At 36.5% G+C, this 69,795-nt stretch overlaps 4 protein-coding genes across 6 annotated transcripts; 2 read left to right on the top strand and 2 right to left on the bottom strand.

The window, feature by feature from the left end:
• Positions 1–28,004: 28,004 nt before the first annotated feature.
• LOC146917334 (TMV resistance protein N-like) lies at positions 28,005–32,000 on the bottom strand. Its single transcript, XM_085719153.1, has 5 exons — positions 31,451–32,000; positions 30,025–31,126; positions 29,611–29,847; positions 28,946–29,506; positions 28,005–28,865 (listed from the first exon to the last, which is right to left on the bottom strand). Exons 1-5 carry the CDS (start codon positions 31,957–31,959, stop codon positions 28,275–28,277), a joined length of 3,000 nt encoding a protein of 999 aa, XP_085575279.1. The 5' UTR covers positions 31,960–32,000; the 3' UTR covers positions 28,005–28,274.
• A 3,340-nt stretch (positions 32,001–35,340) lies between these two features.
• Positions 35,341–50,271, bottom strand: LOC146917333 (uncharacterized). Its single transcript, XM_085721870.1, has 4 exons — positions 50,224–50,271; positions 49,338–49,530; positions 48,744–49,120; positions 35,341–35,463 (listed from the first exon to the last, which is right to left on the bottom strand). The coding sequence occupies exons 1-4, from the start codon at positions 50,269–50,271 to the stop codon at positions 35,341–35,343; spliced, it is 741 nt and encodes a 246-aa protein (XP_085577996.1).
• On the top strand, positions 50,270–55,235 carry LOC146917332 (uncharacterized). The gene is made up of 4 exons (XM_085721869.1): positions 50,270–50,328; positions 50,370–50,800; positions 53,976–54,115; positions 54,429–55,235. Exons 1-4 carry the CDS (start codon positions 50,270–50,272, stop codon positions 55,233–55,235), a joined length of 1,437 nt encoding a protein of 478 aa, XP_085577995.1.
• A 5,198-nt stretch (positions 55,236–60,433) lies between these two features.
• On the top strand, positions 60,434–66,252 carry LOC146917331 (TMV resistance protein N-like). 3 transcript variants are annotated; one of them, XR_015015558.1, is made up of 7 exons: positions 60,434–60,987; positions 61,182–62,286; positions 62,395–62,613; positions 62,722–63,285; positions 63,395–64,316; positions 65,166–65,391; positions 65,717–66,252. XR_015015558.1 is itself a non-coding variant. In XM_085719144.1 (5 exons), the coding sequence occupies exons 1-5, from the start codon at positions 60,473–60,475 to the stop codon at positions 64,145–64,147; spliced, it is 3,156 nt and encodes a 1,051-aa protein (XP_085575270.1). In that variant the 5' UTR covers positions 60,434–60,472; the 3' UTR covers positions 64,148–64,689. The 3 variants fall into 3 exon arrangements, 1 of the variants encoding a protein (XP_085575270.1); XR_015015559.1 differs by having other exon boundaries at positions 65,166–66,252; XM_085719144.1 differs by lacking the exons at positions 65,166–65,391; positions 65,717–66,252 and having other exon boundaries at positions 63,395–64,689.
• The last annotated feature ends 3,543 nt before the right edge of the window (positions 66,253–69,795 follow it).

Below are 69,795 nucleotides of genomic sequence, written 5' to 3'. Positions count from 1 at the left end.
TTTCCATTACCTCATATTAATGTGCTTGTTGACAGTACTGCTCAGTCTAAAGTATTCTCCTTCATGGATGGTTTCTCCAGTTACAACCAGATACGGATGTCTCCTGAAGATAGAGAAAAGACGTCCTTCATCACTCCGTGGGGAACATTCTGTTACAAGGTGATGCCGTTCGGCTTGATAAATGCTGGTGCTACCTATCAAAGGGGTATGACCACTCTGTTTCATGATATGATTCACAAAGAAATTGAAGTATATGTTGATGATATGATTGTGAAGTCAATTGATGAAGAGCAGCATGTTGTATACTTGAAAAAGATGTTTGAAAGATTGAGAAAGTACAAACTGCGATTGAATCCCAACAAATGTACATTCGGTGTAAGATCTGGAAAGTTGCTAGGCTTCATTGTCAGCCAAAGAGGCATTGAAGTTGATCCCGACAAAGTCCGAGCCATCAGAGAGATGCCGGCTCCTCAAACTGAAAAACAAGTCAGAGGTTTCCTCGGACGCCTGAACTACATTTCAAGATTTATATCTCACATGACTGCCACCTGCGGACCAATTTTCAAATTGCTCAGAAAGAATCAGCCTGTTGTATGGAATGATGAATGCCAGGAAGCTTTCGATAGCATTAAAGAATACCTGTTAGAACCTCCTATCCTCGTCCCGCCGGTGGAAGGAAGGCCTTTGATTATGTATTTGTCAGTGTTAGATGAATCCATGGGTTGTGTTCTTGGACAACATGATGAGACTGGAAAGAAAGAACATGTTATCTACTATCTAAGCAAGAAATTCACCGACTGTGAGACACGGTATACAATGCTTGAAAACACTTGTTGTGCCTTAGCTTGGGCTGCCAAACGCCTGGGTCATTATATGGTGAATCATACAACTTGGTTGATATCCCGAATGGATCCAATCAAGTATATCTTTGAAAAACCTGCTGTTACCGGAAAGATTGCGCGTTGGCAGATGCTGTTGTCTGAATATGATATTGTGTATAAAACTCAAAAAGCAATCAAAGGCAGTATCCTCGCTGAACACCTTGCTTATCAACCTCTTGATGATTACCAGTCACTCAAGTTTGAATTCCTTGATGAAGAGATTATGTATTTGAAAGCAAAAGACTGTGAAAAACCACTGATCAATGAAGGGCCAGACCCCAATAGCAAGTGGGGATTAGTCTTTGATGGTGTTGTCAATGCCTATGGTAAAGGAATTGGGGCCATTATTGTAACTCCGCAAGGGCACCACATTCCCTTTACTGCTCGAATAACTTTTGAATGCACAAACAACATGGTTGAATATGAAGCACGCATCTTAGGCATTGAAGAAGCGATTGACTTGAGAATTAAGCACCTTGACATCTATGGGGACTCTACACTTGTCATTAATCAGATAAAAGGTGAATGGGAGACTCATCATGAGAAGCTGATCCCATACCGTGACTATGCAAGACGACTGTTGACATACTTTACAAAGGTTGAGCTGCACCACATCCCTCGGGATGAAAATCAGATGGCTGACGCTCTTGCTACGTTGTCTTCCATGTTTCGTGTGAATCACTGGAATGACGTGCCCGTAATCAAGGTGCAGCGTCTTGACAGACCCGCTCATGTGTTTACTATTGAAAATACGCCAGATCGGGCTGACGAAGATGTGAATGATAGAAAGACCTGGTATTACAACATCAAACAATTCTTGCAAAATCGTGAATATCCACCTGGTGCTTCCAATAGGGATAAAAAGACCTTGAGGAGATGGGCTAGTAGATTCTTCCTGGACGGAGAAATCCTATACAAGAGGAACTACGACATGGTCTTGTTAAGGTGTGTTGATGAACAAGAAGGTGAGAAATTGATGCATGATGTACATGACGGTACTTTTGGGACCCACGCTTCGGGCCATATTATGTCAAGAAAATTGTTAAGAGCTGGCTATTATTGGATGACTATGGAGCGGGACTGCTACAGACATGCCAAGAGATGCCACAAATGTCAAATCTATGCTGACAAGATTCATGTGCCTCCACATTCTCTCAATGTTATCTCTTCCCCATGGCCTTTCTCTATGTGGGGTATTGACATGATCGGAAGAATTGAACCGAAAGCTTCCAATGGACATCGTTTCATTCTAGTGGCAATTGACTATTTCACCAAGTGGGTCGAGGCTGCTTCCTATGCAAATGTGACCAAGCAAGTGGTTGTCAAGTTTATCAAGAATAACATCATCTGCCGATATGGTGTTCCCAGCAAGATTATCACTGACAATGGTTCCAATCTGAACAATAATATGATGCAAGCTTTATGTGAAGAATTGAAGGTTGAACATCACAACTCTTCTCCTTACAGACCTCAGATGAATGGTGCAGTTGAGGCCGCTAACAAGAACATCAAGAAGATTGTTCAGAAGATGGTCACTACCTACAAAGACTGGCATGAAATGCTACCTTTTGCCTTGCATGGTTATCGTACTACAGTGCGCAGTTCAACCGGGGCAACTCCTTTCTCTCTTGTATATGGCATGGAAGCAGTTCTCCCTCTAGAAGTGGAGATTTCATCTCTTCGAGTGATCATGGAAGCAAAATTGACTGAGGCTGAATGGTGTCAAAGTCGGTATGATCAGTTGAATTTGATTGAAGAGAAACGCATGGATGCTATGGCTCATGGACAGTTGTATCAAGTGAGAATGAAGAATGCTTTCGACAAGAAAGTCCGACCTCGAGAATTCAAGGAAGGCGAACTTGTATTGAAAGGGAGGATAAGCCAGCAACCCGACCCAAGGGGCAAATGGACACCTAACTACGAAGGTCCTTATGTTGTCAAAAAGGCTTTCTCTGGTGGTGCTTTGATTCTTACACACATGGATGGTGTTGAACTCCCAAATCCTGTTAATGTCGATATAGTCAAGAAATACTTTGTCTAAAAAGAAAAGAACAGCGTGGTAGGTCGAAAACCCGAAAGGGCGGCCTAGGCAAAAATGCGCTTCCCGGTGGATCGAAAACCCGAAAGGGCAATCCAGGCAAAAGTTAGGGACAAAAAAAATGAATATGAAACAGCTCGCTGAGATTGTACGCAACTCAGGCAAAAATGAGCGTCTCGATGAGCCGAAAACCCGAAAGGGCGGTTCATGCAAAAATGAGATTGATAATAAAAGACAAGTAACTATATCTAGAAAATCACCATCACCCTTGGGGCATCTGCAACTGTCAACGATCGTCTTCATCAGAAGCTTCTGTATTTGTGAATTCAAGATTTCTATGAAATGTAGTGGTCATCGTGCTCAATGTACCACCAACCAATAAAATTACCATTTTCCAAGCTTTGTAAATCCGTGAAGTTACGCCATTGGTTGACTTTCAATCTTCTACATCAATTTGAGCCTGTGCTTTTGTTTGAAACTCTATTTTCTTTCTACTTTCAATGCTATATACAAAACATTTTCTTTCTATTTGATAATATCAATGTCTGAAACAAACATCTTTGAAAATTGAAAAATCTTTTTTCTGTCTATTTTGAAAGCAAACCTGAGCAATAGGGTACATTTCAATGAATCATGCCTGAATAAATGTCTATCAATGTCTATTTCAATACATGTTACGAGCAGGTTACTCCCCAGGATGATCTGTGGTCAATGGCAAGAATGAAAAAACAGAATGAAAAAAAAACTAAAAATGGAAAAATACAAATAAAAAGCTCGCTAAGTCGAAAACTCGAAAGGGCGACTTAGGCAAAAATGAGCACCTCGCTGATTGACAACCTATGAAGGCAATTCAGGCAAAAATGGGGCAATAAAAAGAACTTACTCCCGGTGAATCGAAAACCCGAAAGGGCGGTTCAGGCAAAAATGGGATTGGAAAATGAAAGAATGAAAAATGAAAATAAAAGCATTGACCACAGATGCGAACATCCAATGTTTACCCAGCACTGACACGCCTAGCAACGGCGACCTGTATCAAAGAATTTTCCAAGGTTCCCTCTTCTGCAAGTTCTGTATGTGTGATATTCTGCCCTCAGCCATGGTTTGAATACGTCTCTCAACGAAGGTCTCTCCAAAGAGGATTTCTATGTGTATATGTCATAGCACGAGCCACTACGTGCCCAATATTCCAATGTCTTGTCTGCCTCTGTGAAATTACCCTGCCGAATTACAAACCAATCATGCATTTCCAAGCATTCATACATGCATAATCATGCATTCTATGTGTTCATACATTTAATAATATTGTTACACCATACATACATGTTGCATTTCCAATCCCAATTTCAACCCAACTCCATCTCAACTTCCAATTCAACTCAATTTCAACTTTCAATTCAATGTCTATGTCTATGCCTATGTCTATATTCCTCTTAAACTCTCATTTCAATTCAGTGTCTATGTCTATGCCTATGTCTATGTTTCTATTAAACTCTCACTTCAATTCAATGTCTATGTCTATGTCTATGTCTCCGTTAAACTCTTAATTCAATTCCATGTCTATGTCTATACTTGTGTCTCTCAAACTTCAGTATCCCTTTCAATGTCAATTTCCAATTCGATGTCTTCGTCAATGATAATTCACTCTCAATTTGCTTTTGGGCCAACAACAATGGTCATGTCTATTTTCAAATCAAGTCAATATCAACTTACACTCAATTTGTATCTTTCCAAATCAAACTTCCAATTTGTATCTTGCTATAGGTCAAGTGGCTAGTTCGATCCAAAGAACAGCTTGTGCCTGCTTATATGCCTATATTCCCGGACAAACGACAAGTTCGATCCAAAGAACAGTTTGTACCCAGTTTGTGCCTTGTTATTGGTCAAACGGCAAGTTCGATCCAAAGAACAGTTTGCACCTACTTACATGATCGTGATATTGATCAAGCGGCGGGTTCGATCCAAAGAACAGCTTGTATCCACCTTTTGCCTATATCTCTGGTCAAACAGCAAGTTCGATCCAAAGAACAGTTTGTACCTACCTATCTGTTTGTGTTTTCAATCGAGCGGCAAGTTCGATCCAAAGAACAACTTGTATCTGCCTGTATGTCTATGTTTTCGGTCAAGTAGCAAGTTCGATCCAAAGAACAGCTTGTACCCATCTCTTGTTTGTATCTCTTGGTCAAGTAGCAAGTTCGATCCAAAGAACAGCTTGTACCCATCTCTTGTTTGTATCTCTTGGTCAAGTAGCAAGTTCGATCCAAAGAACAGCTTGTACCCATCTCTTGTTTGTATCTCTTGGTCAAGTAGCAGGTTCGATCCAAAGAACAGCTTGTACCTATCTCTTGTTTGTATCTCTTGGTCAAGTAGCAAGTTCGATCCAAAGAACAGCTTGTACATGTCCTTTGTCCCCTGGTTTATCTACCCTGTCAATGTCTACCTAAATCCCCAATGATATGACATGCTCTGTAGACTCCAGTTGCTTGTCGTGCATTCATAATCAAAATGTTGCATGGCATTCATGTTTTTGAAAATGTGAGAAGCGTATTTTTATGTCCAAAAACATTGCAAATGTTAATATTTAAGTATCTTCGTCCCGTCAAATCAGAGACTTCATCTCTTGACTCTCCGGACAAAGAAACTTAAATAGGGGCAGCTGTTATACCCTAATTTTGGACCTAAAAATACTTGTTCAAAATCTCCTTTCATCTTTGATATATGTCTATTGCCAATTTGCTATTGTTTACACTGACATTTTACTCTACTTTGTCTCCCAATTTAGTTTTAAAAATCTTTTCAACTGTGTATTTGTCTATGTTTTCTTGCATTTCAAGTCATTTGAATTTGTCTCTGATCAATTGCATATTTCTCTGCATTTTATTTCAATTTTATTTGCAAAATTCATGAAAAAGGGTATTTTAGTCATTTCCTACAGTCAAACTCATTTTAATTCTTGAAAATTGTTGAGTCTTTTCAATTGGTTTGTATAAGTCCTTGTGTTCAATCTCATGATAAAATCCTTTCCAAAAATATCATTTGAGGTCATTTTGAGTCAGTTTAGCCCCTAGGGGCATTTTAGTCATTTCATGTGTTAAGGGTCCTTTTAATCTTTGAAAATTGTATCTGGGTCTTTTCAGTTGATTTGTAAATCTTTGTTTTAATCCCATGTAAAAATCCATTTCAAATTTGCATCTGAGGCATTTTGAGTCATTTTAGTCCCCAGGGGCATTTTGGTCATTTCGCACAAAATTTTGGCAGAGAGAGGTTACTTTGAAGTACCTCATTTAAGTAATTGGTTCGTTTTAGTCCGTTTTGTGTTTTTTATTGGTTTCACGTTAGGTTATTGTCCATTTACCAATTTTAATTCAATTTTATTTTTATTTTTCGTTTCAAGTCCTCAAACTTCTAAAAATTGCAATTTGGTCCTTTTTCTTTCATTTTAGTCCTTAAAAACCTTAAAGTTTGCATTCCTAATTTCTTTTTTCCCATTTCAGTCCATAAAGTCTTTGTCAGTTTCAGTTTTAGCCCTTTGAGTTTTAAAAATTACATATTAGTCCAGTTTGTCAAAATTGCATTTTAGTCCAGATACTTTCGAAATTGCAAGAAGGTCCTTGAGCCAAATTCTATCCAAAACAAGTCCAAGATCACGTGGCAGTCCCACATTTGTCCCGAGCATCACACCTGGCCTATAAATAGAGGCCAACTCATCAATGCACAGAACAGATACCATTCAATCATTGACACATCATCACAAAAGTCCCAACAACTTTCTCTCTCTTCTCCAAACCCTAGCCACCGTAACAAACTTCCAACCACCACAAAAACAACCGTAACAGAATCTCAGCCACCGTAACAAACACCAATTCACACCAATTCGCACCAAATCCTCATCAATTCACAACGATTTTCACACAGAATAACCAAAAACTCAGAATCAAATCAAGAACACGAAGGAACAATCACAAACCCTAAAAGTACCAAAATGCAAATTCAAAGCTGAATGCGAAGAATTCATGATGATTCTCAGTGATTCATCAAAGAATCATCATCATCGAATCATCACCTCTGCAATTCGAGTGCGAATTCACCGTTGTTAACGTTGAACTCAAGCACGATCACAGAGGATTTGAAGAAGAGGAAGAAGAGGAGAAGAAGATTCGAAGTGAACCAGAGAAGAAGAGGGACAAACAACGAAGCACTTACCAGAAGGATCAAACGTTCTTTTGAAGATCTTCGTCCGAATCTCCATTCAAATCCAGGTAAACTCATAAAACCCTCTCGTTTTCGTTCTAAATCTTCATCGAAGGTTCGTGGTGGAAAATAAACGGTGAATCGAAGTGGAAACTTCGAAAAGATTTGAAAAAGTTTGAAACGAAACTCTAAAATGTAAATTCGTGAAGATTCACCGTTTATTTTTCAAATCAGAGTTCAAATCCATGATCCGTGTAGAAGATAGGTTAGATTAGGGTTTAGTTTCAAGAAGATCCGAAGAAAACTTGAAACCCTAGGAACCGTAGGTTTAAACTCCGATCTACTTCGTTTCCATCACAACTTCACAAAAGTAATCATAGATTCATAAACTGGAGAGGAAGACGAACGTTTCTGTGTATTTAGTTTGAAAAAAGAGCATCAGATCGTCGGAGAAGATGAAGATTCTGATGAATCTTCATCCTTCACCGCCGTCCTCTCCAGTTTCCGGCGAAGAGAGTGTTTCAGAGAGAAGATGAGAGAAGGGGAGAGTTAGAGAGAGAAACAAAGGTTGCAAATGAGCCTGGACCGGCTTGTTACGTTTATAAAGGGGCTTGAACCGGACCGGTTCATTTGAACCAGTCTGGTTCACCCCTAAACATGTGTCTCCACCGTCTGATTTAGGGTATGATTGACCTGGATCAATCCAACGCCCCTGATGCGTTTGGATGATCTAGGATCCATGTTCCTTTGGGCCTGGGCTTTGTGTTACTGCTTTTTTCGTTTCTTGTGGATTTCGTTGCTATTTGCGTGCAGTCTTGTGATTTTTACACCTCCAACATGCCTAAAAAACTTGTGGAAAATCCTATAAAATTTTGTATATGTTTCTTGAAATTTTTGTGATGACTTTATGCAGTGTGTTTACTGGAAATTTTGATAAAAAATATTATCACATTTTCTTGCATTGTTTCTTGATTTTATGTGGAAAAAATCTCTAAAAAATTGCTCAATTCCATTCTATGTTCTTGATGATTGTTTGATATACATGTTATATGATATATACATGTTATATGATTCTATGAATCTTTAGCTACTGTTTGTACATAATTTTGATGCTTGTGTGTGAATCTTGATTAGTTGCTTGGTTTACAAGTTACATTTGTGAATAAATAATGCAAATATGCCTAAGTTTACTTTGTAAATGTCAGTTCATCATGATTGCCTTAATTCTCATTTTAAGACCTGATTCTAAGCCTTTGAAGAATATATTAGAATGTGAGAATTTTAGGCAATAGGATTCTTACATTTTGTGAGTAAATTTTAGTTATATTTTTGCACTTTTTGGCTTGATTTTGTGAAGTTTTCTATGCTTTTGTCTTGATATTGTACTTGCTTTATTTTCTTTGATATTACCCTATGCTACTAACATCTTCTTGTTTCATGTTTCATACACCATGAGCATATTCTCCATCACACTTTCCCATCTCATTTCTTTACATTTCTTTTGCTTTTAATTCATTTATGTGGGATTAAGTTCTCACAAGGAAGTAGTGTGTATGTAGGTGAAGGATGTAATATGGACTATGGACTCTAATTGTAACGCCCCGTTTTTCAGCACCAAAAATTGTGTCTGTTTTTTTTTTTTTTAACGAAAGAATAAATAAAACCTTTTTAAATTCAAGTCATAGAATTTTTAAGAACAAAATAATTTAAAGTTTCTTTTTCAAAATGAACGTCAGAGTTATATAGAGCTTTGTTTGGCAACGGAATAATTTACATGACACAATTACATCCCTACGCAGAGAGAGAATTTCCTTTCAAAAGTATTCACTAAAATAAAAAAGACCCTAAGCTGATCTTTAACTATAAAAAATATAAAGTTGGGAACTGGACCTACCAATGACCTCACCCTAAAGGATTTCTCCTACTAACTATGCGACTGGTCTCGAGTACGTCCCCTGTGAACTTTATCTATCCCGAAGCTAAGTTAAACCCCCAAGACATCATAGTCCAAATACCAAGGAAGCTGGACTTCGTCGCCTCCGATGGAAGCGTCTTTGTATCCCATTGTGCCGTCGTAATCTATGGCATATAGCCCACACATCCACTGAAAGGGTCACCATTTCCGAAAATAACAAATATACAAGAAGCATAAACAGAGAAAACATTATACATGGATTAAAGATCTCATTTTAACCCATGTATGGAAACAAGTAGAAGTTAAGTTTACTAAATATTATTAAGACTCGACTCCTAATGCAATGCTGATTCTACATGAGTGTGAAGCCTATCACAGGACATCACATGCATATGATTCCGGAATTAATACACCTCCGCAGAGGGTCGTGGCCACGCCACTAAGGAGATGAGTATCTACTCATCTATCAGACTCGATGATCCACTACGGGATAAGGTGGTTTTAAAACGCACCCCGTGCCACCTCTCCGGTGTGCACCTCGTGACTCCTCTCTGGTGGTCACGTAACTATGAAATGCATGGACACAATATTTTTCAATATGTATATTAACTTCTAGTCACATGTTATCACTCAGAATATACCATAAGTAATTTATCTCATGCATAAATGATTTCATATACATATACATTCATTTATTCACCTTAGAAATTAAAATCATCAGACAAGTATGAAAATACGGAGCATATATACATAACAAAGAATAGTGTATAAATATATCTAAAAAGTGGATAGGTGCCCTTACCTCGACTAACTCTTCATCCAAACAAATATGTCTTTCTCTCTTTTATTTCTTTTAGACATCAGAGATCCTCAAGACCTTATAGCCTTCCATGTAAGGGTATTTATTTATCTTCTTGCTCACTTCTTCAAAACTCTCACTCAAACTCTCACTTTACTCTCACTCAACGATCTCACTTGTGATCTCTCAAAATTCACGACAAAGACACAGAGAAGGGGAAAGAACCCGAAGCAATTAGAGAGAGATGACCAGACATGAGATAGAGCAAGAAAATACAACTCGACAATTTTCTACGAAAAATTCTGCAAAGTCTCTTTTATTTTTATGTCTTTTCTCGAACTTCGTTAAGTTCATTAAAACTTTAAAGTTTAAACACGCAATATAAATTTATCAAAAACATCATCAACATTATTTCCCATTGTTTTAAAATAAATTGAGATCATAAATCAACCATTTATTCATTATTATTTCTAAAGGACTAAATACACATAATGAAACTATTACTTTCTAAAACGTTACCTTGAGAAAATAAATCTAACCGGTATAAACTTTTATTCTAAGGTTCTCATTCTAAAATACTAAGTATCTTAAGTGTTTATTAACTATTCTTTTTAGTTACTAACTAACTCATTAATTTTAGACTAAAAGTAGTAACAAAGGTATAATTTTAAGTTCTCCTTAAATTTACCAGAAGTAGAAAATATAATAATAAATCATGATCATCCATTTTTCTTTCCTAAAGGATTAAAAGGTATGGTACAACAATTTTGTTCTTTCTATATACTTTTCTAACTTCAATCACATATAGTGTCGTTAAAACTCAACTATCATTATTCAGTATACATTTTTCATAGAATTTCATTATTTTAATTCGGATCCTTATAGCTAACATGAGCTCAAAATTACTATATAAAAAAACAACGTGTATGCGTCCTAACTATTGTTGTCTTCAAAATTTGCAATAAATCAAAACTTATAATCCAAATAATACCATTGTAGTCTCTACATCAAAAGTCTCTTCGACACTATATGATTTATTTATACTTCTCTAGATTAGATCGAAAGATTATTCATGCTTATAATTATAATTTTGTCTTGGTGAAAACCAAAGGTTCATTTAAGAGCTCCACAAAAAAATAAAGACTCTTCCCTTAAGAGGACAATAAGATTGTACCTATATAATATAAATCTCAGCTATTCCAAATATAGCTACTCATATTACACCTAGTTTTTTTTCGATTTCCTTAAAGTTATCAAAAGTGGTAAAAATAAAACCATACTTCATCTACTATTTTCACATCCAAAATAAGTTTTATTTTCAAAGTCCATGACTATAATTACTAAATTAATTTAGAATATTTTGCTTTACAATCAATATAGTTATATATCTTTGTCTTAAAAGTCTATGGGCTACCGGTTCCGTGTTTCTCTAAGAGACTTCAATCATCACACATGCATGTGCAAGAAGTAGAAGGGTAATGAATATTTACTAGAAATCAACTTATAAAAATGTAACATGTAATAATAATGAACTACAATAGCATAAGAATTTTCTTGCGTATTTGATTTTAAATTAATCAAGATATGCTAACATGTCAACATCCTAAAGGGCCATAGTATAAAAATTGAATTAAATATAAACACTATTTGGATAATCAAGTTAATTAACTCATATAAAGTGCTTATGTTTAAGCTTCTCCGATGGATAATATAAAAATCAAAAGTTTTCATATAAGCTAAAAGTTAGCTTATCGAAATGAGCTTAAAATAGTTTGGCACATAGCATAAGTTGTTTCAATCAGCTCTCTCAAACAGTCTCCAATTTGTTCATTGTTCATGCTAGTAGATAAGTTTAAACAAGTCTTATCCAAACAAGTTAATCAAGCACACAGACATGTCATAAAACTAGTTCCAATTTCAAAGAGCCAAAACATAATAAAATAAGAAGGAAGTATCAAGAGCATCTCAGCCTGAATCTACTAACACAGTAACATACGAAGTTGGGTACGTGGTGCAAATTCGCAGCAAAATTAATATTATTTTCCTATGTATTCAAGTTTTGGTATGATAAAAGGAACAACAAAATTAGACCAATATTTTCAAGGTGTAGAAGATATGAGAAAGAACAAGAAGAGAAACAAGAAAGATTGAAGAAACATGAGGGAAGAACATAGAGTAACGAGAGAGAAGAAGAAACAAGAATTTAGATGAAAGAAGAAATAAGAGAGTAGAGAAGATAGAAGAATGAAGAAATAAGAGAGATGTGTGGTTTATGGTTTTGTAGAGAGAGAAGTAGGAAGAAAGAAGATGAAGTGAAAGAATGAAGAAAGAAGAGAGAAGTATGAAGATAGGAGAAAAAGAAGAGACACGTGAGAGAGAAGAGGTGGGAGGAAAGAAAATGGAATGGGTTCCATTTATAGGAAAACAAGGGTGTAGGTGGGACTCACACTAAAATATCTATATTTTTTTTTTATAAGTAATAATAAGAAAAGATAAGATCAACAAAGTTTGGTAAAATATTAATTATCTATAATTGATGATAATCACTTTCATTTCTATAAACGTCACTTAATTTTAAACGCAATCGATCGCGGTTGACAGTTATACGTGATACCGATAAAAATGTCCAAAATCATACTTACCGATAAAGTAACTTTTTATCCGAGTATTTTGTACGACGTGTACTGTTGAAAAAATTTCCGACAGAGAAATTATTTTTATTGCATAAATATATCGTAAATAATTTTGTGGGTCTATACAAAAAATTTCGTACAAAACGGTGTTTGTTTTAAAAATTAAGCGCGGTAAATTTTCCGTTTGTGGAAGAGACTGAAAATTAAATTCTCGAGAAATTTTCCAAAAAATTTATTATGAGTCGCTATCGCGACAAAAACTACAAAATATTCGAGTAGCGATAAAAATTCATCGTCGAAGGTATCATTTATTTTTATTTGATCATAAACTAAAATAAACGAGGTAGCATAATATTATATTAGTAATATTTATTTATTTGTAAAATTGCGGGTCTTACACTAATGATGTACACCGACACAAGCACCGACATACGCACACACATCACATAGATATCTTTAGATGTATGGCTAGGATATGCATGTTTAGATGTATGTTTAGGATTGCATGTTTAGATGAATGCTTAGGATTTACACTTAGAAAAATCAATTCTCCAAAAGAACTTGAATAACATCATTCAAATCATTTTCTAAATAAACTTTGGGATCAAAATCCCATTGATTTTCTCTTTTATTTTCTTAATCAAATTTCAATGAAAATTAATCATACTTGACTTCCTCTTTCAAAATAACTAATCAAACCTCACCTTTTCTTAAAATCTCATGCCTTTAAGGCCTCTCAATCTCCATTCTTCAAAATTCCAATTTTCAAACTTAAAATCAACCAACAAAAACAAAAACATTTTTGGAAGAGAACTACAGTGGATTTGATCCCTTAAAAGGGTACGTAGGCAAGGAATCAAAATTCCTTCAATTCAAATAAAACAAAATTCAAACACATTCTTCTCCCTCCAATTCTTCACTTAGCAAACTTTAGGTGTAAATATCATTTTCAAAATAGCATTTAAAAATAAAGCGCGCGCGTAGAAAGTAAAGACGGTTCCTATAGGATACTATAGTCGTTATGGGTGCCTAACACCTTCCCGTAACGAAAACAACTCTCGAACCTCGATTCTCAAGGGTTTTGCTTATTTTTCCCTTCCCAAGAAAAAATGAGATATCAAAGGTTAAAAATGTTCAAACGTAATCAATGTTTGACACCCGAAAACCAAGATAAAACAAAGGTTACAGTCAACAAGAAGGCATTGATTATACTGAAACTTTTGCTCCAGTTGCAAGACTGGAAGCAATCAGGTTACTTCTTTCCTATGCAGTTAATCATGGCATTATATTATATCAGATGGATGTTAAGAGTGCATTTCTTAATGGTGTCATAGAAGAAGAAGTGTATGTCAAGCAACCTCCTGGATTTGAGGATATTAAGTATCCTGACTATGTTTTTAAACTGAAGAAATCACTATATGACTTGAAACAAGCTCCCAGAGCTTGGTATGATAGGCTAAGTAATTAATTAATCAAAAATGATTTTAAACGAGGACAGGTTGACACTACACTCTTCAGAAGGACTCTTGAGAAAGACATTCTTGTTGTGCAAATATATGTTGATGATATAATATTTGGTTCTTCTAATGCATCTCTTTGCAAGGAATTTTCTAAGTTAATGCAGGATGAATTTGAAATGAGCATGATGGGAGAGCTGAAGTTCTTCCTTGGCATTCAAATCAATCAATGCAAAGATGGAGTTTATGTTCATCAATCAAAGTATACAAAGGAGCTTCTGAAGAAGTTCAAGCTTGAAGATTGTAAAGTGATGAACACTCCAATGCACCGTACGTGCACCTTAAGCAAAGAAGATGAAGGAGCTAAAGTAGATCAGAAGCTGTACAGAGGTATGATTGGTTCTTTGTTATATCTCACTGCATCTAGGCCAGATATTTTATTCAGTGTATGCTTGTGTGCAAGATTCCAATCAGATCCTAGAAAATCTCACATGACTGCTGCAAGAGAATCTTCAAGTATTTGAAAGGAACAACTAATCTTGGACTCCTTTATAGGAAATCCTTAGATTATAAGCTAATTGGATTCTGTGATGCTGATTATGCTGGTGATATGATTGAAAGAAAGTCAACCAGTGGCAATTGTCAATTTCTGGGTGATAATCTTATATCATGGGCTAGCAAAAGACAAACAACTATTGTTGTGTCTACAGCAGAAGCAGAATACATTTCAGCTGCAAGTTGTTGTACACAACTACTTTGGATGAAACATCAGTTGGAAGATTATCAGATAATTGCTAACAGTATTCCCATTTATTGTGATAATACTGCTGCTATTTGTTTGTCTAAAAATCCAATTTTGCATTCAAGAGCTAAGCATATTGAAATCAAACACCATTTTATCAGAGACTATGTTCAAAAAGGAGTTTTAGTTATACAATTCATTGATACTGAGAATCAATGGGCTGATATATTTACTAAGCATTTAACTGTTGAAAGGTTTGATTTTATAAAGAAAAATTTGAACATGCACTTCGTGTCTGATTAAAAGCTTGCTTGCTCCTGAATAGGATTTTAGGTTCTGAAGTCAGTTCAGAAGCAGTGGTCCATCAGAAGCTCTTTATTGAGATTATGAGGAAACTCGCTTCTGATGATGACGTTAGCATCTAAAGTTCAGAAGCTGGATTTTATGCTCCTGAATAATTGAGTTAGTCGAAACGTTGGGAGTTACTTTATTTGGTAATTCCTGGCCCACTAACTTGGTAGTTACTCTGAGAACTTCTGACGTGGCTTATCTGTATTGGTGTATAACTTAAAAGGGCAAATGATGATTTAATAGCTTTGAAAGTACTTTTCACGAGCCCCCAATTTTGTCATTAATGTTATGTTTGTTTGTCTCTTTTGAATTGCAATCGTTTTACTTTTAACACTTTGTCAATTCACACACTACTCACTCACAACAAACACATTTGCTCTCAAACCTCTTGCGAAGTAAGCGCAAAAATCTTAGAACCCTAAATTCTCTAAATCTTCTTAAATCTTCATCAAATGGCATCTTCAAGTTCGCAACGAGAAGCTTCAGAATCTACTGCACAAAAGGTCCCTGATTATGACTACAGAGGAAGAAGCATGAAACTAGAAGAATGGGAACTACAGGTTCAGATAGAAAATCCGGTGGATTTTGAATCACTAGCCTTTCATGAGTGTTGGATCAGAAGCTACTATGAAGAGCAAGGTCTTATACCATACTTCAAAATGTTGAATGGACCAACATACGAAGCCATGGTGAGGCACTTTTGGGTGAGAGCTAAGGTATATGACAAACCTGCATCCATAGCTGAAGAAAGTCAAATGGTTCTGCTTTATCCAGAACCGGAAGGGAAGACTAGAGAAGAGATGGGTCTTGAGCCATTTACCGGAGTTGAAATCAGGTCAAGTATCTGTGGTATTCCAGTAAGAATTGCGGAATGGCAGATAGAAACTGTACTCGGTGTAGAAGCTTCTGGGAAATATTCAGGAGTTGATCTTTCACGCCCATCTAATGAACGCGTCTGGAAGGAAAGAGCAAACATGGTTATTTACAATTCCACGAAGGAAGGAAAGTATGCTGATTTGGACATGGTAACTAAGCTGCTTCTAAAAATTCGGAACGAGAATTTGCTACCATGTGGTGGAAATGAAAAACCCAATCTGGCACAGAAAGTCCTTCTACAGCACTTCATCCAAAAGGAAAAGGTGAATGTGCCCAAATACATGTTCAAGTGGTTGATTGATAATCTGAAGAAAAGTCAGTTGCTAGATAAACCATGGGTACCCTACGGAAGGCTCTTATCAGAAATATTCTATCAAGGAGGTGTTTTGGACAGACTAAGCAGTGTTGAAGCCTTCACAGATGAGCTGCTTGACACTAAGACTGGGAAGTTCATAAATGCTCAAACCCTCAAGAATATGAAGTTGATCAGTAGTGTCACCAAGCTTCAAACTGATTTGAGTGAATCCAATGTCAGGTCTGATCTCATGAAGGACTTCCTGCCTATCTGCAAGAAGGATCCTATTGATGTGCAGATGTACTACATCAAGGATCACTATGAGGCAACCAACAAGGTCATCAGGCTGGAGGATGTACCTGAAGAGATGTATGGCGGTGTTCTGCCAAAAGCTAGAGGCAGAAAATCAAAAAGGAAGATGACTGCAGAAGAATATCTGGAGGTTGAAAAATCTGTTAAGAAGGCAAAAGGTGCTTCTGACAAGCTCAAAATTGGTGGTTCTGCAATGGCATCAGCAGGTTCTTCTAGTGAGCTTCCAACCTCTTCTGATGTTCAACCGACTCTTGATGATGTTGTTCCGGCTGTTGATCCAACACCACCCACCATTGAGCTTCCTGAACGGGTAAGAAATCCACCTCCTTACCTTCGTGATTACCATTGTTATTCCACTATGCTGCACTATCATGAACCACAATCCTACAAGGAAGCCTCAACAGATCCTCATTGGCAGCAAGCTATGCAGGAAGAATTGCAGGCATTAGAGAAAACTCACACCTGGGACCTTGTTGACCCTCCTTCTAATAAGACTCTTTTAGGATGTAAATGGGTTTATAAAATAAAGACTATCTCTGATGGATCTATTGAGCATTACAAAGCTCGTCTTATGGCAAAGGGGTTCACTCAAGAGTATGGTATTGATTATGAAGAAACATTTGCCCCTGTTGCACGCATCACCTCTGTTCGAACACTTCTTGCCATTGCCGCCACTTGCAAATGGAGACTTACTCAGATGGATGTTAAAAATGTATTTCTCAAAGGTGAGTTAGAAGAAGAGGTCTACATGCGTCCTCCTCTAGGATATACTTTTCAGGAAAATAAAGTATGTCGTCTTCGTAAGGCTTTTTATGGTCTCAAACAAGCACCTAAAGCTTGGTTTGCTAAATTTCACAAGACTATCACCCAGTTGAATTTCTCTTCTAGTGGTCATGATTCTGCTCTCTTTACTCGAAAAACTGCTAATGGTACTGTTATCTTGCTTCTTTATGTCGATGACGTGATTATCACTGGAGATTCTTGTGTCAACATTTTGAGATGAAGGATCTTGGACCATTAAGTTACTTTATGGGGCTTGAAGTGTTATCTTCGAGTAATGGTTGGTTTCTCTCACAGGCTAAGTATGCTTCTGATCTTGTCTCTCGAGCAGGTATCAGTGATAGTAAAATCGAACACAGTCCTCTTGAACCAAACGTTCGATTTACTCCTCAAGATGGTACTTTACTTAATGATGCTACTCTTTATCGGCAGCTCGTAGGTAGTCTGATATTGTTTTATCTTGGTTTTTCGGGTGTCAAACATTGATTAAGTTTGAACCTTTCTAACCTTTGATATCTCATTTTTTCTTGGGAAGGGGAAAATAAGAAAAACCCTTGAGAATCGAGGTTCGGGAGTTGTTTTCGTTACGGGAAGGTGTTAGGCACCCATAACGACTATAGTATCCTATAGGAACCGTCTTTATTTTCTACGCGCGCGCTTTATTTTTAAATGCTATTTGAAAAGTTTATTTAACCCTAAGAGTTTACTAAGTGAAGAATTGGAGGGAGAAGAATGTTTGAATTTTTATTTTATTTGAATTGAAGGAATATTGGTTCCTTGCCTACGTACCCTTTTAAGGGATCAAATCCACCGTAGTTCTCTTCCAAAAAATATTTTTGTTTTTGTTGGTTGATTTTAAGTTTGAAAATGGGATTTTGAAGAATAGAAAGAGGCCTCAAGGGCATGAGATTGTGAAAATGTGAGGTTGAATTCGTCATTTGCAAAAGAAGTCCTAGTATTATTAGAATTCATTAAGGTTTTATTTAAGAAAATAAAAGAGAAAATGCAAAGGAGTTTTGACTCCTATATTTTTTGGAAAAAGGTTTTCAAACGATGTTGTTCAAGTTTTTTGGAAAATTGATTTTTCTGAGTGTAAATCCTAAGCATTCATCTAAACATGCAATCCTAAACATACATCTAAACATGCATAACCTAAGCATACACCTAAAGTAACCATGTGAGGTGTGTGCTAGTGTCGGTGTGAGTGTTGGTGTACATATTTAGAGTCCATAGTCCATATTACATCCTTCACCTACATACACACTACTTCCTTGTGGGAACTTAGTCCCACATAAATGAATTAAAAGCAAGAGGAAAGTAAAGAAATGAGATGAGAAAGTGTGATGGAGAATATGCTTATGATGTATGAAACATGAAACAAGAAAAATGTTAGTAGCATAGGGTAATATCAAAGAAAATAAAGCAAGTAAAATATCAAGACAAAAGCATAAAAAATTTCACAGAATAAAGCCAAAAAGTGCAAAAATATAACTAAAATTTACTCTCAAAATGCAAGAATCCTATTGCCTAAAGTTCTCACATTCTAATACATTTTTCAAAGGTTTAGAATCAGGTCTTAAAATGAGAATTAAGGCAACATGATGAACTTGACATTTACAAAGTAAACTTAAGCATATTTGCATTATCTATTCACAAATGTAACTTGCAAACCAAGTGATTAACCAAGATTCACACACAAGCATCAAAATTATGCACAAACAGTAGCTAAAGATTCATAGAATCATATAACATGTATATCAAACAATTATCAAGAACATAGAATGAAATTGAGCAATTTTCATAGGTTTTTTCTCATAAAATCAAGAAATAATGCAAGAAAATGTGATAATATTTTTTAACAAAATTTTCAGTAAACAAAATGCATAGAAACATCACAAAAATAACAAGAAACATGCATGAATTTTTTAGAATTTTAAGGGATTTTTTTTTAAGCTTGAGAACATATAAAACTTCACAAATTTTAACAAAAATGGTAGACAATTAATAAGAAAATACCACACATATTTTTAATCAAGATTTAACACATAACAACATCACAAAAATGTTAAGAAAATGATCAAGAACATATAGAAATTTTTTTAGGAATTTTTTTATGAAAAAATTAGACAGACAGGGGTGTAATTAGCAAGAAATAGCACAAACACACTAAAAAAGGGGGGTGTGCGAGGCAAGAGGCTCACAGGCATGCAGAATGGGCTTGGGGAGAGCAACTGGACCGGGTTATGGAGCAGGCCATGGGTTGAACCGGTTCATTGGCCTATATAAGGCCTTGAACCGGTTTTGGTTCATTTCCTCACTCCCTTTCTCTCACTAAAATGAAATCTAGAGAGAGAGAGTCTGCAAGTGACTCTCTCTTCTCCGACGAAGCTCTCTTCCTCCGGTCACCTTCCTCCTTTCTCCGACGTGGTGGCCGGTGGTGGCGCCGCCGCGTCGGAGCTGCAAACTACTCCGATTCTAAATCTAATTACATATTCTTAAAGCTCTTCCTCTCCTCTTTTCAATTCTGAAGCTAGATTTCTAAAAAGATCTTTGAATCGGCGTAGATCTAGAAAGGAACTTACGGTTTTAATGTTTTTCAAAAGTTTTCTTCGAATCTTGTTCGATCTACACCGGTTTAATGATGAACACTACGCATATTGTTGAAAACTGGAAAATAACAGTGAGTTTGAGGAATTACCTCTTTGAATTTTCGGAGATGCGAACGAAAGATCCAGAGAAAGCTTTTGAATCCGAAAATAAATTGGTGTTCTTCTTGTTCCTTCTCGCCGGTTGAGAATTCACTTCGTTCTTTCTTCTTCTCTTCGTACGATTAAGCTTTCGTGATCGTGTTTGGATTCGTCACCGTAGGTGATGAATTCGCACTGGGATTGCGAAGCGATGGTTCAGTGATGAGAATCCAGCAATGGATCGCTGAGAACCGTGACGAATTTCATGAATTTGTCTTGAATTGTTGATCCTGGAAAATTAGGGTTTATACGTGATTTTGCGAATTTCTTGTGTTTTCTGTGAAATTGAAACGATTTTGATGATTGTGATGATTCTGTGATGTTGAATTTTGTGCGATTTGAAGGATTTGATGAAGAATTGAAAGGATTAGGGTTCGGAGAAGATGAAGTTCTGCGAAGTTCTTGATGAACTTCAAAGAAATTCTTCAGATTCTTGAACCTTGATCTAACCGTCAAGAGAGAGAAAATTGTGATGTGTTTGTGTGAGTTGGCAGAGAATGAATGGCCCTTGGTACTGTTGCATTGATGACACAGCCTTATATAGGCTGACATGTGGACCTCTGGACCAATGTGTGATTGCCACGTAATCTTGGACTGATGACTTGGACAAAAGGACTTTGAGGACTTCTATGCAATTTTTAAGAACTCGGGACTAATCTGCAATTATTTAGAAACAAAGGACCAAAATGCAAAAGACAAAAGGGACTAAAAAGCAAAAAACAGAATTATTAAAAAGGACCAAAATGAAAATAACTAAAATTGAATTAAAATTGAATTAAAAATGAATAAAATGGAAAAAACTTAGAGTGAAATGAAATAAAAAATACCAAAAGGACTAAAATGAACCAATTACTTAAATGAGGTACTTCAAAGTAACCTCTCTCTGCCAAAATTTCGTGTGAAAAGACCAAAATGTCCCTAGGGACTAAAATGACTCAAAATGATTCAAATGCAATTTTAAAATGGTTTTTGACATGGAATTAAAGCAAGAGTTTATACAGGCAAATTAAAAGACTCGGAGACAATTTTTCAAAGATTGAAAGAAATTTTAACATAGGAAATGACTAAAATGCCCCTAGGGGCTAAACTGACTCAAAGTGACTTCAAATGTGATTTTTGGAAATGGATTTTAACATAGAATTGAAACAAGGACTTATTCAAACCAATTGAAAAGACTCAAACAATTTCCAAGGACTAAAATGAGTTTGAATGCAGGAAATGACTAAAATACCCTTTTTCATGAATTTTGCAAATAATATTGAAATAAAATGCAGAGGAATATGTAATTGATCAGAGATAAATTCAAATGACTTGAAATGCAAGAAAAATGTTTTGGATGACTTGAAATACAAGAAAACATAGACAAATACACAGTTGAAAAGATTTTTAAAGCTGAATTGAGAGATGAAGCGGAGTAAAATGTCAGGGTAAAACAATATCAAATTGGCAATTCTTCAAGAGTGATAGACATGTATCAAAGATGAAAGAAAACTTTGAACAAGTATTTTTATGTCCAAAATTAGGGTATAACAGATATACCTCACTGTTACTCGGCCAGATATTTCATATGTTGTTCATCTTGTTAGCCAATTCATGGCTTCTCCACGTACCACACATTACGCTGCTGTACTTTCGATTATTCGGTATATCAAAGGTACTTTATTTTATGGTCTTCATTACTCAGCTACATCTCCATTGATTCTTAGAGCCTATTCTGATGCCGATTGGACCGGTGATCCTAGTGATCGTTGTTCCACCACTGGTTTTTGTATTTTTCTTGGAGATTCTCTTATATCTTGGCGTAGCAAGAAACAAATCTTAGCAGCTCGCTCTAGCACTGAAGCTGAATATCGTGCTCTTGCTGATACTACTTCTGAGATATTATGGCTTCGTTGGCTTCTTGCTGATTTAGAGACATCTCAATCTTCACCAACTGATCTATATTGTGACAATCGAAGTGCAATTCAAATTGCCCAGAATGACGTTTTCCACGAGCGAACCAAACACATTGAAATTGACTCTCACTTCATTCATCAACATCTTCTCCGTGGTGAACTTCATCTTATCTCCATTGGCACTCTTGATCAACCGGCTGATTTGTTCACAAAACCTCATTCTCCAGGACGTTTCCGCACTTTAGTTTCCAAACTCAAGTTGGTCGAAGCTCCACCCACTTGAGTTTGAGGGGGGATGTTAAGATATATTATAATTCTCTATTTATTTTAATTATATTGTAATTATGTTAGGAGTAGTTAGTCTTTATTTGTGATTATTATTTGTGTTTCTTTGTCTCCTATCCTATAATATAAATAGGACAATTTCCTTGTACTTGAAATATACAATGAATATACAAACATTTTCTTATATCTTCCTGAGTTTCTACAATATACAGTTGTGCTGCAACAGAGAAGATCGATATTGATTACTTGACAAAATGATTGTGTATCATGCCAAAACTAAGCATTAACCTCACCATAAACCTCGTTTGCGCTTATAAGCTGGTGAAAGTTTTATCAATTATACAGCATGTTTAGTCGATTCTTAGATCGGGGATTGGATACCGAGTTTTCAGAAGAAAAAAAATTATACAGCATGTTTATAGGTTAGACAGACAGCATATGACATCAGTCAGGAGAGATATATGATTTATATACTCAAACACAAATCTTCTTTTGAACAAGAAAACAAACACAAATCTGTATAAGCCAGAACTTAGAAACCAACAAGGAAGACAGGTCGTAGCTATTAACATGGATATCTGTTAAATATGGAAGTTAAAGAAATCTAATACTAAGAACCAGCAGTGGCACATCCGACTTAACTCGGAGCAGGAGAAATCCTAGATTGTGTTATTTTTACTTAAAAACATACGATTAAAGAGGTTCTTTTATTACCATCTCTTCTCATATTTTTTTTTTGAAGGATCTTCTCATATATTTAAACTTTACTTAGAAAATTACCACAAAATAACTCAAGAATAATTTGAAATCCAGCAAAGGGCAGGTCTTATTCTAGTGTTAATAATAGAAACAATCATAATATGAACAAAAACAGAACAACTTTGTCCTTTCACCGAAGAACACATTTGTTTTCAAGAAAAAAAAAACAAATTTTCGTACTTCCTCTAAATTTGTCATCATTCTTTTTGTCTCCGAGTTTCAATCACAATATCTCCCCACTTCAAAAAATATGTATTATTAACTTTCATGAAATTCATTTTATTTGTCGTCTCATTTTTAACATGCAGGTGTGTGACATTAACCCTAAATAATATGTTATCTTAGCTATTTGATTGGTTGACTTAAGGATTTGATATAAAAGTTTACTTTATAACAAAATTATTGCAACAAACACTTGTTCTATGAAGTCAAGGATTTGATATAAAAGTTTACCACTCTGCAATGCACTTACGTTTCATTTTTAACATACAGGTTTAGGACAATCTTAGAAAATACTTCATTCTTCTCTATGAAGCACTGAGACAAATACGTCCACTGGACACGACACTGCCATGCCAACACTGCATGTGTTAGTGTCCAACACCGAACATACCTTCGAGGTCAAGTCTTACAAGCTGCTTATGTTTATGACCTTAGGGTAGCTCCTAAGGACAACAAACTAATAAAATTAAAGGAATGGAAAAAGAAATCAATCCCAAATTTTCTTGATTAAGCTTTTAAATCGCAACATGTAAATTTCAACAACATCCAAATTAATCATTTTCAGGAAATCCTTTTCCGTATACCTATAGAAGCTGGATGGAAGTCGAACTCGTCTTTTCGTCTATAGAATGTTCAACTGGTCACTCAGATACATAACAAACCTTCAAGTGGGCCAGAATATATAACATCCAAACATAAAAAGGTTTCAGAATATATACCAACAACATAATTTAAAATGAATGACTAATATATTTATTCAAATTTAAAAGGTTTCAAAATTTTGCCATTTAAAAGGTTTCAAAATTTTGCCATTAAAATAACAAACCATCTTAATGATTCTGTTGGAGGAAATTTTGTTGACAGTGTAGCTTAAAACTGAAATGATTCAAACTAATTTGTTTTTGTACTTTGCCGCATAGCTACATCCTGTTTTCTTGTTTTTGCAGCCAAACACATGTTGAACGTACAACTTGACATTAAATTATTGGGAATAATATGGTATGGAATAAAATTGTGGATAACAGGAACAAATTGTGACTAAAGCAAATTTACTAGTTGAAAATGCAGCAAGGACAAACAATACATTGTGATTGTGACAGCAACAGAGAATAACTGTGACAGCAATTGCCGGGAATCACTGCCAGAGAACAAAATCAGGACTCATCACCGACGGGATCAAAGATTACGATGTAGAAACTAGGGTTGTTGAAGCCGAAGATCAGCTGTTGTGATGTTTCCGCCACTGCGTCAGTGAGTGGGACTGCAAACATTCGACATGGATCGAAAGTTTGAGGGATCACGTCAAGGAGTGTCCATAGGGAATCCTCACAATCAAGCCGGTTAGGAAGTCTATCTTGTAACCATCTCCAACCAAATACAACATTTTTTGGCACTGATGTGAGCCATAATCTCTGTACCATAGTCACATAATTCGCAATTCGTGTGGTACGCGGTACGGGTTCGGGTTCGCGGTACGCCACATGAGAAGAATTCGGTACGGATAGGGGTATAGAGCTTTGGTACGTTCCGGTTCGTAGTACTAGTATTACCTAATTAAATATAGCAAGTCATCAATAAATTTTTAAGAAAAATATTTTTCTTACTTAATTATTTAACCAAACTTAAAATTTATTAGTAATCACTAACTATTTCTAGAAGTTTATCATCTCAATTTGAGTTCCAGTACTTAAAACATTTTAATATTTAATAAATTAAATTAATTAATTTTATAGTGAGTAATAAGACTATCTTATTATTATATAGTCACTATAACATAAAGTGAGTAATAATTAAATTCTCAAATAACTTTAGAAGTATTTGTAGTTAAAAAATATTCAAAAAAACAAAAACAGTGAACCCATGCTAGCATTTGTAGTTAAAACTATTTTGGAAGTATTTAATGTTTTGATACAAAAAAAACTATCTTAGTTAAAAAATAGAGTTTACGTTTTAAAAAAAAAATTATAAAAATCCACAAAGACAAAGCCATACTTATTAAATATTATGTTTTCCCATTTCATTGGGTCAAACCAGAAAAGCCCATTAGAAAAAACAGAAGATCCAGCAAGAGAGAAGCCCAACTTCATAACTAATTACCCTAATTTCATCTTCTTCTTCATTCACGTGAAACAGCCACAGCCGCCGCCTACCAGACCTGTTTTTTCCGGTAATACGACGTTCTTCCTTCTCACTCTCACAACGCTCGTTTTTTCCGGTACCCATGGTTCGCTGGTTTTGGCGAATTTGTTCACGAATTTTCGCGAACCAGTACGCGAAAGTACCGCGAATCGGTTCGCGCGAACCAATTCGCGGTTCGCCGTCAATCCAGCGAATTATGTGACTATGCTCTGTACTACCTTCAATAATTTGTCGAAATCATTGAAAAAACACAAATTTCACAGCTCTTGATAACATCCTTTAACCGAGAATCCGTTGCACTCTCCGGCATTTAACAGCATCCGATACATGTTCCTGCAGCTGTAAATTTTCCACCATTCTTTGGTCATTCCCATTCAGATTTTGCCGCCAGCACCAGCAACCAACCTGTGTCTTTCCCACCTACATCCACTTCTGTGACATGGTATTGCATCTGCAATGTTCTTTCACCATTTCCTATCTCACTTCTAATAAGATTTGCAAACCAGTTTGGTTCAATGTCAATAACCCTACCAATTCTATTGTTATAGTAATTTTGGTTTTTATTTTTTTAAAGGCTAGTACTTTTGGTTCTTAATATTCTCCATTATTTAATCAGTTCTAAATATTCTCTGAAAAAGTTGAAAACAAAGTCAATCAGTTATAATCAAGTTGATGTTTTGAGGGATGCTTCAATTATTAATAATACCTTTTTTTAGGAGAATATACAAAGTCTAGTTGTAATTGATTATCAAACACTTTATTTGAGAAATGGAAGTTCACATCATTGAATAGAGATTTGAGATGAACTATCTGTCAGAAAACTATGCTGTTGCTGTTGGATTGTTGCTACACACGTTCTGTCTCAGAAAAATTATTTGGCAGAAAAGTGTTTTTACACAATACATTATTAATCACTAGAGCCATATGGTGTTGTTGCTTCTACACAAGTTCTGTCTCGGAAACTTCCGAGTTCTGATCTTCATCTGCTTTACTCTTTCTATAAGGATTTCATGTACTAAGATTGAAATTCTCAAAACTCTGCAACCAGTGTAACTGAGCTGTAAAGCATAGCATTACTCACTGTCCTTTCGAACAACCAACGGATTCTGTGGTGCATGTTAAGAGTCCCAAATCGGATAGGTGATGGTCTGACAATGTGTTTATAAGTGGGGGCAATCCTCACCTCACAAGCCTGTTTTGTGGGTTTGTTTTAGGCCCAACCACGATTTCTAAGATGGTATCAGAGCCTCTCCAAGATCCATTGGGCCACCTGCTAGCAGGTTTCCTCTATCGGGCCACCCATCCTTTATGTCCACGAACCAAGCCTAATATTGCTGGTCGTGAGGGGGTGTGTTAAGAGTCCCACATCGGAAAAGGTGATTGCCTGACAATGTGTTTATAAGTGGGGGAAATCCTCACCTCACAAGCCGGTTTTGTGATTTCTAAGAGTGCGGACAATCTCTAGACATGTTGCATGACAATGCACATAGCCAGATGACTACAATGGTTTCCTGACAATGTACCGTCAAAGAACAAATAAAATAAACATATAGTTTTGGTTGGAGAAAAGTTGCCTGAATTTGACCTGACACTGTACCGTCAAAGAACAAATAAACGCATAGTTTTGGTTAGAGAAAAGTTGCCTGAATTTGAAATATAACTTGTGTTTATTTCAACATGAGAGGATCCACTCTTGAAATTGTCATAAGCATCTTGAAATTGTCATACAAACCATTATGCAGAAAACATAAAATTCTATTATGTTACGGTCAAAACGAGAAAATAAAATGAAATTCATTTTAAAAGATCTATAAGTCATATGAATAAAGGAAATATTATGAATAAAGGAAATATTAATTCATGATATAGATTAAAGAGAAACAGAGTACCAGTTTGTAAGACTTCAAAAAGAAAAAGTATAAGGATTAGCAGATAAAAGTAAATTAATTCTTTCTATTGGAAGCACATAACCAAAACTTTGAATTATGAAACGAAACATAATTGATAGGAAAAAGGCTTCTTTATACCATCAAGTTTGCACATATAAATGTTTCCACAACAGATCTTTTTTTTGCAATTTTAAATTCTTTGAACTATCTAATTTGACCATGTTTGACAAAAAGATGCATAATTTTATAAGGGTCTTCATCCTTTCTAAGAAATGATAAGTCATGCACATATACATACATACATACATATATATATATATATATATATATATATATATATATATATATATATATATATATATATAGCAATCAATTCTTTTTCAAAAGATCTTTCTTAGAAAAAAAACATATATGGCTTCAAAGCCACGGGATCCGCCACAAAGGGATCCATTCAATTCCAATATACAAAAATAAATAAATAGAAGGGGAAAACAAGCCTCAATTTTCAAAATATTTACAATACTCATGAAGACTTCAACATCAAATGCCAACTTTATAAGCTTAAAGTGCCTAAAATTTAGAATAAGGCAGTCTACTTGTTGAATTTTAAGCAATTGTAAACTCTTTCAGAACCTTCAATTCGAGAATTTGAACCATTAGGACGGAGAAAAAATTAAAAAATTAAAGCTCCATGTGTAAAATGTTTTCATTTATAATTTCTAAAATGTCTATCAATCATGAGCGACAATACATCCTCCTTATGAAACACCGACACACCAGACACACCTTTGGTAAGAAGTGTTTTTGCTACAAAGCATTCCAAAGTAAATTGAAACAATATTTTAAGAGTACACAAACATCATCCACAAAATCTTACATTATGACTCATCATTTGAAAAACATCTCCAGCTAGAAACAACGAATTTGTAATTGACTATATACAAAAATAAATCAACATTTATAATAATGAAAATGATATCAAGTGTAAACAGAAAACCACAAACGTCCAATGTTGAGATTGAGAGTTAACTTTGTGATGGACCTAGACCAAGGAATGTACCCAACATCTTTCTATTCTCTTCTTTCATCAGTTCCTTTTGTTGCACCCACATCTTTCTCTGATAGTGAAGCATTGAGATAGTCATTAGTATAAGGATCGTTGAATACCACATCACCCTCCATGTCACTAAAATCACCCCCATCCCAGGACACGTGGATTCCTATTTGTGCTTCACTGCTAAGTTTTTCCCAATCAAACTCCACGCCAACGCCACAAAAACAAGTTAACAACCACTTAAGCTCCATGTGGTTCCATTCATTATTTTTACATGCTTCGTACAGTTCAGGCTTTCTTTCAAAACTCTTTTTAATACATTGATCCAATTTCACATCAAACAAAATTGCATGTTCCGACGACGGCTCAGTTTCTTCATAATTGGTGAAAATAGAAGGACGAGTAATTTCTTTGCCATTGAGAAACAAATCTAATCTTTCAATAAACGCAGGGTCTGGGATAAGAAAAATACATGTTATAGTCGTAGGGATCTTTTTACGAAACCAGAAAGAAATTGTGTCTCCCCTGACTTGGTGCTCAAACCAATCTGGAATCCCCTCACTTCCGTTTGGGACACAAATCTCTGTGCATCCAGCATCATGTAGGTCCTGTTTGTATTACATTATCAATTATATACGCAATACTATACATCAAATACTATATATTGCAAGATAAAACAACAACAAACCTGACTCAATAGCCTTCTTCTACTTTCCAAACTCAATGATTTACAATCAATTGCTGAAATACTTTCAAGATTTGGTGGAAACCCTCTAATTTCCTCGAGAGATGTGCAGTCAAACAAATCAAGATGCTTAAGATGACATTCACTAAAGCACTCGGGAAGAATTTTGAAATTGACGCTTGTTATTCTTAACACAGCAAGCTCATTGAGATTTTGAAATGAAAATGGCAATTCTATTATGGAAGTAGCATATAACTCAATCTCTTTTATATTTGTCATCTTACACAATAATTCTGGAAAACTCTTGAGACTCTTACAATTAGAGAGTTTCAATTCCTTAAGAGAGGGCAATTGCAAGGGTGGAATATTCTCGAGGTTCAGGCAGTTAAGTACCTCCAAGATTTCAAGTTTAATTAGGTACCCAACTGAATTGTGAATTGTAATTAAACTAGGACAATAATGAACGGAGAGCTCTTCTAAATTTGGAAGACCTGAGACATCAGATATATGAGTTAAATATTGAGAACGTTCCAATCTCAAGACTTTCATGTTGTTGTACTTTTTCTGCATAAACACAAAGAAGAAACAAACAAATAAAAATAAGACTCTATACTCTTACAGTGAAATTATAAATATACACAATTGGAAAATGAAATTATTTGACTTGCCTTGTTCGAAAAAAAAGATGATAAGGACTCCCAAGGGGATCCTCTCCATTTCAAGTTTCTCATAGTACTTGGAAGATACTTGGGACCTTCAGAAAAATTGGGACCTTCAGAAAAAGGGCCCCTTTCATTGCATAGTGTTTTGAGATTTGTCATCTTCTTGAAGGCTTTTTCATTCATGTCTATTACAAGGTTCCTTCGTGGATAAATCAGATATATCATTTCAATTTTACTACTTCCCTTTTAACAAAAAAAAAATGAAAATTAATCAACCACAATACAAATAACTTATAGAGCTAGAACATGTACAGCAATTAAGTCTAAAAAGAACTAGAACGAGATGTTCATATATAAGTTCAAAAAGAGAAAAGTCATGGTAAGCTAAACTAACGAATTGTTCATAGATATTAATCTTACTGTGTTTTCTTGTAAAACATGAGCTATATCATCATAACGCCACAGCCTACTGCGTTCTCCAGGCTCTTTAATTGATTCTTGCCGGACGATTTCTTTACCCATGTCTTTTATCAAGTCATGTAATTTCACACCACATCCATTAATCTTCATGAGAGATTTATCAACCAACACTCCAATGTGGCTTTTAATGCAATAACCATAATGATCATGAAGTTCCTCTTGGACACGCTTCACTCCACACCCATTAAATACACAAGCAATATCCAAAAAGACACTCTGTTGTTCTTCATCCAATGTGTCATAGCTTATTTTAAGTATCTTTTGGATATCGTGATGTGGAATTCTTTCATACTTATCTAATAAAGACTCACATTCTTCTATACTCTTTCCATACAAGTTGGAACCAATTACTTCTAAAGCTAATGGAAGGCCAGAAGCATATTTAACTGCACGGTTTAAAATATAATCATAGCTTGAATCATTTTTGTTACTTTCAAAAGCCTTTGTTCTTAACAACTCAAGAGCTTGTCTCTGTTTTAAACCATGTGCTTTGTATATTTCTGTAATCCCATGGCAAGATAACAAATGTTTGTCTCGAGTGGTAATAATGACTCTGCTTCCAGAACCAAGCCAACCAGGCTCTCCGACCAAAACCTGCAATTGCTTTAGGTTGTCAACATCATCGAGAATCAACAAAGATTTCTTCTGACATAGCCTTCTTTTTATGATTGGAATTCCTTCATTAACATGCCCAAACTTAGTTTCAAATCCGATTGATTTAGAGAGGAGCTGTTCTTGGAGATACTCTAAGCCATGTTTAACTGAATTTTCTCTCACATTGTGAAGGAAACACTTACATTCAAATTGATTAGCAATCAAATTATAAACTGCTTGAGCAAGTGTTGTCTTACCAATTCCTCCAGTTCCAATGATTCCTATCATGAAGACTCCATCAGTAGATCCCAATTCTAGAAGTGAGTTCACTTCTGATATTCGAGATTTGAGTCCAACAAGGTAATCAGCAACATGTAAAGGAACGTGGTTGATCTTGTAGGACACGTGTATAACTATTTTTTTAATAAAATCTCGTTCATATTCATTTCTGTCCAATCATAAATATTGATATAAATGCATCAGAATAACTATCACATATATGTATTGATATATAATAATGACACTGATAAAATCGTGTTCATATTGATTTCTGTCCAATTGTAATATTTCAATTCAAATTGTTACAACATACTGATACACTGATCTAATTTTATCTATACGAAAGAAAAATAGAAAACGTATATCTTTTGCCTTTAACACATTTAGCATAAGAAGATGATATATATATATATATATATATTCGTGTGTGTGTGTGTGTGTGTGTGATGTGTCTGTGTGTGTCGTCAGACAAGATTAAAAGGAAGAAGCGTACCCAAGATTGAAATGGTGTCCAGCTAAGTTAGCAGCTTGGTTAAGAGCTATCTTCCATTTCTGCAACCGCTTCATCTCTTGGCTATTATTTTGAAACCTCTCTTCATGCTTAGAAAGTGCTTCACCGTAACTGTCATTTTGTTTTCGCACATGAGAAGGTTCTGTGTCATAGAAAACAGGAATAACCGTGCTACCCTTTTCATTGGAACAACGAATGATGTGGACAAGTTCGTCTAAACAAAATGAAGAAGAAGCATAGTCCTTAGAGAAGACTATAATGGCAATCCTCGAGTCTTCAATGCTCTTGAGGAGCGAAGGTGTGATTTCATCACCTATCTGAAGCTCCTTGTCATCAATGAAGGTTCGGATTCCCTTGTCAGAAAGGGCTTTGTAGAGATTTCCAGTGAAACCGAATCGAGTGTCCGTACCTCTGAAACTAATGAACACATCAAAGCTGAAACCGTAAGCAAAGGAAGAAGAGGAGGAAGAAGAAGATGATTGCATAGCCATGAGAATAAATGGTGGTGAGAGTACTTTGGAGTGTTGTGTATAAAAATGGCAAGCTAGTTTCGCTCAAGAGTTATTTATTAGTGTGCATTTAACATTAGTGGCGAAACATCCTTCTCATTTTCCTATAGCCGTGTGGACCGGTCACAATTATTCTTCAACTTTTTCTTTAGTGAAAATCAATGCAGAATCTCGTGGCAATCTTTCTTTGTTACTTAATGAGTAAAATAATAGCATATGAAATGAAAATAAATGAAGTTGTTCTGTTGACTCAAAAATCAGAATGGAATAACAAGTTTAAAAAGAATAATAATAATGAACAGGTAATAGTTGTGTTATTTCAACATCACTGGATTTCTAATTTTAAAAATACACAAAAACCAAATGACACCATATATAACATTAAATTTTTCCTTCAAAAAAAAAAATATATAACATTAATTTTTTTTTTATGTTCAATAAGAACAAATGATATAAATGTTTTAATAAGAAAGGTTGAGTTGAGGGCAACATCATGATGGAGGCAGAGACTAGGCATCAAAAAGCATTGAATATCATAATAATTAATGCGTCAAAAAGTTCTAATATATCCCATTTTAAATTTGCTAGCTAGTTAATTAACAAATGCATAAATAAAAATAATATTCTCTTAACCAAATGACACTTTTCCTAAGTGGGAAACTTCCTTCCCATTTCTTATCTTCTGTTAAGTAAACATCACTTTTCCTACATCCTTCTTCCATATAATTTCTTTAAAGCAGTGTGAATGTCTTCAAAAGAAAAAGAAAAAAAGGTTAAAGTTTAAGGGAAGCATCAGTATTTATACAAGTCTAATCTCATCTATGTAACCAACATAACTAACTAAGAAGAAGAAAGTACAAGTACTAAAATGCCCTCTATCTATCTTGCTTGGGCTACAAGTTATCTTCTACAGAGCTTGCATTCTTAGTTTTGTCTTCTATATTCAATAATTGGACCTCCAAAATCATATAGATTAAAAACAGTAATTAAAGGGATCAAAAAAGTGTTGATGTTTAGTACCGTTCAGATATATCCCATTTTAATCTAGTTTTTTTTAACGAGAATAGCATATATTGATTGACGACTATATGGAGAGACATATTATGTGATTGGACCTCCAAATTCATATAGCTTACTTTGTGAAATTTTCATTTTTCTAAAATGCATTTATTTTAACTTGCTACTAAGAAAGTTAAGACACTTGAAATGAACCATTGTGATGGAGAGAAAATGAAATGTTCTAAAAAATGCACACAATTGTTCACTAATTTTAAGCTTGTTCCCTGAATATATATATATATATATATATATATATATATATATATGAGTCAGGATCCGTTGACACCAGGTGTCAACGGATTCGTTGACACCAAATCTCATACATTAAATTGATTTAATCCAGAGGCTATTAATTATTCATTTAAAAGTGCACGGTGGCATCAAATTTATTTTCCACACCTTAGTAACTATTTTTTTCCTCATCCTTTCTATTGCCCTCTTGCATTATACCATTATTCACTTAAAATGGTTTCTTGATTGTACCAAAAAAAATCGTTTCTTCTCCGAGATCTCAAAATTCTACACAGCCAATTCCTTATTCACTTCAACCAAATATAATAACTGTTGATTCTTATATGCACTGATCATTGGTTACTTTCTCAATTTACGTCGAAGGGTTTTTGAATGATTTCCAACAATTCAAATTGATTCATGAACTCAATTTACACACCTATGATTTGCGATCAATTTCAAAAAATTTACGGAAATTAGGTTTTAACAAAAGGGGGATATGTTTGCATAAAGTTTGTGATCCATATGGGAGGAATTAACCAATGGGGAATCAAGGTGAGGAAATGGGATCAAATTGAAAACAACAATTAAGTTATGGGACTAAACGTTTAATTAAGCCTAAATCAATCGATCTAACAAATGTCAAAGTGAACATGTTGTTGGATAATTTATTACAACAATACTCATAGGGTTTGCAAAAAAAAAACTTATATTTTTTATTAAAAAAATTATTAAATACGGGGACGGGATGAGGCGGGGATACCCGTACCCGTCGGGGATGAGAATGACATTCAATTTCTCATCCCTGTTGGGTATGGGTAGGATAACAAGTAAGTATATGAGAATAGGGTATGGGGACGGGGAAGGTAAAACATGTCCCCATCCCGCCCCATTGCCATGCCTATTTGTGGTCCAAACAAAATATTACTTAGAAGTTAAGCTCTCAATTCATTTTTAGGGCCCCACCTAGAAATGTCAGTTCGATTTTTAGGGCCCCGGATTGGTTTACAAAAGATAGAAATTGGCTGGTAAAAATACAAGAGTATTACCTTTTCCACCCTATGCCTTTCCTCGCGCGCCCTATTTTTTTCCCAAAATACCCCTCGTCCGGATTATATAATCCGAAGTCAGTCCGGAATATTAAATCCGGATTTACACGACTATTTTGGCACTTCATCCACCCTGATGGATGATGATGCCAGTTATGAAAATATTGTTCTGGATTATATAATCCGAAAGAGTTAGATTACTCCGGAATATATAATCCGAAACGTGTAAATCACCCCGTTGAAAGTCAACAAAAGGGGGGTGTGAATGATGGTTCCGGATTATATAATCCGGAATGTACTAAACATGTTTGGATTGTATAATCCAGAATGCATCAGTACAGAGGCAGAAGCCATCTGTTTTGGCTGAGCCTCTGTTTTAGAGCTGATTCAGTCAATTGTTTTGGCCTTTGACCATATGCAAACCAACAAAGCAAACTATAACATTAAAATTAACAATACAATATAATTTTTAAACTTTAATAAAACAAAAGTATCCAAATGGTACATAACATAATTATCCAAAATATTTAAACATTAAAATTACATAAAACACAATCAGCCCCTAATAACTACACCCGTACCACCTCCGCCTTGACCACCACCTCTGCCACCACCCCTGCCACCCTGAGTAGCTCCCCGATGACTGTAAACTTTCCCATCATGCACCTCTCTCAACGCATCCTCCAAATGCTGCCATTCCTCACACCCTTTCGGGACCAGACCACTTCTCATCACAACATAGATGTGGTCTCTGATGCGGGTCATTCTTCCGCTAAGTTGTAAGTACGCAAGGTCTCCATAATCTTGAGCAGCTCGGGCATCAAGGACCTCACGCTCTGGTGGCTGTGGCACCGGTACCGGCATGTCTTAAAGAATCATGCGTGGATGAGACACCTGGTAAAACCACTCGATGTTTCCATGTTCTACCTCCACACCATGAACCGCAATCTGTCCCAACTCCTGAGGTGTTAGCGTATAATCAAGTGCATGCTGGAAGCGGTTTGTGATCTCCGCCAAGTTAACATCAACAGTTGAACTCTGAACGGGATGTCTCGGTATGGTCTGAACCCACCCAAACTGGCGAAGCACCCTCTCCGGCAGATATCTCACCATGCGGTCTCCGCATCTCAGCCATCCAGAGTAAAGGCTGACCCGCTCAAACGGACGTGCCTGACGGTGTGTAGCATATGGGGCCATGACAACCCTCGTCAAATCCAGCGCATTTAGATAGCTCTTGTACTGGTCCACTGTGCCTAAACCATGCAGTGGCACAAAAAGCATCGCGCGTGGATACAAATTCTCCACATATCCGTCCTAGACATCCTTGCTTCCCATACCTATGAAGTGATGAAACACCCAAGCCTACACCAAAGACAACCACATATAAATATACAAACCATATACACTTAAATTAAAAAACAATAAAACATAGTTCTTAATTTATACCTGCAGCAAACTCAGGTATCCTGCCACCTGACTGGTGTTCCAACGTGCAGCATTGTTGAGCTCCTTATACAACTGAGTTAGTGCCACAGCTCCCCGCGAAAAACCAGCATAAATATCAAGGTCTCTGAAGTACTTCAGTTAGACAACATGGACATTCCACTGGCTTTTGTCACTGAAGATCGTGATGCCCACCAAGTACAGCAAATATATGCGGACAGCCTGGTCCCACAACCTCTCCACTGAAGGTGAGAAAAAACACAAGAAGGGGGGGGGGGGGGGGGGGGTTGAATTGTGTTTTGGAAAATTCTTCGTTTCTCCTAAAAACTGAACACACTGATTAGAAGCTAAGTGAGACAGCTTCTGAAGTGATTATCAGAATCTATATGCAGCGGAAAAAACAGAGAGAGAGAAGAAGAAAGACACAAAGCAATTATACAGGTTCCTTCCACAAACCGGAAGTAGTCCTGTCCCCCTTGCACTTCCAAGGAGAGTTCACTATGAGTAATATCTGATTACAAATGCTTAAACACACAAGCAAGAGACTTCCAATGATCAAGCACACAAGCAAGAGACTTCCTTTGCTCAAGAACACAATCAAGAGACTTCCTGCTCAAGCACAACTGCAAGAGACTACCTAACTAAACAAAATTACACAGAAAATTGTTTAAGTTTGAACACTTGATATACAATCAGAGGTGCTCACAATACAAATCAGATACAGACTCAATGGACTTAAGAATTTCTAAGATATGACTTTGAGACACAGAAATTCTAAGTGAATGCAGAACAATTTCAGCAGAGGTTTGGTACTTGTGAAAATCTTGTGAGTCTTTCGTTCAGCGTTCTTGCATTACCAAAACTCTAAGTCTTCACTCCTTTATATAGAGGTGTGAAAGAGACGTTGTGAAATTGCCAGCACACCAAAGAGTCGTTGTTGAAGCTTGATCTTTCACCAATGATCTATTGCCTGATTTGGTTGTTGTCCTATGAAGAACAAATTTGAAATCCATTCCTTATCCAAAGGAACATATATGCAGGCGAAACCGTATTCTGGAGCTGTTTTCTTGTCTTGTAGCGTGGACACAAAACAGAGTAGTGGAGAACGTGGTTGTACAATTCGTACAAAGTACAATGTCAACGCTTTCGTCCAAACTGCAAGCACAAGCCTTCAAACACCTTTGAAATGACCGTTGCAAAATTCCACTAATCCTTTGTTTGTGTTTTCGAATCCAATAGACAGCTTTTGCATTGATAATTCTTCAATTCTTGAATCTTTTGCAAATCCAGTTGAGATTCAGCTTCTGGTGAAATAGCTTCTGATGAGGCAGCTTCTGATGATGCAGCTTCTGATGATATGACTTCTGCAGCTTCTGATGATGCAGCTTCTGATGATATGACTTCTGGACTTCTTGTCTTCAGGAGCACTATTCTTACTTCAGAAGCGTTTTAACTTCAGGAGCACTATTCTTACTTCAGAAGCGACTTAACTTCAGGAGCGCTTTTTCTCTTCAGTAACAAGTTGCCTTCAGGAGCGTCCAAGCTTCAAATTTTTGTTGTTTCCTTTGCTCTTTATTTGCTCATTCAGAGCCAATGATGATGTAACTTTATAATTATGGTCCTGTACACTTGAACAAATATTAGCTAGTCCAATTTACAATTTTTAATACCTTGTTATCATCAAAACTCTTTAAGGTTCATTGTTAAACACATTTTGTTCCAACAATCTCCCCCTTTTTGATGATGACAAACAAAAGTATTTAAAATTGATCAATTGTTGTTAATCTAATTAACAAGTTGACTTTGGGGTTCTGAGGTTTGTAAGCTCAGAGTCTGAGGTTTGTAAGCTCAAACTCCCCCTGAGTCTGATAGTCTGTAAGGTGAGATTTGTAAGCTCCCCCTAAGTTCTATCCAAGTTAATTAAATTCATTTTTCGCACAATAAAAATATCAGAGCTTTAAAAAATTGAATCATTGAAAGAATTAACTTATAGATAAGAAGAATGGTTCAATTAATTTTACTTGAATTTTGATACTCCTTCGTTCGTTCATAGCTTATACCAATAAGGTAAAAAAAATGATAGAAGTTTTTCAAAAATTTCAAATGCCATTAATGTTAATGGGGCTCAGAGCCTTTAAATACTTGTCACATATACTCCCCCTTTTGTCATTATCAAAAAAAATGAGATAAAAATAAGCAAAAAGGACAAAAAGATTTGAGAAAAACTCAAGCATGAGAGAGTATACTAAGAAATTAACTAAATAAATCAGACCAAAGTATATGAACATGAATATCCAATTATCAGAAGCAGCTAAGCAGTCAGAATCATTTAAGCATTCAGAAGCATAGAAAAATAAAACAAGATGGTTTCAGAAGCAAGGACTAAAAAAAATTTAAAACACACAACAAACAAAAGATAACACTAAGGTGTGCAACTAATGATTGGTTTGTTGTTGTTTCTTCATCTTCTCCATTTCTTCAGTTGTTGTCTTCAACAGTTCTTCAAGGTATTGTTGCCTCTGGAGAAGAGCCTGTTCCCTTTCCTTAGCCTCTTGCTGCTGCTGTGCCATCTGTTTCTTCAGAAGCTTACACAACCTTGCTTCTCTGGTCAAGTAGTCCTTTTCTGAGAAGAAAGGCTGGTTTGCCAGGAGCAGTGTAGAACTTCTTACTCTGAGATTCTGCTTTAGATGCTCCATTAAATTCCTGACAGAAGCTTCCTTGCTTCTGATGCACTTAGCCTTTACATTTTCAATAAGCTCAGCTGCCCGGTTCTGAAGAGATGCCCAGGAGTCTTCATATGCGTTGGTGAGATCAATTGACCTTCTTTGATCCACCAGATTATGCATTTGACTAAGGATTGTGAGAAGCTCAGCATTAATATATCCAGATTCCAGGATGTTTGTGGGTGGTTGTTCAAGGGTTTCAAGATCAGAATCACTGATTTCCAGGTCTTGAACAGGGTTAGGAACTGGAATGGTAAAGTGTGTTTGTGTGTTTGAAGATGAGGGCTGGTCAGAAGCAACGTGTGCGGTAGAGGTTGAGGCTTGAACATTGGCTTGAGAGTTGTCAACATCCATGGGAGTTGGTTCTGGGGAGTGTTCAATTTCAGTTGGTGGTTGTTGTGGTGAAGTTGATGTTTGAGTGTTGAGTTGGGGGTCAATGGTAGCTATTGGTGATTGTGGGGGTGTTGTGGGTTTATGTGGTTCAGGTGTGTGTTGATGGGGGTTTTCTGAAACAACATTTTCAGAAGCAGCTGCTTCTGGAGTTGTTTCAGAGGCCTTTTCTGAGGTAAACTCAACATTTTCTGGAGGAATCATGTTGAGAGGTTGAATGTTAAGGGGTTGAGGGTTAAGGCGAAAGATAGTATCAAAGACTCTTTCTCTCTGCTCAGCTAGTTCAGCCAACTTCTCATTAATTATGTGACCAACTGGTTCATAAGTAGTTGACTGAGAGGGCTTTTTGTTGGTTTTGGTTGATGTTGACTGGCTTTTTACTGGTTTTTGAAAAAGTTGAGCTAAGGGTATATCATCATCAGAATCATCAGAATCTGATAATGATGTGGATGCGGAATCTGATGATATATTAATTACCTTCTCGGGTTCAGGATCAGAATCCTCTTTAGCAGACTCACTGGTCATCAGCAACAGTTGCTTGGCTTCTGAAACTACAGACTCTTGTAGCTCAGCAGCAATTTCCAAGACTTTTTCAGCTGCTGCCTTCTTCCCTTGTAACTCCTTTAACTCCCAATCAGAAGCAGCTTGAGCTGTCAAAGTGATATGAGGAAAATCCTTGGTCCTCCTCAAAGCTGGCTTCCTCTTCCTCTTTGGTATAGCTGGTTGTACAGGGGCAATACCAGAACTTAGGACTGCACAAGAGTTGTTGTCTTCAGCTACCTCTTCAATTGATGGCATTGCAGAACCACCAATCTTAAGCTTGACAGAAGCAGGTCTTGCCTTCTTAGCAGATTCTTCAACCTTCAGATACTCTTCTTTGGTCATTTTCCTCTTAACACTTCTGCTTTTTGCCAGAGGCACAGTACCACCATACATTTCCTCAGGTACCTCATCCAACCTGATGACCTCTTTGGTTGCCACATAGTGTTCCTTGATGTACCTCATCTGTACTTCAATAGGATCCTGTTTGCAGATGGGTGGAAAATCCCTCATAAGATCAGACACGACATGGGATTCACTTAGATCAGTCTTAAGTTTGGTGACCTTGCTGATCAGCTTCATATTCTTGAGAGTTTGAGCATTTATGAATGCTCCAGTTTTTGTATACAACATCTGATCTGTGTAGCCTTGAGCTCTGCTTAAACTGTCCAAGACACCTCCTTGATAGAATATCTCTGATAAGAGTCTTCCATAAGGGACCCAGGGCCTTGGTTTATCCTGCAGCTGACTCTGTTTCAAACACTCTACCAAGTACTTGAACATGTATTTGGGCACATTCACCTTTTCCTTCTTGATGAGGTGCTGGAGAAAGACTTTCTGAGCCAAATTTGGTTTCTCATTATCACCACATGGAAACAAATTTTCATTCTGAATCTTCAGAAGCATCTTGGTTTCCATGTTTAATTCAGCATATTTCTTCTCCTTTTCAGAATTGTATATAACCAAGTTAGCTCTTTCCTTCCAAATGCGTTGTTCAGCAGCACTTGAAAGATCAATTCCAGAGTAATATCCAGACGCTTCAACCTTAAGAACAGCTTCTATCTGCCATTGAGTAATTCTTACTGGAATACCGCAGATACTTGATCTGATTTCATCCTCAACAAACGGCGCAAGACCCATTTCTTCTCTTGTTTTCCCTTCTAATTCAGGATACATTAACACTATCCGACTTTCCTCAGCTAGGGATGCTGCTCTGTTGTAAAATTTTGCTCTTACCCAGAAGTGTCTAACCAGAGCTTCGTATGTTGGTCCATTCAACATTTTGAAGTAATGCATGAGTCCTTGCTCTTCAAAGTAGCTTCTGATCCAACACTTATGAAAGCCCAGAGAATCAAAATCCACTGGATTCTCTATCTGAACTTGTAAATCCCATTCTTCCAATTTCATGCTTCTTCCTCTGTAGTCATATTCAGGGACCATTCGTGAAGTAGATACTGAATCTTCTCGTTGCGAACTTGATGATGCCATTTGATGATTGACGAAGATTTGAAGAAGATGAAGATTTTAGGGTTCTAAGGTTGAGAGAATGCGCTTACTTCGCAAGAGGTTTGAGAGCAAATGTGTTTGTTGTGAGTGAGTAGTGTGTGAATTGTCAAAGTGTTAAAAGTAAAACGATTGCAATTCAAAAGAGACAAACAAACATAACATTAATGACAAAATTGGGGGCGCGTGAAAAGTACTTTCAAAGCTATTAAATCATCATTGCCCTTTTAGTTATACACCAACACATACAGGCCACGTAAGAAGTTCACAGAGTAACTACCAAGTTAGTGGGCCAGAAGTTACTTTTTAAAAGGTAACTTCCAACGTTTCCACTAATTCAACTATTCAGAAGCAACAAATCCGGCTTCTGGACTTCAGATGCTGACGTCATCATCAGAAGCGAGTTTTCCTCAGAACCTCAATAAAGAGCTTCTGATGGACTACCGCTTCTGAACTAACTTCAGAACCTAAAACCCTATTCAGGAGCAAGCAAGCATTTAATCAGATACAAAGTGCATGTTCAAATTTTTCTTTATAAAATCAAATCTTTCAACAGTTAAAGGCTTAGTAAATATATCAGCCCATTGATTTTCAGTATCAATGAATTGTATATCTAAAATTCCTTTTTGAACATAATCTCTGATAAAATGGTGTTTGATTTCAATGTGCTTAGCTCTTGAATGCAAAATTGGATTTTTAGACAAACAAATAGCAGCAGTATTATCACAATAAATGGGAATACTGTTAGCAGTTATCTGATAATCTTCCAACTGATGTTTCATCCAAAGTAGTTGTGTACAACAACTTGCAGCTGAAATGTATTCTACTTCTGCTGTAGACATAGCAATAGTTGTTTGTCTTTTGCTAGCCCAGGATATAAGATTATCACCCAGAAATTGACAATTGCCACTGGTTGACTTTCTTTCAATCCTATCACCAGCATAATCAGCGTCACAGAATCCAATTAGCTTATAATCTAAGGATTTCCTATAAAGGAGTCCAAGATTAGTTGTTCCTTTCAAATACCTGAAGATTCTCTTGACAGCAGTCATATGAGATTCTCTAGGATCTGATTGGAATCTTGCACACAAGCATACACTGAATAAAATATCTGGCCTAGATGCAGTGAGGTATAACAAAGAACCAATCATACCTCTATACAGCTTCTGATCTACTTTAGCTCCTTCATCTTCTTTGCTTAAGTTGCACGTAGGGTGCATTGGAGTGTTCATCACTTTACAATCTTCAAGTTTGAACTTCTTCAGAAGCTCCTTTGTGTACTTTGATTGATGAACATAGACTCCATCTTTGCATTGATTGATTTGAATGCCAAGGAAGAACTTCAGCTCTCCCATCATGCTCATTTCAAATTCATCCTGCATTAACTCAGAAAATTCCTTGCAAAGAGATGCATTAGTAGAACCAAATATTATATCATCAACATATATTTGCATAACAAGAATATCTTTCCCAAGGGTCCTTCTGAAGAGTGTAGTATCAACCTGTCCTCTTTTAAAATCATTTTTGATTAAGAAATTACTTAGTCTATCATACCAAGCTCTGGGAGCTTGTTTCAAGCCATATAGTGATTTCTTCAGTTTAAAAACATGGTCAGGATATTTAATATCCTCAAATCCAGGAGGTTGCTTGACATACACTTCTTCTTCTATGACACCATTTAGAAATGCACTCTTGACATCCATTTGATATAATATTATGCCATGATTAACTGCATAGGAAAGAAGTAACCTGATTGCTTCCAATCTTGCAACTGGAGCAAACGTTTCAGTGTAATCAATGCCTTCTTGTTGACTATACCCTTGTGCAACAAGCCTGACTTTGTTTCTTGTTACTTCACCTTGCTCATTCAGCTTGTTTCTGAATACCCATTTTGTTCCAATAATGTTCTTGTGCTGAGGTTTGGGTACAAGATCCCACACATCATTTCTTTGAAATTGATTCAACTCTTCTTGCATAGCTAGGATCCATCCATCATCTGAAAGTGCTTCATCAACTGTTGTAGGTTCAATCATTGAGATTAGTCCAATCATTGACTCTTCTTGTCTGAAATGTGATCTTGTTCTTCTTGGACTATCTTTGTTTCCAATGATTAGCTCCTCAGGATGTGAAGACTTGTGTTTGAATGTGTTTCTGGGAGGATCTTCTTGATGTGAGCCATCTTGTGCTTCATCAGAAGCAGTTTCATCTTGCGCTTCTGATGTGGGTTCAGCTTCTGGACTATCTTCAGACTCAGCTATCTGATCAGGTTCTGGAGTAGCTTCAGGAACCTGTATCTCTGCAAAACTTTCACCTTGCTTTGAAGTTTTATCTTCAAGCTCCTTGTCATCAAATTTAACGTGCATAGATTCTTCAACACAGAGTGTCTCTGAATTATACACTCTGTATGCCTTTGACCTTTCAGAGTAACCTAAAAAGATTCCTCTTTGGGCCTTGGCATCAAATTTCTTTAGGTAGAGCTTGTTGTTCAGAATGTAACATGTACATCCAAATTGATGAAAGTAAGAGATATTGGGTTTTCTTCCTTTAAAAAGTTCATATGCTGTTTTCTCCAAAATAGGTCTAATATAGATCCTGTTTTGAACATAGCATGCTGTATTCACTGCTTCTGCCCAAAAATGTTTTGGTAACTTGTTTTCATGAATCATGGTTCTGGCCATTTCTTGTAAAGTTCTATTCTTTCTCTCTATAACCCCATTTTGTTGTGGTGTTCTAGGAGAAGAGAATTCATGGAAAATTCCATGTTTTTCACAAAAAGCTTCAAATGGCTCATTTTCAAATTCTCCACCATGATCACTTCTGATTTTCAAAATTTTTGATTCTTTTTCAGATTGAATTTGAGTGCAGAAGCTACTGAATACATCACACGCAACATCTTTACTCTTTATGAATTTCACCCAAGTCCATCTGCTGTAATCATCAACAATGACTAATACATATCTACTTCCATATAAGGATGCAGTACTCACTGGTCCAAATAAATCAATATGGAGTAATTCTAAAGGTCTTGAGGTTGAAACAATGTCTTTGGTTTTAAAAGATGATTTCACAATTTTCCCTCTCTGACATGCACCACAGAGTGCATCTGAATGATAGTCAATGTCTGGTAGCCCTTTCACAAGTTGTAACTTACTAAGCTTAGAGATTAATCTCCAGTTAGCATGTCCCAACCTTCTGTGCCACATCCATTTCTTATCATTCACTGACAGTAGGCAAATCACCTTCTGATCAGCCAGTTCAGAAAAATTGATTTTATAGACATTGTCAACTCTCTTTCCCTTGAACACAATGGATTTGTCTTCCTTGTTGATTACTGTACAGTTGGGTTTTTCAAAAAGCACATCATAACCATTATCACAAAATTGACTAATGCTCAAAAGGTTATGTTCAAGACCATCTACCAACCATACATTATTAATTGAGGTAGAGGAATTACCAATAGTTCCTGTACCTATGATCTTGCCTGACTGGTTGCCTCCAAATTTCACATTTCCTCCCTCTTTCATTGTTAGGCTGAGGAACATGGACTTGTCTCCTGTCATGTGTCTTGAGCAACCGCTGTCTAGGTACCATGATCTTTACTTTGACACTGCTCTTAGACATACCTGCATCATTGACAATTTTAGATTTAGGTACCCATTGTTCTATGGGTCCTGGAAGGTTAGTACTTAAGGATTTACTCTTCACTTCTTGTACCTTGTGCTGTGAGTTGGGTTGCTTCTGATTAACCATCACCTTAGGTTTTGGTACTTCAGAAGCAGTAACTGTCTTCTTCTGAAACTTAGACTTCAGAACCCCAAATTTTGGTTTCACCAGACTCTGAGGAATAGGTTTTGATCTTTTCAGGATCCTAACCTTTGAAGTCTTGGAATCAGATTTGATCATAGCCTTTGACTTAGAGTTCTTTGGCTTTGAAGTAATCTTAGCCTTAGAACTAGAAGCTTCAGGTTCTGATTGAACAACAGTTTCCAACTCAGCCCCTTCTGGTACAAAGAATGTTTTCAGACCTTCCTTGATGCATTCACAACAAGACTTTAGATTGGTTTTCTCAAGTTTCACTTCTGGAAAACCAATTCCTCTGCCATTGTTCTTGTAAATGCTATAAATCATAGAAGCTACTCTGCTTCTGTCAATGCCAGATATAATGAAATCTTCAAGAGCAATTTCATGATTACTTAAAGGTTTTTCATTACACATTTCTTGTAGCTTCTGACATAAGAACCTGAGCTGATTTTCACATGTTTTACACATGAAATCAAAGCCCCTAAGTCCTTGTTCAGAAGCTTTCAGATCCAATAGAGTTGATTTTTGCTGTTGTACCAAATCAGCATATTTTTCTTTTAAATCCTTCAACTCATTGGTTCTTACTTCAAAATGTGTAAGAAGTTCTTTAAGTGACTCAACAAGTTCATCTTTGGGAATTTTGGAATATACCTCGTTTTCATCTTCTGAGTCTGAATCTGATCCAGCTTCTGAAGTTGCTGTTGCTACCAACCCAACAGCTACCTTTGCATCTTCATCAGCTTCCTCTTTAACAGATCCAGATTCACTACCCAAATCATCCCAGGTTGCCATTAAACTCTGCTTAATCTGCTTCTTGAATTTGCTTGGTTTGAATGTAGACCTCTTTGACTTGTCCTTTGACTTTTCTCTTTGAAGATCAGGGCATTCAGCAATGAAGTGTCCCGGCTTCTTACAGTTGAAGCATCCCTTCTGATCTTCTTTCCTTGAGCTTCTGGAGTTACCCCTTTTGGCGAGAAACTTTCTGTTCTTCTTGGCCAGATATTGAAGTCTGTTTGAGAGCATGGCCATTTCAGCAGCATCTGGTTCAGAATCTGAACTTGACTGTTCTTCCTCTTCAGATTCAACCACTTTGAGAGCTTTTGATGACTTGCCTTTGGATGGAAGAGCTATTGATTTACTCTTCTTAGTAGACTCATGTTCATTAAGACTTAACTCATGAACTTTGAGAGAACTAACAAGATCTTCGACACTTAAAGTGTTTAAATCTTTAGCTTCCTCAATGGCAGTCACCTTTGGTCTCCATCTGGCAGGTAAGCTTCTGAGAATTTTGCTTACATGATCAGAAGCAACATAGCTCTTCTTTAGAATCTGTAGCCCAGAAACTAAGGTTTGAAACCTTGAGTACATCTCCTCAATAGTTTCATCATCCTTCATCTTGAATAACTCATACTGATGTACAAGCAGGAGAGCCTTTGCTTCTTTGACCTTCTTGCTCCCTTCATAATTTGAACAGAGAGAAGCAAACATAGCTTTAGCAGTGGATTTGTCACTCATCTTCATGTATTCTGCTTTGGGTATGGCAGTGACAAGAGCTCCTCTGATAATATGATGCTTCTTGTAGAGTTTCCTCAGTTCTGGAGTATGTTTCTTTCTATCCACAGCAGCTCCTTCTTCATCAAGGACTAAACCACCAACACCATCTTCCAGAATATCCCACAATTCTTCATCTAGGCTCATGATGTAACTGTAAAAATTGGTCTTCCACCAAGAGAACTCTTCAACATCTCCATTGAACTTTGGAACTTTTCCAACACTGGTTTTCTTACTATCACTATAATCATGTGAGACATTTCTATAGCTAGTATCATCAGAACCATTAGGAGGAGGAGTAGTCATGTTTTTCTCAGATCTTTGACTGTTGCACGGTTAAGTGTTACACAACAGACCAAGGCTCTAGATACCAAATGAAGGTGAGAAAAAACACAAGAAGGGGGGGGGGGGGGGGGGTTGAATTGTGTTTTGGAAAATTCTTCGTTTCTCCTAAAAACTGAACACACTGATCAGAAGCTAAGTGAGACAGCTTCTGAAGTGATTATCAGAATCTATATGCAGCGGAAAAAACAGAGAGAGAGAAGAAGAAAGACACAAAGCAATTATACAGGTTCCTTCCACAAACCGGAAGTAGTCCTGTCCCCCTTGCACTTCCAAGGAGAGTTCACTATGAGTAATATCTGATTACAAATGCTCAAGCACACAAGCAAGAGACTTCCAATGCTCAAGCACACAAGCAAGAGACTTCCTTTGCTCAAGAACACAATCAAGAGACTTCCTGCTCAAGCACAACTGCAAGAGACTACCTAACTAAACAAAATTACACAGAAAATTGTTTAAGTTTGAACACTTGATATACAATCAGAGGTGCTCACAATACAAATCAGATACAGACTCAATGGACTTAAGAATTTCTAAGATATGACTTTGAGACACAGAAATTCTAAGTGAATGCAGAACAATTTCAGCAGAGGTTTGGTACTTGTGAAAATCTTGTGAGTCTTTCGTTCAGCGTTCTTGCATTACCAAAACTCTAAGTCTTCACTCCTTTATATAGAGGTGTGAAAGAGACGTTGTGAAATTGCCAGCACACCAAAGAGTCGTTGTTGAAGCTTGATCTTTCACCAATGATCTATTGCCTGATTTGGTTGTTGTCCTATGAAGAACAAATTTGAAATCCATTCCTTATCCAAAGGAACATATATGCAGGCGAAACCGTATTCTGGAGCTGTTTTCTTGTCTTGTAGCGTGGACACAAAACAGAGTAGTGGAGAACGTGGTTGTACAATTCGTACAAAGTACAATGTCAACGCTTTCGTCCAAACTGCAAGCACAAGCCTTCAAACACCTTTGAAATGACCGTTGCAAAATTCCACTAATCCTTTGTTTGTGTTTTCGAATCCAATAGACAGCTTTTGCATTGATAATTCTTCAATTCTTGAATCTTTTGCAAATCCAGTTGAGATTCAGCTTCTGGTGAAATAGCTTCTGATGAGGCAGCTTCTGATGATGCAGCTTCTGATGATATGACTTCTGCAGCTTCTGATGATGCAGCTTCTGATGATATGACTTCTGGACTTCTTGTCTTCAGGAGCACTATTCTTACTTCAGAAGCGTTTTAACTTCAGGAGCACTATTCTTACTTCAGAAGCGACTTAACTTCAGGAGCGCTTTTTCTCTTCAGTAACAAGTTGCCTTCAGGAGCGTCCAAGCTTCAAATTTTTGTTGTTTCCTTTGCTCTTTATTTGCTCATTCAGAACCAATGATGATGTAACTTTATAATTATGGTCCTGTACACTTGAACAAATATTAGCTAGTCCAATTTACAATTTTTAATACCTTGTTATCATCAAAACTCTTTAAGGTTCATTGTTAAACACATTTTGTTCCAACATCCACCTCCTCAGTCACACCATACTCCTCCGCCAAATCCCTCTGCTCCTTCAACCGCTCCTTGAATATCCTCTCCAAGTAGTTAAATCTGCAATGTGCACCTTTGGTCTTCTCGATCTCCTTGTGTGCATCACTCAGATCAGACCCCAAGTACTCCACCATCCATTCCACCGCCTCGTCCTGTGTTATGGACCCGTGGGACAGGAGCTTGCCGTCAATGGGGATATGCAGCAAAGAGGCCACATCATCAAGTGTGACTGTCATCTCCCTAAACGGAAGGTGGAATCTGGAAGTCTCCTCGTGCCACCTCTCCACGAACGCACAAATCAGCCCATGATCAATAATGGTGTAGTTCGTATCCTGGAGCCAACCAAGGCCTGTGCGACGCAATCTGCTCTCCCACCACCGTGCAGCCATGATAGGTCTGGTGTCATCATCATGCATCGCCTCTATCTTCCTTCCGTTGTTGATGCATTTTAATTTTCCACGCCACTGCATATATTTAAAATTAATAAAGTGAGTTTAAACAGTACATAAACAGGCAGTTCTAAATATAAATCAGATATAAAGTGAGTTTAACAGTGCATACCACACCATCAGCCGCCTTCCTGGCCACGTGCACATGGTACCTCAACAGCAGGTCAGTCTGGTGTGGGCCGCCGGGATAGTCCTGTAGTGGCTCAGGGTCCACCACCTTCTCCTTCTTCTTTCGCCTTTGCTGTGGCTCGGCATCTTCCATCTCCTCGTCCATACCCTGCAGCTCCTCCTCAAGCTCCTGCTCCTCCATATGCTGCAATTTCACATCAGCATCAGCCTGCTCCGGCTCCTTCTCCATATACTGCTGATGCTCGACATCAGGCTCGACATCAGCATGGCATCCTCTACCACCCCGACGCCTTGGAGGAACACCACCTTCCTCCTGCAGCCGTCGAGAACGCTCTCTCCTATGGGAAGCATGCCCTGCCTCCCTTACGCGTCGGGTATTTGATGTTGAACCTTCTGTAACATTCAAATTAGAGTAATCAACAATAACAATGAAACAACACAATCAAACAACACAAAACAGAAACAAAAAAACGTTCTGGGTTACTCCGGATTTCGAAATCGGGAGGAGCAACAACCTAGTCCGAAAAACAAAATCCGGATTGCATTCGAACGGAATTAAAAAAAAAATACGAACTAATTGAACTTGCATGTGTATAGAAATCGAACTTACCTTCCATGATGCTTGATAAGGGTTGAAATGCGGTGCTTTTGAGCAAGAAAACTCCAAATTTGGTCAAGATTTTTGGTGTTCGGATTTTCGGATAATGTAGAGAGAGAAGTGAAACTGTAAAACTGTAAAAATGGGGGGTGAAGTTCCTTTTATACCTCGCAACTGTTCGGATTATATAATCTGGAAGTTTTATCTATATTTCGGAATATATAATCCGGAGGGTATGTTGGTAATTTGCGTAGGGCGTGCGAGGAGGCCATAGGGTGGGAAAAGTAAAAATCAAATTTACTTTCCCACCCTATGGCCTTCTCGCGCGCCCTATTTTTTTGACCAAAATACCCTTAATTCGGATTATATATTCCGGACAATATTCGGATTGTATAATCCGAACCGTTTGAAAATCACCCTGTCTCGTGGGGACTTGCGAAACTTGGGGTTGGTCAGTTGAAATACAATCCGGATAACATAATTCGGACAAAATGGATGTATTCTGGAGAAGATATTCCGCACGCCCTGTATTCGAAACGAGCGGGAAAAAGTAGTCATTTTTTTTCGAAAAAATGTAATCCGGAGAGCTAGGTTATATATAGTTCTCCAGAACCTAGCTGAAGCAGACCACCTTTATCAAAAACACTCCCTACACCTCTAAAAAACACTCCATTTGGGCGAAATCATGGTTTGGAGCAGCAATCTGGCCATCAAGGGGTGTTAACATCATCATTTTCGTCTGAATGCAAAGGTAATGTGTATATAAACCTTTCCCTAGTCGATTTTTAGGCGATTAAGCTTTGATCACGTTGTATGATCTTCACTGTACTTTTCCGGAATATGTAATCCGGACTGTATTCATGTATTCCGGATTGCATTTTTCGGACACCACCAGTACAGAAACTGTGTCCATTTTCTGACTCTGTTTTGCACTATTTTCAGTCATGGTTGTTCCTGTTGATCCCCCAAATGATGATGTACCTCAGAATGAACCTCCTGTTGTGTTGCCGCTTCTTTTACTTGAATATGCGCATGATTCCGGAGATGCCAAATCCGAGAATCCCCACCACCACCCCCTAAAGTAGAGGATGCTCCTCCTCCTATTCCTCCTGTTGTACCACCTCCAGTTGTTGCTATTTGTATTGACCATCGAGAACATTTTACCACCAAACACAAGTTTGCAACACGGAATGATTTGTTGGAGTGGGTTCGAGAGAAATCTAGGAAGCTTGGGTTTTCCACTATTATTGGTAAATCCGATAACGGTGGCAATGGAAGAAATGCATTTGTTACTTTGATATGTGAAAGGGGAGGTTCATACACTGAGTACAAGAGAAAGAGTCGGCGTGAGATAGCTGGTTCGGTTAAATGCGAGTGTCCATTCAGGCTGAGAGGTTACTTGTTGACTGGTGGTGAGTGGATCCTCAAAGTTGGTGATGGTAAACACAACCATGGCATGACAGATGTGTTGAAAGGTCATAAAACTGCCAGTTGTCTAAACCCAAATGAACGTGTTGTTGAAACAAAAATCTTTTTGATGAATGTTTTAATGATAACAAACCTTGTGGAATAAACACTAAGTTTTATGAATTGTGATCTACTAATGTTTGCACTTGAGTCCTTTCACAAAAGTTGACAAGAAAGAAGTCTCTGACAAGTGCATATATATACTCATTGAAAAAATACCAAAACAATAGTATCACAAGCTCAATAAGTTTTATGAATTGTGATCTACTAATGTTTGCACTTGAGTCCTTTCACAGAAGTTGACAAGAAAGAAGTCTCTGACAAGTGCATATATATACTCATTGAAAAAATACCAAAACAATAGTATCACAAGCTCAAAGAAGATATAAAAAGAATATTGTTTGAATCAAATGAGTGTTGATTGAAGATTCAGCAAGAAGATGAATTTTATGATCAATTGACTAATCCTCGTCACCACATGGTTTTCAACAAAGCCTTAAAGATTCGAGGAATAAAGGGTTAATATTTGAAAGGAATGATCTTCAAATAACCTCTAAAAGAGTTTAAGGAAAAGGCACAAAAGTTTCATTCAGGAGAATGATTGAATGTACCTTCATGCATGCCTAAGCTAAAACATCTCAAAGATACTCAATGGAGAAGAAACATTGTGTACAATCACCAAGAGAAATTATGAGATAAATCGCATCATCAATAAATTAATTCAAGGTTAATTAAATGAGAATGCATTGTCATCTCATATAGAAGAGAACATTTTCAACTCCGATGAAAGAATGTTCTCATGATGAGGAGGCATATTACACTCGAAATTATTCTTATCATTTCATCAAAATGATTAGAATCAACTTTGAAGAGAAACCAATTCATGAATGAATTATTTATTAAGTCATTCATTGATGATATTGATTGGAGAAATATCAAAGAAGAAAATTCATGATCATATGCTTGGAGATTCTATCATAAAAGACTTATGATGGTCTAAGAATCTTCCATCAATATTCAAGAAATGATTTGGAGAATAGAAATCAATCAAAGGAATTTTGACTTTGAAAAAGGTTTCTCATGTTCCTACAAATATTATTCTGGTCATACAAAGTGAAGAGAACATCCTCACTTTTTGTTTTTCAAAGATTACAAACATATTTATTTTATTTTACCTTGTTATCTACTAATGATTTTTGTGAGAAATGTTTCATGAGAATGATCTCAAGAATGATCTTGGCATATGACAAAGCTCTTCAAAATAGCTTTCACGCAAAAGGACAAGTATGGACTTTTGAAAACAAAGGAAATAAATTATGGAGATCAAGAATTTAAGAAGATTGTCGAACCACTTTAAGGAATATACTAGGAATTAAATTGGACACATAAATGGGCCTTAAAAGTGTTTGGACCCATTAAAGGAAAAGTACCACATCTTAAATTATCTAAGTGACAAGGTAAACATGTCATGGAGTGACATAATCACATGACTTCATCAAAGGTATTTCTCATGAGCTGGTACACGCATGACAAGCTTGCAACAGCTTGCAAGAAAGAGAAAACGTGTGCTTTCTCTTCATGAAAATGTTGGACACTCTCAAGATCAATCTTGAAGCACAAAACTATCTTGTAACAAGTGTTTGGAGCGCAAAAATGCAATTCAAATTAAAGCAAGGCAGCTGGATTTTTAAGTGGGCAGCAAGTATCTCAAGTCTATAAATAGAGGAAGACATTCAAGTCTAAAACCAAGAGTTTTGTTTTACAAAAGCTTTGATATCTCTTTCTCTCAAAGCTAAAGAAATCAATCTCTTCAACTCTTTAGTTCTACATCTTTAGTTCTACAATCACAAAGCAACATCTTTAGTTCTACAATCACAAAGCAACATCTTTAGTTCTACAATCACAAAGCAAACTCCATAATCTTTCACTATATTTATTTTCCTTATCTCTTTGAGATAACATTTTGAGTTTGTATTTGTAAAAGGATAGTTTGTTTGAGACACAAAGATCCAAACAACATCCTACATATTTTTGTTTGAGACATTAGATCCAAACAATCATCCTACAAAGTGATAACTAGATCTCAAGTCTATTGGGCTTAATAGTTTGAGATAGGAAGAGTTCCAACCTTTCTTGTGCGAAAGCAAAGAATTGTAGAAGCCTGCTGAGGTTGATAATACAGGGGTTACAGACTGATCTGGTGTGATCAAGACCTTGTAGTGTTGGTTAGAAGTTTCTACCAACTGTATACTATAGTGGATAATCTCACACGAGGTGTGGGGACTGGAAGTAGCCGGGTTTGGTGAACCAGGATAACTCTCATGTGTTATTTTTCTTTCTCTCTCCCTCTCTCTTTTATTTTTACACGATATGCACACACTATCACTCGCATTAATATTTATTTATCTCCAGAACATTCTGGTCCTAATTAATCACAACCAAATTAATCCAGAGTTCTCTGGTCCTTAAATAACCATTAATATTGTTTTATCATTCAGCTTAATAATTAAATATAACTACTTTATATTTATCCAGAGTTCTCTGGTCCTTAATTAACCATAATATTATTTTATCATTCAGTTTAAATAATTAATCTTATAATTGTTATCCAGAGCATTCTGGTCCTAATATAACTGCTTAACATTTATATTCTTCCAGAGTTCTCTGGTCCTTGGTAATTATTAATATTGTTTTATTATTTCAGTCTCTTTATTAATTATATAATTATTATCCAGAACATTCTGGTCCTTAGTAAAACTGCTTAATTATTTAACCTTACGCTATCCAGGACATTCTGGTTCTTGAGAAAACAACTGTTTAAATATCTAAATATTTTACAATCTTCTTTTATCTAACATTTACCAAGAATTTTCTTGAGTACATGAACTTGTTAAGTTTCAGGATTAAATTTTAAAAGGGTCACAATTCAAACCCCCCCTTTCTTGTGACTATTTCTTCCACTTCACGTGTTCACCTTGAAGAGATGGTGGAATCTAATGTTCCTCCGAGGCAAATGCTTACCAACTTAAAGAAGAGGAACTGTACCACTTCAACTACCATCAAACACGTTTATAATGCTACTTACAGGTATAGGCGATCCATTAGGGGTACGAGGAATGACATGCAACATCTCTTGAAGTCTTTGGTTGATCACTTACGAATTACCGTGTGCGTGTATGCTAGCTTTGAAGATCAAGAACGGCACTGCCATTCGTTTGGAAGAAATTCACACCCACTGGAAGAGGTTGGGGTTCGAGTACGAGGTCGACCCGAAGCTTCAAAAAGAAGACATCTCTCCATTGCCAGAATGGGATATTCTCCAGGTATTTTTTCCCAACACTGTGTTAGTTTATGTTCTGCCCAGGATTTCTGTTTCTGTATTCTGTACTGGTGTAATCCGGATTATATAATCCGGACATAATCGATGTATTCCGGATTATGTAATCTGGATAAGTAGCATTTACGCCCCATGCAAGTGCATTTAAGGCTCATGCAAAGGGTGTATCAGGAAGTTCCGGATTATACAATCTGGATTACCTTGTCTATTTCAGATTGTATAATCCGGAAGACATCAGTAGTAACAGAATGGCATGTTTCTGACTGGTTTTCTTCTGACTGTTTTGTTACACATTGTAGGCGCGGTTCAAGGACCCCGATTACAACATGAAGGTGCATTTGAAAGAACAATTCCGACAATTTGTTTTACCGGAAACCACCTCTATGCGTCCACCGCCAAATAAGGTCACCACCAAAGGAGCTCCAAAGAAAGATAAGCAAAACATTGGATCGACAAGGCGGTCCCCTTCCCTATGGGAGATTGTTGACTCCCAAGCGCAAGAAACACAGGGTTCACAGACACGGTCAACAAGGACAAGTAGAAAGAGAGCACGGAAAAGCAACATGTCTCCTACTCCTCCTAAGCCAATTCCAAAAAATACCAAGAAGCCAACATCCGTTGAGGTCCACATACCAAACAAAGACCAAATCCCAATTTGGATGCATGGCTTTATTGAAAAGGTTACGGATGTACCCGGTGATGATCACGTATTAGTCCGGTACAACCTTTACAAAGAGCTTATCGGTGTAGAAAATGGCCGCTATCGGAGGATGATTAATGATGATAGGCAGTATAAAGAGGTCTTGGACGCTCTATCCTACTCCGGTATTGGCAATGCACCACCGAAAAAATGGATGACAATGCCGGATATGGGGTTCCTCATCGCACATAAATTCAGCCAAACGGTTGTTGTGTTGTCCATTGGGAAATCAGAAACCTTTTTCCCTCTATGTGGTCCACCCCCGCCACCAAGTATCGATCCGTTGGTCTGTCTGGCATATGTGAATGACAACCATTTTATGGCATTGAAATTGAAGGATGGTTGTCCGATTCCTCCCACTTCCGCTCTATGGAGACAATACCATCGAGAGGATGCAAACACCTGACCTGATAGATATGTCAGCCGGATGGCAGATTATAATGAGCTAAGTCGGGCGGCGGGTGTAGAGGTCATAGAAGATGATGAAGAATTGTACGTTGTTGAAAATCTTGATCCCGATGAGAGGGTTGGTGCTGGTCCTGCTCCTGTTGTGAAGGATGAAGTGGATGATAGTTCCATTGATCTTTCGGCACCATAGATTAGATATATATCATTAGTTTAGTTGAAATGTATATCATTAGTTGAAATGTGTAATGATATAAATTCAACTCTTTTTTGGTATAATGATATATATATATATATATATATATATATATATATATATAATCATTTTTTGATATAATATTTAAGTTAATTGTCTTTTATACAAACATATATACCCTTTTATTGAAAAAAAATGATAAAAACCACAATGACATGCAAATCTGTTTCAGTTCTGTGCACTGGTACATTTCGGATTATAAATTCCGCTCGTGTCCGGATAACATAATCCGGAATGCCCCGAAGGCAATTTTGGAAAAAAATAGGGCGCGCTAGGAAAGGCATAGGGTGAGAAAAGTAATACTCTAATAATAATACAATGAGAAGTTCATAAAAAAGGGAGAGATAATATTAAGCTCTTTTGTCGCGTTACTTATTAAGCTGTTTGATTTCGAAGTCTAAATTTATAAATATCCTCATTTCTTTTTCCAACCTTTATGACTATAAAATTAACAATGAAAAATAGGACATAGTTAGTAAAAAAGGAAAATCATTATTGGAAATAAAATTATATCAAATATGGAGGCCATCCATGGATAATGTATTTGAATTTCTACGCACTTGTAAATATATATTGAAGTGGAAATAAAAAGCAAATATCAGGAAATTTATGTTGCTCAATGATCGTTGATTGTGTGATTTTGTTAGGTGATGATAGAACAATCTTTAATTAATCTTTAGCTTTGTTATCATTAAAAGTTTGTTTGATCACACTATATGATTAAGTAAATTAATTAAGATTCTGCTGTTACAAGGGTGTATGGAAAGGTAGAGGAACAGAGATGGTAGTTAAAGATGCCAAAATTTATGTCATGCCTAAATAATTTATTTTACTTATTCATCTATCATTCTCTCTCATTTAAAATACACTAAAAGGGCAACCCGGTGCACTGAAGTTCCCGCATATGCAGGGTCCGAGAAGGGGTCCCACCATTTGGTGTATTGTACGCAGCCTTTTACCCTGTTTTTACATTCTCTCTCATTTAAAATACACTAAAAGGGCAACCCGGTGCACTGAAGTTCCCGCATATGCAGGGTCCGAGAAGGGGTCCCACCATTTGGTGTATTGTATGCAGCCTTTTACCCTGTTTTTACACAAGAGGCTGTTTCCAAGACTTGAACCCGTGACCTTACAGTCACATGACAACAACTTTACCAGTTGCGCCAAGGTTATCTCTCCTTATTAAAAATACACTAATGTCACCGAAAAACTAAGTCACCCAAATGAAATTCGCCTAACCGTGGTACGACTAGTGCCATATGTGCACATAAGATAGGGGGTAGTGTGGTGAGTGGGTGCCATGAAATGATGACAGAGTAAACAGGGAGCAAAGAACCGTGTCCTTCATAAAGATGATTTGGGGCAATAGATATGCCAATATAAAGACCTGAGTGAATGCCTATATATATTTTCTTGGTTGATAGATGAAATGACAACCCACTTGAGAACTCACAAATATGAGTGTAACACCCCGTTTTTCCCAACATAAAAATTTCATCATGAATCAGAGTATTTTAAATCATAACGGAATGTCACTTACTTCTTGAAAATCATAAAATAGATAATAAGAATTATCTCTCAAAATTCAACGTCAAAAAAATCTGAAACTACGCAGCGGAAATAATTCAACATGATAAAAGTCTTGGCACGCAGGCCTCATCAAAAATCTCATGAGTCTTAGTTCAATATTTATTCATAAGGTTCATAAAAGACACGTAAGGAATAGAAGTAAAAGCAAGCCCCCATCCCGTTACGTATCAGAGCACCTAGACACAATGTGAGGAGTCTACTCACGAACCACAGCTAGTCCTGGTTACCTGCGCGTTACCAACGTAAGGGCAACATTACAACAGAAGGGGTGAGATTTCACAGTCAATAAATTAAGCATATAATTCATCAAAATGCATTTAACAACATAAAACAATATTAACATATCAAACATTTATCACTTAGCATCATATCAAATCAAAACATCATCATCAGAGCATCATAAACATCAACAACAATAATCATTTATCATCTTATAATCATCATAAGACATCTTGTTCAACTTAGCACTTGACTCGACAACACGACTCAACATGACAATGCAACTCTTAACAACTTAACAACTTAAATCATCGTGAAACTTCTTGATATGCAAATGCATGTGGTACCATTCAGCAACATATATGAGCGTAATTAGGCTCTTCAACAAGTGAGCATAAAGCTGCCGGGCTTAAAGCCCCCAACGTAGTTTGAGCACAAGGCTGCCGGGCCTAAAGCCCCCAACTTAGTTTGAGCACAAGGCTGCCGGGCCTAAAGCCCCCAACGTAGTTTGAGCACAAGGCTGCCGGGCCTAAAGCCCCATCTTTAATGAGTATGCAATGGACTCAATCTTCCTACAACTTAGTCAACAATGTGAACATCTTATACAATTCCATAATCATGGACAACTTCTTAAACTCTTGCAACTTAGATCGACTCATGCAACTTCAAGACATTAACATTCAACAACAGCAACCAACAACAATTACATCATGTAACAGGGCTTAAATAACATTTCAACATTAAAGGGAATGAATCATATCAACTTATCATCATAAAACATCATAATTAATACTTATACCTCATCACTACTAATCTCAGTCACCTAAACAGACTTCTGGAACTTATGAAAGTATCCTAAACAACCCTCTTTCTTACCTCTAAGATCAACTCATGACTACTCGTGCGAAAGGATCGCATCGGAACAATTTTGGGCAACTAACAGCCTAACTCACAGTGGCGAGTAACTTTGCTCGCAACGGCAAGCAAAACGTGCATTCTGGGATTCCTAAAGACCTGCTCGCAATGGCGAGCTACCTTGCTCGCAATGGCGAACGTTACGGGTACTCGCAGTTGCGAGTTGTGTTACTTGCAGTGGCGAGCGACGGTTCCTAGCTCGCAATTGCGAGTGTTCCTGCTTGCAGTTGCGAGCGTTGAATGTCAGTACGGCTAGAAACCTAAAAATTACAACTTTTCACCTATCCTCATGATTCTTTCATCCAAATAGCATCTAATTATCACCCTAGGAAATATCTAAGGTCTGTACACTAATTTTGCATCAATCTAACATCTTTTCATGGTTCAATCATCAAAATCGGTCTTAAACCTAATTCCCAATTCTCACCAAAACTCAACCTAATCATGCTAAATCCATTTCTAAGAATCATACCCTTAATGATATTGAAAGTTAGTCTCACCCTTACCTGATAATTGAAGAAATCGCAGCCCTCTCTCTCTTGTTCTCCTCTTCTGACTTTTCTCCCTTTTTCTCCAAAAACGTACGTACTGTGTTACTAACTTATGTCTGCCCTATTTATATTTTCATAATACTCTTCTCACTACTAAATTACTCATCTCACAACACAGCCCCACTTTTAATATTTTTATTTTATTTTTCATATCTTATTTTATTTAATAATAAAATAAGTCACACCAACATAGCAACTTCACAAAATCATATACTCCACATAATTTATTTATAAATCATATAAACCACTCAACTTCATGAATCATAAAATTCACACATATCAATCATGTAAATCACTTAAATCATAAATCATATAAGAATATAAATATATTCTAAACTTCATTGAATTAATTAGATAATTAAGACGGACGTTACAACGAGCGGAGGATCAAGGTCCAAACCCCGACAACAATGTCCGACCTTATTATTTGGGCATTTTTGTTAGCTAAGTTAGGACTTATGGATATAAAACTTGATGTAAATCTACAAGTGGTGAGTCAAACTCCAAATGTGTAGACATCAAGTTACTTATTGAGTACAACATGAATTGGAATCCAATTTTAAAGACCATTAGCACCAAGCTCTAGAGATTAATAGGGATTTTTCATGATTGCATTTGTTGCATTTTGTCAACTATATTACTTCCTAATCCCATTTATCACCTTGCTTAGTTTTTACTAAATCTGTTTTATTTTCAAATAAAATACAAAAATGTCACTAATACATTGATACACGCAAAATTGTGTTAAAAAGTCGGTTCAAATGATGCTTTATTTAGTATTTGTAGCTATATGATTTTAAAGGTCCAATCACATTGTCTCTCCATTTATGCTAATGCTTCCCTTAAGCTTTTTCCTTTCTTTTTCTTTTTCTTCTTTTAAGACATATTCACATTGCTTTACAGAAATTACAAGGAAGATAGGAAGTAGGAAGGAAGTTTCTCACATAGTAAAAGTGTAGAGCCAAACAAAAGCAGAGGGTCCTACTCCTACTAATAAGTAGGAATAAAAACTTGCAGAGACATGAAATGGGAGAGAGAATATTACGTTTTTTTTTTTGAAAGGAATATTACGCTTTTTTGATGCATTAGTTATTAAGCCGTTTGAACAACAACCTTTCTTAACTCAACCATTCATTGTGATGCCCTTAACTCAACCTTTCTTTTTCCATCAGAACAACAACATTTATTTTTATTTCATATACTATTATTTTACTCTCATGAAGTAACAAAGAAAGACAATGGTTCTGCAATGATTTTCACTAAGGGTGTGTTTGGGAAGAGAGTTTAAAGGCGAAGGGAGGGAGGACTCACTTTTATTTTTTAAATTACGAACAATGTAAAATGTCTTTTTAAGATAAATTAAGTGTTTTTGAAGTATTATATGATTATTTATCATGTTGTTAATTCAATTTTTTAAAAATTATTTTATAATGTCTTTAAATTAAAAAAAGAATGTAAGCCCTCCCCTCCCTTCCCCTCCTTAACCCTCTTCCCAAAAATTGAGCAATAATTGATTAATTTGATTGTTTTAGCAAAAAGTTATAGTGGGAGAAAAAACAAGGTGGTACAATAATTTTGACTGGTCCACACGGCTAGAGGAAAATGAGAAGGAGGTTTCCTGACTAATGTTAAATGCACAACACTGATAATCTGCCTTCCCTTTTTTTTAACAGATCCGAGAATAACACAACACTATCATTTCTTCTCATGGCTGTGCAATCACCTTCTTCTTCTTCCTCTTTGTCTTCCTCTTCCTCCAATAATTTCAACTATGATGTGTTCATTAGTTTCAGGGGCACCGACACTAGATTCAGTTTCACTGGTAATCTCTATAAAGCTCTTTCTGACAATGGAATCCGAACCTTCATTGATGACAAGGATCTTCAGAGTGGTGATGAGATCACACATTCGCTCCTCAAGAACATTGAAGACTCGAGGATTTCCATTCTTGTATTCTCTGAGAACTATGCTACTTCTTCGTTTTGTTTGGACAAACTTGTTCACATCATTCATTGCTCCAAGGAAAAGGGTAGCATGGTTATTCCTGTTTTCTATGGCATAGAACCTTCTCATGTGCGACATCAGAATGGTAGTTATGGTGAAGCACTTGCTAAGCATGAAGAGGTGTTTCAAAATAACAAGGAAAGCATGGAGCGGTTGCTGGAATGGAAGAAAGCTCTTAACCAAGCTTCTAACTTAACTGGCCACCATTTCAATTTTGGGTACTCATCATTTCGATTTCTATTTATCCCCCCATCCCCACACACCACACATCACAAACCCACGCGCACATATAGAGATAATTAGATCGTTGTAGGTTGAAATAATTTTAATTGCAATAATATAATTGTTATTAGAAATACATAAATGTTATCGTTATTTTAATACATATATTCAAATATTTCTGAATGAACAGAAATGAATACGAACACAATTTTATTGGGAAAATAGTTAAGGATGTCTCCAACAAGATCAACCATCTTCCTTTGCATGTTGCTGATTACCTTGTTGGACTTAAATCTCGAATATCAGAAGTGAATTCACTTCTAGACTTGGGATCTAATGATGGAGTCTGCATTATAGGAATCCTAGGAACTGGCGGAATGGGTAAAACAACACTTGCTCAAGCAGTTTATAATTCGATTGTTGATCAATTTGAATGCAAGTGTTTCCTTCACAATGTGAGAGAAAATTCAGCAAAACATGGCTTAGTGTATCTCCAAGAGCAGCTCCTCTCCAAGTCAATTGGATTTAAAGAACCGCTTGGACATGTTAATGAAGGAATTCCAGTCATAAAACGAAGGCTATCTCAGAAGAAAGTTTTGTTGATTCTCGATGATGTTGACAAACTAAATCAGTTGGAGAATTTGGTCGGAGAGCCTGGTTGGCTTGGTCATGGCAGCAGAGTCATCATTACCACTCGAGACAAATGTTTGTTATCATCTCATGGAATTAAAAAAATATACGAAGCATATGGTTTAAACAAGGAACAAGCTCTTGAATTGGTAAGAACGAAGGCTTTTAAATGTAACAAAACTGATGCAAGCTATGATTACATTTTAAATCGTGCAGTTAAATATGCTTCAGGCCTTCCATTAGCTTTAGAAGTAGTGGGTTCCAACTTGTTTGGAAAGAGTATAGAAGAATGCGAGTCTACATTAGATAAGTATGAAAGAATTCCACATGAAGATATTCAAAAGATACTTAGAATAAGCTATGACGCTTTGGATGAAGAACAACAGAGTGTCTTTTTGGATATTGCTTGTTTCTTTAAAGAGCATGATGAAGAGTATACCCAAGAGTTACTTCATTATCATTATGGTTATTGCATAAAAAGCCACATTGGAGTGTTGGTTGATAAATCTCTCATAAAGATTAGTTATCTGGGTCAAGTGACTTTACATGACTTGATAGAGGACATGGGTAAAGAAATTGTCCGACAAGAATCAATTAAAGAGCCTGGAAGGCGCAGTAGGTTGTGGTGTTGTGATGATATTGTTCATGTTTTACAAGAAAACACAGTAAGATTGATTTCTATGAACCATTTGTTTTTTAGCTTACCATGACTTTCCAGCTCTAAAAGTTATTTGTATTGTGGTTGATTAATTTTTTTTTTGTTTTGTTTAAAGGGAACTAGTAAAATTGAAATGATAATTCTGAAATATAATCCCTCAACGGAACCTGTAATAGACATGAATGAAAAGGCCTTCAAGAAGATGACAAATCTCAAAACACTTATCATTGAAAATGACTATTATTCTAAAGGTCCCAAGTATCTTCCGAGTAGTTTGAGAGTATTGGAATGGAGTGAATTTACTTCAGAGTCTCTATCGTGTTTTTCGAACAAGGCAAGTGAAATAACATAATTTTCCAATTGTGTATATTTATAAATTTACTATAAGATTATATATAGTGTCTTATTTTTATTTGTTTGTTTCTTATTTGTGTTTATGCAGAAGAAGTTCAACAACATGAAAATTTTGACATTGTACAATAGTGACTATTTAACTCATATACCCGATGTCTCTGGACTTCCAAATTTAGAAAAGCTCTCATTTGATTATTGTAATAGTTTAATTACAATTCACAATTCAATTGGGTACCTGATTAAACTTGAAATCTTACATGCATGGGGTTGCGAAAAGCTTGAGAGTTTTCCACCCTTACAATTGCCCTCTCTTAAGGAATTGGAATTATCTGAGTGTTCGAGTCTCAAGAATTTTCCAGAATTATTATGCAAGATGACAAATATAGAAGAGATTGAGTTACATCGTACTTCCATAGGAGAATTGCCATCTTCATTTAAAAATCTCAGTGAACTTCGTCATTTAAGCATACCATTTGTCAATTTAAAAATTCTTCCCGAGTGCCTTAGTGAATGTCAGCATCTTAGGGAGCTTGTATTGGATGACTGCAATTTTCTTGAGGAAATTAGAGGGATTCCACCGAATCTTGAATGGCTTTCTGCTTATGAATGCAAATCATTGAGTTCCTCAAGCAGAAGAATGTTATTGAGTCAGGTTTGTTATTGTTTTATCTTGCAGTAGTATTTGATATGTAGTATTTCATTTATTATTCAAGTAGAAGAATGTTATTGTGTAATACTATATTTTATTGCTAATGTAACAGCAACTACATGACGCTGGATGTACTATGATTATTTTGCCAAGCGGAACAGAAGGGATTCCAGATTGGTTCGAGCACCAAAGCAGGGAAAACACAATTTCCTTCTGGTTTCGTAAAAAGATCCCTTCTATAACTTGTATTATTATTGTTCCGGAATATGTGGTACATGAAGAATTCTTGTTTCTCAATGGCAAAGAAATTACTCTTACTGATCGTTTGTTCTATTATGTTGATGGTGATTACCATGATGTTGTAAGCTGTGGCCATGCATTTTTGTTTGATCTGAAATTGGATCAGGGTATTAACGAGAGTTTTGCAAATGAGCTTGATGAACTGTACGAAGCATTTAAAAATAATGAATGGAACCATGTGGAGCTTAAGTGCAAGATATATGGTCGTAATGATTGGAGTGACACGGAGGAGGATGAGGAAGAGATTAACATATTAAGCAGTGATGAGAAAGAAATTAAAATAGGAATCCACGTGTCGTGGAAGGAGAAAAGCAACACGGAGGGGGATGTGGTATTCACCAATCCTTCTAGTAGAAAGAGAAAACTAGATGAATATCTTTTCAATTATAGTAATACTTCATTATCACAATTTGTGCCTCCTCTAAAAAAGCAAAGATTGATGGAAGTTGGAGTTTCAGAGACAGAGGAGGATGCTGATTATTTTAGTACACAGTTTCTAATTGGAATGCACAAGGAGAAAAGCAAAATGAAGGAGGATGTGATATTGAACAATCCTAATAGTTGAAAGACTTCGGGTACATTCCTTAGTCTAGGTGCATCAAATTGGAGGAGGATGTGGGGGAAATGATATTCACAAATCCTTCATTATCACAAAAGATAACGAAACAATCTGAAATAAAGATGTAGGGTACATTCCTTGGTCATAAAGTTAACCCTCAATCTCAACATTGGAGGTTTGTGGTTTGCTGTTTACACTTTATATCATTATCATTATTACAAATGTTGATTAATTTCTGTATATAGTCAATTGCAAATTCGTTGCTTCTAGTTGGAGAAGTTTTTCAAATGATGAGACATGATGTTAGATTTTTTGGATGATGTTTGTGCAATCTTAAAATATTGTTTCAATTCACAGTCGAGGATGCTTTGTACTACAAACACTTCTCATTGAAGGCATGTTGGTATCCAACATGTGTCCGTGTCCAACGCCAACACGATACCAACACATGTGATTACATTCAAATATGTTATTTTCTCAATTAACTATCAAAGTCGTGTATCGGTCACTATCAAGTCTAATAGAAATGAAAACATTTTACACATAAAGCTTACCAATTATATATTTTGTTTAATTTGCCTACCTTTCCTAATGGTTCGAAATGTCGAATTGAGGGTTCTGACAGAGTTTGCAACTTCACAAAGTTCAACAAGTAGACTATCTTATTTTAAATTCTAGCCACTTTAAGCGTATAAAGTTGAAATTTGTTGTTGAATTCTTCATGAGTTATTGTATCTTAATGTGGGATTTTGAATTGACCTTTTGAGTGAAATAATTAATAGCCTAAACAAAGTACTTGGATTTTTAACTTTTTATGAATGAAATTTAACGTGATTGCCATTGAAACATGATATATAATTGATATTCCACTAACTTATAAGCGCGCAAAAGGTTGAAAGTGATCTAAATGCTTAACTTATATTGATATAAATGCTTAGTTTATATATATATCGATCGTCTTTGTTGCAACATAACGTATATTATGTTACTTATCACATATATTTTGAATGCTTCTGTCCTGCAGAAAGGAGAAGCCATGGCTATCAACTTGAATTTTTGTTCAAATATTACAAAAGGGTGCTTCAGAGACATCAGAAGCAATCAGGTCTAATGAAAGTTTGGGAATCCATCTCTCAAGGCCTCGAGATGTATCCGTTCTGTCGATAACTTCTAAAAGGTGTAGTGGAGGTTGGCTACTTTCACACAACATCTAATAAATTGCGCCGGATCCAAGATGAATGGTGTTACAAGTAAGATCCTTATACTTCAAAAGCATAAAGGATTTTAATTATAATCTTTATGAAAGATCATTTGAAAAAGACCGTTGATGTAAATGAGTAGCTTTTGTCCCACAGGTAGGGCGATACAAACTTTATCTTATATTATAAAATGAGGAAGTGATGTTTTTAACATCTTCCTTCAATCTCCCTATCCCCTTTTTTAAATAACATTTTCTCTCATAAAGTTGAACATGGAGAATCCATTCCCGATGATTGCAGCCTGTTATCGGTACTTTACACATCTTTTCTCTAACCAGAACTAAGCATCACCTGTTCTTTTACTGTACATTGTCAGGAATCCATCTATGGTCATCTGGCTATTTGCATTGTCATGCGAGATACCTAGAGGTCGCGCGCACCACAAAATCCGTTGGCTGTTCGAAAGGGCAGTTAGTAATGGTATGCTTTGCAGCTCAGTTGTAGAGTTTTGAGAATTTCAATCTCAGTACAGAAATTGGAATCAACGTGTTCAAGACGAAAGGAAGCACGAAGGAAGATGTGATATTCACCGATCCTAATGGAAAGAGTAAATCACATGAAAGTCAGAACTTGAAAGTGTCTAAGACAACTTGTGTAGCAGCAACAACATTGGATGGCTCTTGGGATTAATAAGTTATTCTTGTGTAAAAACACTTCTCTGCCAAATCAGTTTTCTGAGACAGAACTCGTGTAGCAGAAACAACCTAAGTCCTAGTGCAAATTAACAGAGTGTTCATATTGCAATTAATTTGATTTTAAGAATACAAGAGTTTGTACATATTGTGAGAATATAGCTACTACACTTGTAACTAACTAATCTGTTATAATAGTTTCTTCAACTTAGAGTTTTGATATCTTGCGCAACAAGTAAGTTTGGAGCAGTGTGTTCCTCTTCCTTATCCTTCGACATCTTTGATTCTAGGCTTTCCATACTACTTTCATAGTATCATATGTATAATCTATCAGTGTGTGCTATTTTTTAACCCATGGAAAGCTATATGATTTTGGAGGTCCAATCACCTTATATGTCTCTCCATTCATACTGAAGCTTCCCTTAAACTTTTACCTTTTTTTTCTTTCCCTTCTTTAAGACATTCACATTACTTTAAAGAAATTACTTGGAAAGGAGAATTTAGGAAAAGTGATGTATAGTTTACAGAAATATGAAATGGGAAGGAAGTTTCCCATTTGGCAAAAGTATAGAACCAAAAAAAGCACAGGGTCCTACCAAGAGTAGAATGAAAACATGCGATATAAAATTGGGGAGAGAATAATGAGCTTTTTTTTATGAAATCACACCATCACTCATCAAGGCCATTGAAGAATCCAGGATTTTCATTCCCATAATTTCTGCCAACTATGCATCTTCTTCATTTTGTTTGGACGAACTTGTCCACATCATTCATTGCTATTAGACAAAGGGTCGTCTCATTTTTCCGGTTTTTTGTTGGTGTGGATCCTACTGATGTGCGACATCATACAGGTAGTTATGGAGAAGCATTGGATGAGCATGAAAAAAGGTTTCAAAATGACAAGAATAACATGGAGAGGTTGCAGCGATGGAAAGTGGTTCTAAGCCAAGCTTCTAACTTGTCCGGCTATCATTTTCATCCTGGGTACCCCACTTTACTTAAATCCTGTTTTTCCTTTTTCTTGCGAATTCGATGAAAAACTCACACCAATAACAACTTGATGTGTGGAGCAAGGGATAATTAAGCAACCAAAATCAAAGTGTATGGAACAGTTATAATCACAAGCCAAAAGTAGAAAACAACAGCGAGAGAAAAGGAAGAGAGAACACAAAGAATTTGTTGACCCAATTCGGTCCAAATTGACCTAGTCTGGGGGAGAGAGCAGCCCTCCGTTCCACTATATGATGAGTAACGTTACAAAGAGATTTCAATGGGTTAGAAGAATAAGTCTCCCGCCTAATTCTACCCAAATCCCAGCCTCTTCCCGTAACCAAGAGACTCAATCCTAATAGTGTTTCCCAAGGTGAATCAACCCTCAAACCCTAGTGTTTGTTCCAAAGAGACAAACTCTATACAAACCCTAGATTTGTTGTTGCCTTTCTAAACCCTTGTTTCAGCCCCCTCTATCTCAAGGTTTACACTGATACAATGCCTATATTTGTAGTAAAAGAAACTCCCATAAAATTGTAACAAATCTGGCCCAAAAATACGTTTTTGAAAAATAACAGCACGCAAAATCGGCCACCGATTTTCCAAATCGGCCACCGATTTGTACTTTCAGCAAACATCAATGTTGGCCTCCAAGCTCCAATTTTGAGTCACTTTCACAACAATCTCCACCTTGACTCCAAATTAGTGATGATGCCCATTTAACATCAACACCATGCTGCTCTTTCCCTTGCTTCCCACTACACCAAGTAGCTCCACAAGTTTACACCCTAATCCATTCAGCCATCGGAATGTCTTCCGCCTTCTCGAAGGTACTTACAGTCTAACTACACTAGGAATTTTAGGTAGTTCCACAAGCCTTTACCATACTTCTTCAACACAAGACATCTCCCGCTTCCTTGAAGATCTACTTGTTCCCAATCACCCTTGGCTTTTAGAGTAATCCACAAGTATACACCTCCCATCCCTTCAGCCCTCGGACTGTCTTCCGCCTTCTCGAAGGTCCTTGTAGTCTAACGACGCTAGGTATTTTAGGTAGTCCCACAAGCATTCACCATGACATCTTCAACACAGGACATCTCCCGTTCCTTGAAGGTCTCCTTGCATCCAATCACCCTTGGCCTTCTTTTAGAGTAATCCCACAAGTCGTGCTATACATTCTTCAACCTTATGAAGAAATCCCTTGCTCACCATAGAGCATAGCACCCAAGGTCCTCCATAGTCGTACCATTACCGGTGTGTTCAACTCCACCTCAAGCTGAGCGTATTCTACCTCAACTAGCAAATGCGTGTGATGACAGCTTGTCATTACGTAATTTTAGATGTATTTTAGCACAAAAATGGAGTTCACAATGAGACTTATGCAGCAAAAAGAGCAGAAAAACTGAAGGATTACAAAAGAAGAAAACGTGTCACGATTTCATAGAAACGTGCCACGATTTGGGAAGCATCAGAACTCTTGGTTCGACATTAAAGAAACGTGTCACGATTGGTAAAACGTGACACGATTTGGTGAAACCCTAATTCAGTTTCTTGCTCCAGAAGGTAAAAACGTGTCACGATTCACTTAAAACGTGACACGATTTGGGCGATATTCTGTGCCTATTTAAGCTGAAGTCTATTCCAAAAACAAGGGTTACGAATTCTGGAGAGAGAAAGTGCGATTTGCAGACCTGGAGACTGAAGAACGGGGCGATTTCCTCCATTCTTTACCAGTTTATGTATGTTTTAATTCTTTCATTGATTATGCTATTTGTAAACTCAATTATGAGTAGCTAAATCTCTTAGAGATTAGGTCTGAGATGATTCTTTGTAACCCTAATTGAACCATGTTGCTGTGAAACTCTATTTATTGTGAATGACAATCTAGTTTTTATTCAATTCAATTGTTCTTAATGCTTTTTATATATTGACACCATATAAACATGATTTCGTGAGAACGAATGACTACTGACCATAGCTTTCGACTTAGACCTAATTGGATTGTTCTAATAAACATGGTTAGTCTAGGAATAGATAATCGTTTGTTAGTGATATTAGGTTAACGTGCTTAAACCTTCAAATATTATTAGACCACCTAAGGGATTAGGGGCTGTAGTGTGAGAAGAGGGTCCTAAGTCAAGGGATTGATTAGGACTATTTTGTTAACTATCGTGGAACTAGAAAATCATTCATAAGAATAGGTGCAGTATATTAATTAGGGGAACATAGATGATTCGAAAGACCTGATCTCATCTCTCTACTATTTTCTAACCAAATCTTTATTTTATGTTATTTAATTTTAGGCTAAAGTGCAACTTTGGCCCCTTATCTTTCAAAAAGTTGCGATTTTGGCCCCCTAACTTTGAAAACTACAATTTTGGCCCCCTAACTTTGAAAACTGCTGAGAAGGCGACACGTGTCCAAAAAAAGGGGCCATTTTGAAAAGATAAGGGGTCATAATCGCAACATTTTGAAAAGATAAGGGGTCAAAAGACATATTTCCCTTATGTTAGGGGGTTAAAAGAGCATATTTCCCTAAACATGGGGGGCCAAAATTGTAGTTTTCAAAGTTAGGGGGCCAAAATCGCAACTTTTTGAAAGATAGGGGGCCAAAGTTGCACTTTAGCCATTCTTTATGCAATTAAATCTACTGCCTAGTGGCAAACCAAAAATAACTTTTACACATCCTAAATATTTTACCTTATTGCTTAATTGAGATTAACACAGTCCTCGTGGGATCGATATTTTTACTACTTCGATAGTATTTGGTGCA

The sequence above is a fragment of the Medicago sativa genome, chromosome 6 (genome assembly GCF_051527215.1).
Source record: "Medicago sativa cultivar Bolivia chromosome 6, Bolivia_mono, whole genome shotgun sequence".
Lineage (NCBI taxonomy): Eukaryota > Viridiplantae > Streptophyta > Magnoliopsida > Fabales > Fabaceae > Medicago > Medicago sativa.
This window is presented reverse-complemented; position numbering and strand designations above follow the sequence as displayed.

Bases quoted from the DNA above. Each gene is read 5' to 3' on its own strand.
- LOC146917334 (XM_085719153.1), bottom strand. From the start codon at position 31,959: ATGGCTATGCAATCATCTTCTTCTTCCTCCTCTTCTTCCTTTGCTTAC. The intron at 29,507-29,610 runs GCAAGTCAAATA...GTGTTTATGCAG, and splicing joins CATCTTTTTTTTCGAACAAG to AAAAAGTACAACAACATGAA. The intron at 28,866-28,945 runs GTTTGTTGTTGT...TAATACAAACAG, and splicing joins GAAGAAGGCTATTGAGTCAG to GACCTACATGATGCTGGATG.
- LOC146917331 (XM_085719144.1), top strand. From the start codon at position 60,473: ATGGCTGTGCAATCACCTTCTTCTTCTTCCTCTTTGTCTTCCTCTTCC. The intron at 60,988-61,181 runs GTACTCATCATT...CTGAATGAACAG, and splicing joins GGCCACCATTTCAATTTTGG to AAATGAATACGAACACAATT. The intron at 62,614-62,721 runs GCAAGTGAAATA...GTGTTTATGCAG, and splicing joins TATCGTGTTTTTCGAACAAG to AAGAAGTTCAACAACATGAA.
- LOC146917332 (XM_085721869.1), top strand. From the start codon at position 50,270: ATGGTTGTTCCTGTTGATCCCCCAAATGATGATGTACCTCAGAATGAA. The intron at 50,329-50,369 runs GTTGCCGCTTCT...ATGATTCCGGAG, and splicing joins CAGAATGAACCTCCTGTTGT to ATGCCAAATCCGAGAATCCC. The intron at 54,116-54,428 runs GTATTTTTTCCC...TACACATTGTAG, and splicing joins CAGAATGGGATATTCTCCAG to GCGCGGTTCAAGGACCCCGA.
- LOC146917333 (XM_085721870.1), bottom strand. From the start codon at position 50,271: ATGACTGAAAATAGTGCAAAACAGAGTCAGAAAATGGACACAGTTTCT. The intron at 49,121-49,337 runs GTAAGTTCGATT...TGAATGTTACAG, and splicing joins CTTATCAAGCATCATGGAAG to AAGGTTCAACATCAAATACC. The intron at 35,464-48,743 runs GTGCACGTGGCC...TGAGCGGGTCAG, and splicing joins ACCTGCTGTTGAGGTACCAT to CCTTTACTCTGGATGGCTGA.